Here is a 72,089-nt window from a genome sequence, read left to right as displayed (position 1 = left end):
CGTTTTATAAAAGGAGTTTTTAATATAAAACCAAGTACCCCCAAATACTCTTTAATATGGGATACAAATGTTCTTTTGACTTATTTAAAGTCTCTTAGTCCTAACAAAGATTTATCCTTTAAGGATATTAACATCAAGCTGGCTTGTCTCCTTACTATTTTAGCAGGTCAAAGAGTTTACAGTGTCCATAATATATCTGTTCCGTATATAGATTTGACAGACGATGTGATGTTATGTCACTTACCTGGCTTGCGTAAAACAACACGGCCTAAAAAGACTGATAGGACCTTGATGTACAGGGCATTCCCATCTGAATCAGATTTATGCCCACTCCAATGTACCAAAGCCTACCTGTCAAAAAGAGAACAATTGATATCTAAGGAAATTGCTCCGCTTTTTGTAACCTCATCATGCTGCCTCTAAGGATACACTATCAAGATGGATAAAATCAGCTATGACCTCAGCCGGTATTGATACCAGTTTTTTTTCCCCAGAGGCACCTGTCGTTCAGCCTCTGGGAGTAAAGCAAAAGTTACCGGGGTAACTCTAGATGTCATTTTAAAGTATGGCACTTGGAGTAGGGATTCTACCTTTTATCGTTATTATTGTAGAGATGTTATTGGTAGTGTGACAAGTCTTCATGATCTTGGTGCCTCGCTCTTGGACTCAGTTATGGAAGCGACAAGTCATGAATCTTAGTTTGCGTTGTTTTTTTTAACATTTACATACTGATTGTAACATTATATTGTTAAAAGAAGTTTGCTTAGTTATTCAAATTTTCTTTATCTTATCCTTCTCACCCTTTTGTTTTGTTTTCACCACACTCGCTGGCCGCGTTTATGCTTTGAAGTCTCATACTCTGCTTGCGCAGAAGATTGGGAAATAAAACTGAAGGATTAATCGAGTACTTACGTATGATGATTGATCCAGATTTTATTTTCCAAATCTTCTGCGTAAGCATGAGGGTGCCCTGCCCTCCCTGCCCTATGCCTTTTTGGCTTAGCAGGTACACTCGGCCAGCGAGTCACGTTCTGTCTTCAAAGTAGGATTTTGGGTTATCGAGCTTCGCTCACCCTCATGCTTACGCAGAAGATTTGGAAAATAAAATCTGGATCAATCATCATACGTAAGTACTCGATTAATCCTTCAATTCTTCGGCCATATCGTGAATATTATCTGACAATCAAGAAAGGTAACTTGCATTTTACATTATAAAAATGGATTCTGTATTTTATGGCTTGTCAATCCAAGAACTTCCAGTCATAGTGTTTGATTGTGTAGAAAAGAACAAAATCAAACATCTATTCAATGTTGAAGAGACACGTACTGGCCGACATTTTATTACTGCATTTTTAAAGGGGGAAAATACATTGTCGGTACCGAAGCCTGAATCTGCATCATTAAATCAAGTGTTTGAGCTGAATAAATCAGCTGTCGACCGCTATTTTGACAACCTCGAAAAAAGTGACCAATAAACACCAATTAGAACCGCATCGAATTTTTAAATGTAATGAGTCAGGCTTGATATGCGTGAATAAACAATTGAAACTAATTGTATGAAAAGGTACGTTGTGTCATCTGTCACTAGTACTGAAAGAGAAGGAAAAATTGCCATTTCATTAGCAATGAATGCAACAGGGCAATACATCCTACCCATAATGATATCTAAACGCAAACGTGTAAAAGATTCACTAATTGATCATGCACCACCTGGGACATTAGGTGCCTATTCAGATAGGGGATGGATTAAAACCTTTTTTTAAAAAACTCGTGAAACATTTTGTAAAACATAAATAATGTTTATTGATCCTAGATAAACATAAATCTCATACAAAAAAAGATTGATTTGCTCGAGTATACATCTAAACAGGTTAGCACCTCATACATCACATAAGTCGCAGCCACTGAATCGAGGTGTTTTTTAATTATTAAAAAGTGCTTACAATGTTACATGTTCTAACTTGCTACGTCAGCATCCAACAAAAGAATGAACGCAGACGAGATTGGAGAGCTTTCCTATGAAGGTTATAACAAAGCTGCTGAAGCAGAAAATGCTGCAGCCGGTTTTTGGTTAACTGGAATCAAGCCTTTCTATCGCAATATTTTGCCAGAAAGGGACTACGTAAAAGGTGCAAGAAACGAAAATGCATGTTAATCTCAAGAAAATCAAATTACAATGCCCAATGCTCCTGTTAACCCGGATGAGTGCATTGCAACTACAGTACTTAGCCCTGCCACAAGTCCATCTGGGGAAATTTCAGATAATAGTGGCATTGATTTTTGCTCACAAAGTACATCTGTGTCCTTTAACAAGATTTCCCCTGTTCCTAAAATACCCGCAAATGTGAGCGAAAGCAAATGTGAATTTCCGAAAATACTAACCAGTTCCCGGGACAGGAAAACAAGTGCAAAAATCAAAAATCAAAAAGGTGGTTTGAAAAAGAAGTCTGTTGCCAAAGCGAATATCGGGGGAAATTGGCAAACAGAATCCTGGTAAAAGTGCAAAGAAACAAATCAAACCAAACAGATCGAAATCAACACAAAGCCAAACAACAGCATGTGTCAATAGCGAAATCTAAGCAAGCAAGGAAGATTGAGAATGTGTTGGTTGTGGCTATATATGGAGCCATTCTGTCCCTGGAGAGCATTGGACACTCTGAAGAGAATGCGAAGCTTGGTGCCATAACGACTTTTGCTTAAAATATGATGCGAGTAGCTATCTTTGTGACATCAGTTTATACTATTTTTTCAAGTAAGAAGGTATTATCTTGAATAATGTCTGTCTTACTTGTTCGTTAATGTATTTGGTAGTTTTTTAAGAACCATTATTGTGTGCAATTTTTTAAGGATGTTCTTCAGTTGATTTATTCAAAAGTTGTTGCCAATGTTGTTGTGATATGTTTCCATATCCCTTTGTAAATATAATATGATCATAATGCTAGCAATTTGCACAACATTGTTTCCATATTATAATAACTCTAATTAGTGTGTTTCAAAGATACATTTTATTTTATTCAAAATAAAATCTCAAACTGCTGTGAAATATCGTTGTGTTTAGTTTTTCATATCGGAGTTGTTTCATATCGGAGTTGTGTGAACTGCACATGCGTCAAAACTCTGTACATATGCGCAAAAACTTTTAAACATGCGAATAGCTTTATGCACATGCGCAATAGTGTCATTTCGGATAAATCGTGTTTACATAAATATTTTAAGGGCGGAATGAAATTCGGTTTTTTAGACCGTCATGAAAACAACAGCGAAACGAGGCTCATCACTGTAATTAGAGGGAAAAGTAACATTTAAATGGCAATTTAGGTAATTTATCGAATAGGGATTGGATCCTAAAACGTACGTTCAACAATTTTGTGGCTATAAAACGTTTGACTTTATTCAAATAATGCAGTAGCTTCAAAACAAATAATAAGGCAAATGGGTTAAAGAGATAAAAAGTGTGCCACGAAAGGTTCCCAACCATCAACCATGTGGTTACTAACTGTGAATCACTTAAAACTGTCCGATATACGGTTATTCCCTTTCCACAATTTTGTTCTTAAATCCTCTATGAGGTAATTAACGATGATATCCTTACAGTTTCTGTTTTTATGCAAGACTCTTCCATGATATAGTTGTATTTAATAGTGAATACTGTTGTGTATTTTCCGGGTTCAGTTCACAGTGCAAACTAGTGCTTTCACCACAGATCAACTTATGCCATGCGAGGGTAATCGTGTAGGCAATGTCGATGTATATCTGAGTTGTACATTCACAACATAGGACTCACATTGATAACAGTGCATCAGGGTGATACATTATAAATATTCGGGACATATGTAAACAATGCGTTAAATCTCTGTGTCTGTTCATAGCAGCGCATATGAAACTAAATGATAAAACACATTTCTGGAAAAATTGGCATGACGACATGAACCTGTTAGTTGATGATGTTAATTGAGAAAAGGTGAAGATCCTTACCGAGCATAAGCAAATCAATGATCGTCTTTTTAATTTAAGAGGAAGAGCCTTTCCCTCGAACTTTTTGTCCCGTTTTTTGGCACCATCCGCAAAATTAAGTGGCCCAACAGTACATTTTGTTCCACAATTTTTTGGAAAAATACTATTGGATCACAAAAATCTTAAATTCTTGAACACAATGAATAAGACGATGTTCTAGAAACAATTTATTGTACTTTTGGTGTGCCCCTTGTTAATTCCTTTACCCTATTATGCCCGAGTTTGTTTTTTTGATCCTTGTAACCCTGGGAAGGGAGGGACAGTGTGCCCGTGGGTCATAAATCCCGAACCCTTTATGCTAAGTCATGAAACTTAGCACAGTTGTAGAATGTCTTAGTACAAACTCATTCCAGGTAAAAAAATAATTTGATGACGTCATAGGGATCAAACATGACGTCATATATATGACTAATTTTCTGTCTCTTTAGGTAAGCTATCACACATTTCACTGCACAGTTATGGTTGATCATATTTTTAAAAATATCCTTATTAAAAATATGTTTTACTTCTCGGTTTCAAGACAAGCTGCTGATGACGAAGAAAAAACAGCTTGAAATCATAAGATTATCCATCTAACTGTTTTATTTACTAAAAAACAAACAAATACATTCTTAAATAAAGTGTCTAATATCTTCTTTTGCTTTGAAATCTTGCCAAAAAAAATTTAAATCCTGATAAACAATAACAATAACCTCGATTAATTTTAAATAATTAAAAACTTTTCTTTTTTACACTATACATTATATATTCCCAAATATTAAGGAAAATTATGTTTTTAAAAAAGTGCATAAAATATAACTCAAAGGTTAATGGGCAAAGAATATGTGTTCATGAGCTGTTCTCTAGAGACAAGAATTTTTTTATTCGGGATCAGTAAAAAAACTGACTTAATAATAACATTTTTGGAACTTGTGAACGTATTATCGCATTTTCTAAGTATTTTTTGCAACTAAAACAACTTCATCCAAGAGTCTCTTTTAGCTTTTAAGTCAAAAGAGGTATTGGGCCTTGTTAACTATATACAGACAATAAATAACAATAAATTTGTTACAAAATTTCTTTTGGGTACACCACCACAGTTCCATTAGAAGATGGAGCAGTAGCATTTTCTGCAATCTGGTCCATACATCCACACGTGCATCGTGGTGGAGTGGAATCGTGTAGCTCCGCATTTTTTGTCGGTCTTGGTGGAGATATTCTTCTTACACTGTTACCATTGATGACTTTGGGGGAAACTCTGGATTGCTCGCTTGTTATAAGAAAAGCAGGAGAACTGGCTGATTTATGCATTTCCCCAACATCTATATCACTCAGTGGACTTCGTCCATTCAGGTACATCCAAGACCTGCTGGCGTCTTGTTCTCTACTGGTTTCTGTAGACTTACTACCGGTTTTATCTTCAACTTCACAAGATGTTTGGGTGGAAACATCAACCATTGGAGAAAACCTTTGATACATGTACGCCTTAGGTGGTAGTGATGCAACTCTTGGATGGCTAATGTAGTCGTCATACTTGGCTTGACCAATAGGTTGGCTGTAATAAGGTGATGTTTTGATTTTGTTAAAATCTCTTGGTGAGCACTGGTGAGGAGATGGACAGTCCCTGCAATACCCAGAACGGTTGTCGCATGACTCTTGCTTTATCTCCCGCGATAGATCGTGATGTCTCATAGAACCCAACGCTATGAACGCAGTTAGTCGGTCATTTGCAGGCGCTTCTTTTGCCTTCGCAAAAACATCGTCTTCACGTTCTTGGGAGTTTTCATTTCCGTCTTGATATCGTCTTTCAAAAGGAGGAAGAGCGTCATGATAGCGACTGCCATTTAGCTCATGGTGTTTATGAAGGAATGGATAAATATCATCAGAATGGCTTCCATGTCGGCGATAATGGTCTCCAGGAGGAGTCAAGCGATAATAATCAATATGTCGGTCGTTGTGACGTTGTTCTATTTCCGAATGATGCCTGCGGCGAAAATGATCAGTTCTGCCAAGCCGACGAGCTTCCTCAAGTTGAAATATTTTTGCTTTGCGAGAAAGCTCCTGGTGATGGTGGTATGAACTGGACAAAATAATATGCTTATCCTCCACGTATTTTTCCTCCCTTTCTGGATATCTATGCGGGCTACGAGATCTCACAGGTGAATGACAGGACTTAATAACAGGCTGTGGTTTCGAGTAAGCAGAATTGGGAGAAGCACTTTCGGCTTTAACAATAGGGTAATAAACTAAGGGTTTTGTGTCCTGTGAAGTTGGCAACATTGAATCCATTTGAACTTGATAGTGAGGAAAAGGACCTGGTGGTACATGTTTTTTCCCCTTTCGCACTAAATGCGTTTTGATAGCATTTACTGCAGCATGCATTTCTGGTGACGGAACAAATTTGTACACAAATCTTCGCCCGCTCACCTAAATAAAGAATCAATGGTTACAGACGTGTTAAAGTATAGAACTTATCACCGATAAAAAGTACAAATTCAGCAAAATTATTTAAAAAATGGAATGAATGTTTACTCTGAAAATAAAAACAGTTCTTTTTCAGCACTTTGTATAAGACTGATATGAAGAATTATAGCAAATTTATTATGAAAAATGAATTGAGTGATCAATGGAAAAGAGTGATAGACACTTTGTACCGGCAAAACATCTCCACACGTAATTTAGTTTTCGCATGCGACTAAGTGAAAAAAACACATTAAAAGATAATTTAAAGCGATGAAGACGAAGAAATTGAACCAAAAAAAACCCTACTACTGGACACAGTTTCGCTATGTCAACTCAATTGACAAAAACACGTGGTAATTGAAAAACGTAAATATGGTAGACAAAGTTATGGTAAATACCTTTTTAATGATATTTTTGCTGTAGTAGTATCTCAACGCTCGACTTAGTTTATCGTAATTCATCCCTTCCTTGTGTTTTCTCTGTCCCCATTTTCTCGCCACGTCTTCACTGCTTTTTAATTTGAATTCTCCGTTCATTTCGTCTGTCCACTGTATCATCGAAACGTATGTTTCGTCCATTAATAGTTCCAGTAAAAATTCCCACAAGTGGACCGATCGTCGTGGTCCTGTAGGAAAAGAAAATAAAGTTGTGAGTTTTTGTGCGAACATTTACAACAGCAAAACCGATGTCACTTTTTGAAATTTATGATTGCTATCACAAAATTTTAGAGGAAAGCTGCACAAATCGAGTTGTAACATTTGCATTATAAGCAGTTTCTTGACTTTTTCCACTTCTGTGTCGCGTCGAGATTTAAAAAAATTTCCTGTCAAATCACACAACGGAAAACTATTAAGATGAATCATTCAAGTTTTCCTTCTGGGAAAATATTGGAATTTTTTTTTCGTGTTCTCCCTATAAAGCTCTATTCCTACTTAAAACACATCTTTTCCGGCTCTACTTTTAAGGTTTTTAAGCTTTCTTTCAAAATCCGGTTCGGTCTTCTTATTTGAAATCTTTGGCTGCAAATTCGGTCAAGTTATGCATACAACTTTGCTTAGTAAAACATGTCAGAGGCTCTGAGATTAACGAATAGTAATTTTTGCAAGAAGCAGCCTTCAAACGCTTTTATTTTGTTGTCAAATACGCGTATACAGATGTTTGAAAACAGTTCATGTGTCCTTACTTTCTATGACAACCTTTAGTGTCTACCATTTTGAGAAAAATAAAAAAGGGTTTCATTTCTTTGTAAGAAATCAACAAAGTAAAAATGTATTGCGCAGAACTAGAGTTGGAAATAGACAGCTGTTGTAACGCAAGCTTGTAAAATTCAAAATGGTAGATTTAGATTTTCAGAAGTTTGAAAATAAAATTAAAAAGCAAAACAAAGAAAGATGCTAAAGGAATAAAAATACAAGATAAGAACTAAGGGAGACAGAACAAAGCAGACAGAAAAATCTCCGTACCTTGTGTCATTGCAGAAAACAGTATAAAAAGAGAACGAGAGATGCAAGAAATATTCACGACGTAAACTAATATGCGTACATGCAACAAAACACTCTTTTGTTGATCTAACTTTAACAAAGAGGAAACACAAACAAAGAAAACAAAAGATAACCAACCCACAGGAACTTATATTGACAAAAATTTCAATGATATTTTTCCGCTTAGGATCTGTCGGTAAAAAAGAATTATCGGAAGCCCTTATTGGGGATGAAAGCATTCCGGTTCTTGAATGTGAATTCAAAATCCAGACGTGCAAACAAAAAGTCACGCGAAAAAGACACTTTTTAAAAATGTATTTGGCAAAGAACCACTTTAAACTTTTTTTAGCTGAGCCGATGCTTACAGATACAAATAAAAAGGTGAAAATACTAGACTAAAAACTTTATTTAAACGTTCACGTGCAGATGTTTAATGCATTGGCGAGCATTTAAAAGCGAAATTATTTTCCGTGTTCCTGTTTTTGAGACACTTTCCGTATAGTCAATTCTTATCAGTATTCACGTTTAATGAGATAAAAAGAGGTGTAATTTACGGAACAGAATTTCACAATAACAATAACATATGGCTAGAAGGAAGTTAGGTAATAAGTGCTCGAACGCAGTGATTACTTAACACGAAAGCTGTTTTCATTCCCGCCGTACATAACAATACAACTTGAAAAACATCAAGACTCATAGCATGTAACAACATCACGTGTTCTTAGCAACATCACGTGATTTAAAACTGGATATCAATCATGCTTAAGAACATGTAAGTCATCCCTTTTAAAGTTAAAAGTGCGCTTGACAAACTTGCTATGTAAACACTTGACCTGCTAGACAGAAAGATTGTTGTCAAAATAAATTTTTATTTGTCTACAAGCGCATGTCAAACCATATTTTCCCTGATATAAAGGGCGTGTCAAATTAACCCGCCCGTGCTTATGTATGTAGGTGCAGCCTTAATAAACCGCCCCAGGCGATTAAACCTTTATAAATATAAATAAAGCGCCCCAGGCGTTCATTTTAAAATCGCTCTTTAAAGGCAATGGTTTTTGAAGAAGGGCGCTAGTTTTCCACTTCCCATTCCTCTCTGTTGAACAAGCACATGTTTCACTATAGTTTCAATTATTCAAAAGTTATTAGCTTTAAACCAATGCCCCCTTATATATATCTCAAATATATTTTTCAGAAATGGGCGGTCATTCGAGAATTCAAGGTATTTTCATTATTTTCCTAGTTACATGCTTAAAATTCAAAATAAAACAAATTGTTGATAGTAAAAATTAATTGAACCCTGGGTTGTATATCATTTCCATTGTTTATGACCGAGACTTGTCTCATTTGTTGTCATGGAAACAAATTATGATCTTAAGCTCCTGTATGTCGTGGTAATTAACATAACTACTCCCAAGAGACGTTGAATCATAATAAAGTGACGAATGGTCAGTAGAAATTTAATTTAGAGTTGCAAAACTTATATCCGGCTAAACCGTCATTTAAATCATCATATTTCCGACCAAGTTGTTTTTCAAGTTTTCCGAGCTACCTGAGACTAAATGACAATTCGATTTTAAATACTTGATTCCTGTTATTACAACAACTTTAAGTGTCAATCTGGCATTTAATCCCCAGAAAACGATTCCGGTGGGAAAGGAAATTAACATCGAACCGGGCCTTTACGATAGTTCCGGTGTAATCAGATTTATCCGGTCATGAAATGACTAAACTTTATTTGCAACACGAAACCATATAGTCTTAACTCGTCATCATCAAATTTTCGGAAAATGAAATTCTTCCGTATTATTGTCGCACGAAAATTGTATTTAAACCTTGGAGCCGACTTCAAATATTATAAAAATATAAAAAAAACGAACTTGTTAAAGAAAGGAGTAGCTGTTTTTTCCACAACAGCGGAAGTCATTAGAAAGCTGAAATGAATTTCTCGATATTGACTCTCTAGCAAGAATATCGCTTTACACACATTTTTTATATAAGAATACAAAATTCTAAGCAGGCGGGTTGTTTTTCTCTATTGTTCTTAACAACAGTTCCGGACATATTGTTCTTAACCTCAAACCCCAACCTGATATTCTTGTGAAGCCTTTTCTTACTAAAGAAATAAAGCATGTGCTGTCTTTACTTTCCCTGTACGATGTTTTCTTTTTTGTTGTAACTAAGGGAGGAGCGTTGTATTTGCTTTACAAAGACATTTTTTTTAATGCACCGTTATTTAAAGAATAACAAGTTCAAAAGTTTATAAGCTTCTAGGTTTCACTTAGCACGTTGCAGCATCTATTAAAGGGGATAAATTATGATATAATGGGGTGCAAGGGTTGGGTGGGGAGTGGTGGAATAAATCTATGACGTAATGGGGTGCACGCAACTTTTTAAATATTGTGAAAAATAGGACCAGAAATACGTTTATTGAAAAAAAGATTTTTTTACCTAAGAAAGATTTTGTGAAGTTTGCAACGTCTAGAATTAGTGAGTTCTATGTTCATCAGAGCAAGAAGAACACGTTCAACAAATAATACATAAAGTTGTCTTGTTTTTACCTCAAAATCTAAATATTGTTTTGAAAACAAAACTTACCGGAAGAAATGACTCTATCTTCCACATATCGCTGCATTTCGTCATTCACAAAGAATTTCGTCTCTTCTTCTGAAAATTCCTTCATCTTTTCTTTTTTTTAAAGAATACAATAAATAACAAATGAACAATACCAATCTTCTATATATCAATCTTTATTTTTCTTGTAAATTTATATTCGTTGATTATTTTTTTTCTCGAATTTAATATGCGTTTATATACGACCTTCTCTGAAACGTTTTTTTTAACTGTTGTGTTGAAAACGTTCTTTGTAAAATGTAAATAAACAATGTCTGTTAATTCTTTTAAAAGAAATTATTACGAGCACTCGACTTCCTGTGCGTTTCGGCGTCCTTTCTTTGTGAACTTCCTACAATATTACAGCGATGCGCTTGACTGAGTTCAAACTGTGTGACCTATGAGATATTCAAAACAATTAAATTAAGGGATATGACAATATAATAGATTTAATACGTCTTGTGTAATGGCAAAACGGAACTTAAATATATAATAACTTTTTTAAAATTGACAGTAATTTTCCGATATGAGAACACATTATAATTTATTGAGTTGTAATAATTTCGAATTTTAAAATGAAAACATAACATAATGTTTCTTGTCCTGATGTAATATATCTCATCTGAGCGCAATCATATAAGATGCTTCCGATTTCGTGTCGGAAGATACGAAATTGATCACGCCGTTCTTTCATTGTTTTCTTTCTCTCTTTTTTTTGCGTTTTATCTTTTATGAAACAAATTGTACATAAATAAAAAGAACTTTGTACAACAAATCGAAAACTAACACTTTAACCGTCAAATTATTATCAAAACATTATGAACTTTCACATCTATATTCTGAGTAAATCGCTTTTGTATCATATTATTAAATGTTACCAGCAAATTCAAATTCTCTTTGTAAGCTATTATGGCGGAAGACGAGCCGGAAAGAACCTTTTTATGGGATAACAGAAGAGCCATTATGATAATTTTGTATTAATATTAATTCTAATCCAGAGATAAACTTTTTTCATTTATTCCTTTGTTTGAAATGCTTATTATATTTTCCGCTTTAAGATAAGCCCTTTACGAACACAATTTCTTTTGAAAAGAGAGCTGTTTTGTAAAACTTTTTTTTTCTCCCAAGGTTTTCTATTTTTCTCGCTCTCCTTCTCAAGCATTTAATAATTTATGTAATTAAACACTTCCTGCGTCTACGAAAGAGTGTCTTGATAACTTCCACTTCTATGATCGTTCTTTCCGACATTTTCGACATCTCTGCTAAATACGATTACGTTTATTTCGCAAAGATTAAAGACGGGGTGTCATGTTGTGCTTAGAGCAGAAAGATCTGGGACAGAGCACATTGGCACAAGAACACTACATTGAGCAGTGGTGCAATACAATCTCCCACAAACACTTTTTAATACTTAAGCAAGACTGAATACCAAATAAAGTAGTGATTTTGCCGCCATCTTGAGCAGAATACGGCCAAAAAATATAGGAGATATAGACTATATTTTGTCAGAAGTGACGAAAAGTGCTGGAAACGAAGTGGACTAATTTGTTCAGCCAAAGGCACAATGTGCATGACTAAGACATTTCAATGTTGTGATTTACAAAGGAAATGAAATCAATAAAAATCCAAAGCGTGACTTGTCAAAAAAATTACATAACAATATCCGATTATCGATATATCTAATTAATGTTCCGACAAACCTGCCGGAAAATTACTGCAAATTAACGTCAGTGTCGCAAGAAAAGTCAATGTTGCAGACCAAATTCGTCATAAAAATTCCAGCCATTTTGCATTTCATTCTGACATTTTCCTTACTGACCGCTTGGGACGTCGTTAGCCACTTAACGTCTTTATTTTTTAAAAAGCGGCATAAAAAAGCCGACATTTTGTTTATATAGACATGTTTGAAAATAAGTATTTAAGAGCCCTTTTATGCATGGACGTTAAATTTGCCCAATTGTAAAAAAGCCCATTAGGCAACTTTATGTCCTTATCAGGTATAGTACACCCCCCGATAATTACTAACAATAATACTTACGGAACAAGAGGGAAGTTACAGCCACTGCAAGGCTCTTAAAGGATTAGGATATAGCAGTTCGTAAACAGACAAACAGAATTAAATAAACAAAAAAGATTTGTATGCGGTGTAAAAAGCATAAATGTTTTGATTAAATGTTTGGTGCCGGTTATTAAATCCTAACCACAAACTGTCTCGTTAATCTTGTATAGTTGCCAACAAAGTGTCTCACCACTTTTGTTGTATGCTTGCCAACGTGGACGTCTTGTGAGGTTTTTTTTTATTACTTGCTTTTGTCAGTGTTAAATTTATGTTGAGTTTGTCACATTTAACTCGTAAACGTATATTTTATCCAGGCTTGTCAGTATTTTTATTTCTCGAATGTTCTGAACAACGGATCTACTGTTTTTAACCTGAAATCCCAGCCTGATATTTTTAAAAAGCATATTCCTATATCAAAGAAAAAGCATTTAATTTTTTCCTGTCTGCCTTAACAGATTTTGTTAATTTCAAGCTTATCATCTTTATTATATTTACATCATGGTTTTTATTTCGCCTATGTGGACAATGTCCGTTGAATGAGCAGACTGAGTGTACTGTACTACAAGGATAGACGACATCAAGCAAACACTATAGAGAGAGTAACACTTTATTAATTAAAAGCATTTATTTATGCCTGCAAAAACATGAACAGTGGATATATGACCATATATCTTACATCTGAAATAATTCAGCAAAACTTCAAAGTTGGAATCCGTCTAAATGTGAAGTAGACGTATTGCTTTATAACAACAACAAACAAAACAACAACAACAACAAAAACAGAAACAATAATGTCAAAAAAATTACGTTCACATTTCCGCAATTCGCGACTAATTAAAACACAAACACAAAAAACCCCGAGTTAATGACATAACAAAAGTAACGAGTGTTTACGCCTTAATTTAAAAAGTTTTTTTTAAAAAAAAGAGAAAAATTTAAACCACTTGGCTAGTGCCAATAGCCAAGTGGATTAATGTAAAAGTTCGAATAATGAAGAAAAAATCAAGCATAAAATTTCAGCCGTCGCATTGATCTTGTGAGCATTTTTTGCAAAAAAATCAGTCAATTCTTGGATCCTTTATTTCAACCTTTGTATTATTCTTAGAAGAAAAGTGTTATGTATACTGCCAAACTGTAAACGCTTAAGGCGCAGGACACAAAATCACGTGTCATTTGTTGGAAAAACATATTATTTAGACTTAAATGAGAACGCGTAAGACTCCTTCGAAGTCTTAAATAGCGGTTTCCTAATCGGAAAAGCGTCAGTCTGAGGGTGTGCAGGATGTGTTCAATCTCTTGAAGTTTAAGTACTTCGTACCGTAAAAATTTCAGTTTTTTTGGTCACAGAAGCGCACGGTGTATATTTTAAGTGTCTCTTGCGTCGTCTAGATGCTTCACAGAAGGAGTTTATGTGCTCTTGTTTTTATTTTGACGATACTTTAGTAGTAAATTTTTAGATTTCTACCTCTAGAACAAGGAAGAGGGGTTAAAATCTAGACGTTGCATTGACCTTCAGACTCCTTTAGGGATATTAAAAGGAGGTTAAAATCCTTAAGAATTCACTGTATAGACAATTTGGCAAGTCACTCTTACAATCATATAGTCATATAGTATACAATGTCTTACCCAGGAAGTTTTGTTGTTGCCCCATTTTTAAAGACTAAGAGGCCTGGGAACAAGTTTGCCAAATAAAAAATCAGACTTTTAGTGCACTTTTTAAGCTGAATTTTTACTCAAGAATGAAATGTAAAAAAAGAGTCAAACAGTAGTGATTTCTGGATTTTGATTGGTTGATAATTATAAAACAAAAGAATCATTAGCAGATAGCCAATCAAATTTAAGGAGGGTGAACTGCTACTGCTGGTTTTCACCATAAAAAAGACCTTAATATTATTAAACTTTTCATATAGCTTCCACGACAAGTACAAGAAGTTTTTTACCAAAAAATGGATTTTAGTATTTAGAATTTAGAAATCTGGGATTTTTCTTGTCGCTTAAAAAAATTTTTGTGTGTGCCATGAAATAGTTTATCATTTTTGGTGTTCCTTTCCGTACATGGATGGAAATGGAAAAAAATACAGGATTTTTTCTTTTATAAAAATGTGCTTTATAAGAAAATCATGCTCGCATTCCAGGTTAAAAACAACAGATCTATTGTTTAGAACAATAGAGATCTATTGTTTAGAACAATAGATCTATTGTTTAGAACAACAGATCTATTGTTTAGAACAATGGAGAAATAAGAATAATGACAAGCCTGTTTAGAATTTTGATGTTCTTATAAACACGTATTAGTTATCATAAACGAAAAACCAAAGTTATATTTTTAAAAGTACAACTGCATTTAGATAAATAATGATAAAACTGCTTGTGGAAAACCAAAGCAAATTTAGAGACAAAAATATTATAAAAAAATCAAGTTACCTGGTTACAACTGGAAGGAAAAAGCTTTTTAAAATGATAAGACACATGCTAGAATGATTGGAATTAAATATAAAGAGGAAAAATAAAACTGTTTTGTAAAGAAACGGAGCGAAACTAGGCCATAAATTTTTGATGAAAACATTGTTTAAAATTTCTTCACATTTTAATCAAATTGGCGGAAACTAAATATGTGACCGAAAGGCTATTAAAAAGTTCCGTTTCAAGATCGCGTTATATAGAGCAGGTGATTGGTTGATCATATCAAATAATAAATACTGATTGGCTAACGACGTGAATAAATGTCGACCTTAAGCCTCACTACAAAAATAAATTAAACTCGCCAAGGGGAATTTTTAGGCAGGAAATCCCTTTGGGAAATCTTGGGGTTTTTTTTTTCAGATAAATTTATTTTACTTCTTTCGTTTGGGCTGAGTTTGGGTTTCTTTTGTTTCCTTCCATACCGGGGCAAAAACTGATGCCCGGAGGCGTTCCGGAGAATAATGCTTCTTTGTATGACTTATGATGATATTACACACTTTGTTTTTAACTTTACTTAGTAATAGAGAGAAAAAGACTGGTAGAGAAATAATTTTGGTGGGGTTGCTTAACCCCAGTTCCCTACGGCGATGGAAATTACTCTGCTAACTAATAGTAGAAGTTCGCAGTAAATAAATCGAAAAATAATAGATAAATAAAAATTGTTTTCATACTATATAATCGGAAGCATTTCAAAAATCAACCTTCTCCCGAGGGCATCCTTTAAATATTTGAAAATCACCATCGCAAATGTGAAAAAGATACAAAATGCTCTGCGAACGAGGTTGTTAAAAAATTGGACTTGAGCTCACGTTAAAGTATACGAACAAATGTGATATATTTTATGGTTGCCATGAAATACTTAGTTTATCAAAGGAATTTTAAAAATCGATTCACTCGAAACGTATAATGCAATAGAGTTTATGAAAAGTCATGGGTTTCTGAGCGCGAGCACATGTCGGGAGAATATCGGCCGTTCATAAATATATGACCTAGCAAAAATACGGCGTATATAAAAATAATATTTACGCTGTTAAGTATGTTTAAAGAAAAAACCAAACAACTAATTATTTGGTGAAGTTTTATCATTTAAAGATTATTTATCACAAAACTAGGAACTAATTCATCATTTCTCGATTTTTCTTTTGTTTAAGTTTCTTAATTTAACCCTATTTTTTTTATGTTTTTTAAATATATAATTACAGACGGAGGCCCGAGGCGAGAAGCGAATAAATCCCTAACATTCGATGGAGTTTTTAACAAATGAATTTAAACTTGAATCAGTAATAGGAGGCCATAAAAAGAATAAAATGGTAGCAATAAATTTTTTGTTTCCGTCACAGCTTTTTCTATGACGTCACCAGAAGCTTGAATTTTGTCAACAATATCACGATATTTGCATAATGGCGGATTTCCATATCGCAGCATTTTGCGTGGCGGAGATTAAATCACTCGGACAATTTGTTTTTGGACATAAAGAATACAAGGAGGGGAGGATAAAAACTAAAGAAAAGGATAGTAATTCAGACTGAAAATCATCAACATACCGGAAAATAAAATCATTTTCTTCTTTCTTGGATTGTTCAATTTTGAAACAAAATTTCTCTCTTCAAACATTTTTTTTTTGAAAAGGGCTGTTAATCTTTTATTGATTACAATTGTTTAAATTACTTGAATTCAGAATTAACAGAAAACACAACTTCCAGGTGGAAACTATTTTTCAATAGTATATCTAAATTATACATATTCTGAGTCCGTACACGCCCAATTATGTATGGCGTTACATAGTTGTGTGTTACATGTATGAATGTGTCACTTGAACGGTTGATTCATCAAATTGTAATGTTACAAAAAAATACGTGATCTAGTGACCCAGTAAAACTGTATTTTTTCATGGTGGTCAAAAACGTTTTTTTTCAACAAAACTGCTGTGAATTTTTCTTTTAAAATCGTCAAAGATAAAGTTAAGATATACAAAACCAGTAAGAAGTGTGGCAACCTCGTCCCCAGGGTATCTTGTATCTTTTCTGACTTTCAAGGTAAAAAAAGAGACAGCAGGCGATGGAAACCAGGAAGGAATGAGGCTGTCTGTTTCTGTATCTGTCTTTAAAGCTGAATTTTTAATGATTTCAGTGGCAATAAAGAATTATAAAATGGGTAAAAATACTTTTTTTCATTGAAAATAACTATCCCTTATAATTTGTCTTTCGTGAATCGTGCTTTTTTTGTTGTCAAATTGATTTACACGTTTTTTTTTTATATAAAAGTAATTATGAGGAAATTAGACAAAAAGTTAAGAATATCTTAAGAATAAGCTCATCTTGAAATTTTGCTTGCATTCTAAATGGAATAGAAAGCAAACAACAACGTCTAAACTTGTATCCTATCATTTTTTCTTCACACAATCAAGTTACCTTATATTATAGAAGAACTACTTTGTGCATCACTAACATACTGCCTGGCAGTGAGCGGGATTCGATCTGCGGTCCCCAGAACCGGGAGCCGCAGACGAACCCACTACACTACGTGCGGCAATATGTTAGTGATGAACTCAGATAGTTTATCCGGATGGTGTGTATAGTCAAGTTATCTTGTCCGTCATTTAATTAGACTGCTTAAACCAAGGCAATCATAGGGGTGTTTTTTACATCAGCTTGCATTCACACATCGTTCAATCTTAACTGTGCTAAAAATATGTTAAAAAATATATCAGGATGATATTCCCTATAAGTTAAGAATATTTATGTTAAAACGAAAAAAATAAAGATGTTCTTACAAAAAAAAAAAAAACGTGCGCATATTCCTCATAAATATATCTAAAATATAACAGGCGAAAAATAACATATATTAAAAATAAAATGAAGAGTGCTGAATAAAAAACAAATAAAAATTTAAATTAGTACCAGAAAATAATAATAAAAAAATAGCATGAAAAAATAAATAAAAATCACAAAAATAGAAATAAAACAAAAAAAATAAAAAATAAAAAAATAAAATAAAAAAATAAGTAAGAAAATAAGATAACCTGGAAAACTTGCAAAAGCTGCTTCTTCCTTCGTTGCCTCTCTCGTACTGAACAAATTAGTTTCGTTACATTTATACATTACAATTATTATTTTTATTTTTGTCTTTCCTATTGGTAGATCTTAAATTATTAAAAAATGCATCAATTTTTTTTTAAAATCCTGCTGACGTTGTCGGCGTTAATCAACCGTGAACTAATTTTTGCAAGCACGAATCCTACTGTCAATTGTCCATTATTACAACCGAAAAATGTTTTTAGCTGCACGCTACAGGTGCGTTTCACTACAGTGCAAGTACCATTATTGTCTTAAGGGAATTAATTTTCGTGTACACATAATTTTGCGAAGATTCAATTCCAATAATGAGGTGTTTTTTTTAATTTTCGCCAGGATTTAATTTTATGACCATTTTCCTTATTTTTTTTGCGAAAATTTATTTTCACGAGTGGATATTTTTCAGATAAACTTCAAATTCGATCAAAATATATATGTCATGTGTTTTTGATGACAAATTAGAGAAACTTAAAATTTTTTTTTATAAATTTTCGTCAGGACTTATTTTCACAAATTGCCAAAATTCTTAATTGTTCTTGAGGATTTAATTTTGCAAATTGCACATTTAGAAATTTGTTTCCCTGGATTTTTTCAATAAGCAACATCTTGCAAGCAACTGTAGCTACTTCCAGCATTAGGTGATTGAATAGAAATTAAAAACAACAGGATTTATAAAAGTGATAATAGTCTCCGAGACATTTTTTATACTAATAATCGCTATGCAACTTTTATATTATAATTTATATTATAATACATTGGAATAAAAATTTAATCCCGATTTTCCTACCAACCCACCCCATAAATTTCGTCTTCTTAACTAGATCGTCAGCAAGTAAGCAACGATTGAGCTTGAAAATACGTAAGCGACATTGAGCGTAACCCAAATTTTGTTTTTCTTAAGAAAAAGGATGTATTAAACCACGTTGGCCTATGCAGGAAACTCATTGAAAATAATTACGCCCTTCGTAGGGCATTCATTACAAGTAGTCGCGCCTTTTCGCAGTAAACTTATTTTGTTACGCCATTGCCTGAACACTCCATGAATACAGTACCAGTAGAAAAGAAAAGGTAAATGTAACTGCCTCTTATGTTAGAAAGATCTGGGAACAAAGTAGTTAGTTTGTATAATTAAAAATGAATTTTTTGTGGCTACGAAAATACATACACCATTAACATTTAAACATATTCTGCACAAAATTATTTATAGAATTTCCAAATGCGATACCATCTTTAGGTGTACTTTAGACTTAGTAAGTTGGTTTAAGGACGTTTTTTTCTTTATTGCATGCTCTTGCAAAGGACTGGCTATAAAATAAAACAATCTTGTGTCTTTATTGCACCTAGCTACAGCCAGTAGTGTGAGTTCAACATCAATCATGCTACATTTAAACAATATTAATTTTTCATATCCAGAGTTTCTCTTCAAAAATACATCTTCGTGTTTTGTTTACGTCATAGACGCGAACTTTCAGCCGCACAAGTTTGCAATAATTTATTGCCTATTTTAAAATAGTCAATTATGCATAAAAAATTAGTTTCTGTGTCTCACAAGTATTTTTAGTCCTAAATATGTATATATATTTGTGGCTGGTGTACTGGTCGCAAAAACGTCATCTGACATATACCACAAGTTCGGCTAACTACCACAAAAATATGTTTTTCACGCTTCATTCTCTCGTTATTTTAATTTTTTTAGCTTTGTTAACCAAAATTACACATTGTTCGCGATTATTGTATCTTCAATACTACAGATTCTTAGATCGTATTTAAGATTTATTTATACAGCTTTGTTAACCCTATTCGGTCCGCGGGGGGGGGGGGGGGGGGGCAGATTCTTTTTTTTAATAACTGCTGATTGTTTTCTTATATGGCTATGATACTTACTGAGTTTCAACATTTATCTATTAGACACCTGCATGCTAAATTTTTAGGTTCCATACCTTTCAGAGGCTTTGATATTGGCCATTACTCGAAACTACCCCTAAAATGTCTATGAAATTCTTATAATGGGGAAAATATAATAACTCCTGTTAGGATTATCTTTAGAACTTGAAACTTACAGCACAAGTTTATTTTACCAAGAAGAATCATTTTGCATGTTTTAGATTAATCCGATTTCCCGATTTTTTTATTTTACCCTAAAATCGGAAAAACGGATTTTTGGGCAATTTTTTAGCAATTTCTAATGCGATCTATGTAAAAAACGGAAAATATGTTAAATAACATTTACTTAGCTTTAAGAAATTTCAAACAGAATGTAAAAATTCGCTCTAGAACTAAAGTAATTAAATTTTAAGCCGATAGTAGCATTTTAAACAAATTTCAAGCTTTGATGACGTCACAGAAAATGTGCTTACACAAGCAATAAAATATTGCTGCCATTTTGTTCTTTTTGTGTTGTACTATAAGTTTGCTAAGTTTGATTCAATTTGGACAAGCCTAAGAAAAGTTATTGAGGGGGGCGAATTCCGCCAACCCCACTCCCCACATACCCCCTCCCCCGATCATAATGTCTTCCAGACCGAATTGGTTTAAGGAACTTAAGAAAATGTTTAAACATAATGGAAGTTCGAGTTATCTGGTATTGGAGTTACCAGGAGCTAACTGTACTTTAAAAAAGTTGCAATTTTCGGAATAATTACGTCCTTTTTATAAGAAACATAAAATAATCATACGTAATCCTTTTTTAATAAGAATATACTCTAAAAAAACATTAGAGAAAAAAATAGTTAACAACATCCTAAGAATATGCTCATCTTGAAATTTAGCTTGAATGATTATGAACGTGTGATTTTGTTTAAATTATTTTTTCTCTACAAAATCTAGATGTCTGTCTGTCAGTTGAATTAGGGTGCTTTTAAATAACAGCAACTTAGGAGTAATTTATTGACTTCTTATCCTAGACTTTTATAGGAGTGATTTTTTACACCAATTTGCATTCTCAGATCTTTCAATCTTAACTGTGCTAGGTATATGCTAATAATATATCAGAATAATTTTTGCCTAAAAGTTAAGAATATTTATGCTGAAACGAAAAAAACACTATTCTTATAAAAAATCGTGCATTTAATTTGTGAACCGATGCGCACAGCATACGTAAAAAGATAAAACAAGAAAAAGATTTCACCAAGAATTTCCCCGTTCCCAGCGCCTTTTGTCTCTTTTCTATAACCAAAAGGGCGAGACAAACGATGTAATGAGATACAAGGAGGCCCTGGAGACGAGGTTGACCAAAAATGACTTTCTGATGCCAAAATAAGTATAAAAAAAATACACAAAAAATTAGAAAATTTAAAGATTCGAAAACAAACCATGGAATTCAGAAAAAAGGTAATATTTACATCAGATTTTTAAATTTTATACAATTGCTGTCATTCATTCTTTATTTTTATCGGCGAAATATCATTTTTTTATCGTGATCAATTTTGCATATTGATTCTGCTATTTACAGAAATCACAAAGAAGATCAAAGTTCAGAAATTTATTAAATTAAATACAAACTGGCAAAATTAAAAGAAAGAAATGAGTAAATATTGAAAAAGAATTAAACGGAAATAGAGAAATTTTTTTTTCGTAAATGTGTCACGAATAATTCAAAATAAGGAAATGAGTCAACGGCAATAAAACACAGTAACAACGACAACAACAACAACAATAACAAAAACAACAATTACAGCGATACAACACACTACAAAACTCGAATCTTGATTTTCAAAAAAAAAATGTTGGTCAAAAAATAATTTTTATTGTTCACTCCAATTATATTTGCAGAATAGTTATCATTTGGAAAAGCTGACATTTCAAATATTTCTATCAAAATGAAACGCTATGAATGTGAGGGATAGTTTTGGCCGCCAGTATTTAAAGAAAGCTTAAAGGTAACCTAACCCCCTTCCGCCCCTCGCTTCCCCCCACTCCCTCCCCCCCCCCTGCCTCCTGCCACAAAGAATAAAAATGTAATAAACGTAAAAAAAGAAAATGATTACTTTAGACTAACTATAGCTGCTTTAAACGCAATTTATTGATATATTATCCAGTTGTTGGTGCATTTTCACATTGTGCTCCTAAAATTGGAGTGAGCTTTACCAAACCAGAGGGTTGAAATTTCAAAAAACTTCTGCTTTGTTGCTTCCAACAATGATGGGGCTTCCGAATCACTTGATACGAAAAGATTTTATATATTTACGGTTTTGCCCCTCCCACTAAAAATTTGTGGCTATGCCTCTGGTGACATCGTTTTTACCTAAATCCTGAATCCATTCTTATTACACGTCGAGTAAGAAAATTTTCGAGTTAAAAATACGGTGGAATCGTTGAGGATAAATAACCTTTCAAATACGATCCCTCACCGAGTTCCTTATCAACCTTTTTTTGTTTTTTATAAAAGAGGCTAAAGTTTAAGAAAACCGCATTAGGCGCAATAAATGACGAACTGGGAGTCTCAAAATTTAGAACAGAAAAAGAACATTCAAGAATTCACATGGTTTCTGTGCATCTAAAAAAAACATTTTGAAAAGTCCAAAAACAACTTTAGTTTCTCTCTTTATATTTGCATCTTTTAAATGTTAGCATAGTTAGATAATAAAATAATTATGTGAGAAACTTTAAAAGTTTAAAGTCACAAAAAGTATTAGCCACTCGTTGTTGTTATTCTACGGAAGACCTGCTTCAAGTCTTCCTTTGTAGATACCTAAAAATATCTGACTCGCTTTCTCAAAAAATCCAAGAAAATATATATACTATAAAATATCAAAACTTAAAATAAAAATTCTAATACCTTCTCAATCTTTTAGCTGCTTTAAAACCCACATATATTTCATTTTAAAAAAACAACAACAAATTCTCTAATTTCTTTTAACCCGTTCCTGTAATTTCTTTTTCTTCCGTTTTCCTCTTTGCTTAATTTTTCTTGTGTCTAGGCAATTGAAAAAGAGTCGATCTAGAAACATGTGGTTAATTTAGCACGTACAAAGAAACGCAGGTGTTTTTCTTATCATTGTAGTTTCTTGTTTGAAAAAACGTTCAAAGGAAATAAAGACAAAAACAAAATCTGGAGTAGGCTTTGGTATCTTCCGCCATCTTTTTGTAATTACAGACATTAAACCATATCAACCTTCCAAGGATATCTTAACCCTAAAAAATGGCGCCTACCACAAAAGAAACCAATAATTTTTTATTTTGTTTATTTAAAAATTGTGCCTTCATCACTTCTAAGTACATATTCGCAGACATTAAAAATAGTTTTACAGCATACAAGGAAAAAATTTACTAGGTGAAAGAAAAACGGAGAAAATTGAATATCTTTATCTTTATATATCTTTACATTAAATTTCCATTTTAAACGATTTCAAAAGATGTTTTGATAACATTTTCGTAATTAGAACAGAGCTACCATTGTGTCTGAGAAGTCTTTTTTTATTCAGGTAAAAAAATTCTGCTCTTAAAGAAACACTGGGAACTTAGGAAAGGGGTGTAGTGATGGGAGAGGGGGACGACGGTTTTACATATTTTTTTCTCCCTTTTTTTGTCTCAGTTTTGTCTTAACAGCTCACACAGTACTCATTCTTAATTCTATATAATTTAGCGAGTATTTTTTAGATAAGGGTAAATTAAAACACAAAATATAATCTTTATTGAAAAGTTTGTAATAGCGTCACGAGAAAATGTCCTTCAGCAAAAACAAATCTACTTCAAATATCTAACACGAAAATACACGGCTCAACAGCGTTAGTTTTATAGTAATTCCCGCCAAACACTTGGCTACTTTCCTGAAAAAATTACATTGTCGTTAGCTGTGGTGTGTAAACGATATTGTGGTCGGAGATTTTACTTTAAATAATCTCAGAAATGCCACGAGAACATTCTCAAACATACTTTGTTTTATTTCCAAACATACTTCGACCCAAAAGTCCAAAGCTATGGTTTGTTTACAATGGATCAATAGCATATTGTGTAACTGTGAAAACAGATCAATGTTTATATGCACGAAAATTATGATGGTTGTCACCAGAATTATAACATGTGGCGTGTGGCCTTGTGGTTATAGAGTTCGCTTTGTAATCACAAGGTCCGTGGTTCGGTCCACAGCGCAGACATGTGTAGCAAGCCTCTTCACCATAGCTACCGGTCAACCCATGCCTTGTGAGGGACATTGGGTAGGTAATGCCGGTATAATACCTAATGTATACATTCAGAACACAGTACCCACGTTAATAACAGTGTTTCCAACACTGATGTGGCTATATCCAGTATAAATATATGGATTAATTAATAATAATAATAATTACCCACCACTGTGTAATTGACCTAAAAAACAGTTTGTTTGACCAATTTTATAAAGACCTCGTTGCCACCGGATAAGTTTATAATAAAGAAGCAAGGAGCACGATATGAGATATTTTAACCTGAAATGCTAATTCGTGGTTAGCTCTGTTTAAAACCCTGGTAGAATATGTTTACACTAACAAGACAGAACTGGTGCAAACAATATAGAGAACGCAGAAACCACTTTATAAATATGTAATTGCGCGGCTGAACGTTCTGTATCGAGAAAAGGGAAGTTTTTTCAGTTACATATCTCGATAAACAAACCAAGTTGTTTATCAATTGATGCATTGCACCCTAATGAATTAAAGACCACAGCTTTATAACGTCCATAACATTCAAAGTATCGGAATATTATTTCACTCCTACACCCGTCAATCTTTTCTGAATAATGTCACCACCCCTGGTGGTGACATTATTCAGAAAAAATTGCACACAATTTCCTTCTGATGTGTACCCAGTGTTATCCAGTTTTATTATTCCAAGAAAAAATGTTAATCATTAACTCGTGCCTCATGCGCCTAAATTAAGACGACCAGACCTCTTTATCCTCTGAAATTCACGTAAAAATTACTGCTAAAGATATATTTTCATAGTCACCACTTGTTCACTTTGGATAGTTTTGCCGCATTTGGGGCAGGAAACCTTACTTATGGCAAAAAAAAATGAGCGATACGCGCCATCATTAACACAAACAATGTGCGCATTAACAGTAGAATTTGACGCAAATGTTACGGAACCGATTAGTATGCAGAGAATATAGTATATTTATACTCAGCTTGAGATTATTCATACGATCTTTAGTTTTGTGTAATAATAATTTGATGATTGGATTCATAAAAATTAGTTCTTATAAATAAGTGCATTATACAGAAAACAATGGCTGCATTAATATTTAAGCGATACTTCACTGATCTCACTAAAAAACTTTACAATCATGGCTACAAATAATGTACTGATAATAATGCACACATATGAAGCAGGCGAAGCAAAGAACTTGGCTGGCGAAATCAGAGAAAAGCAGAGAGGCATCCCACACCTTCGTTTGGAACAAACGAATGTCCGGTATGTAGAAACAACAACAAGTACAATGTTGGTCTTAGGTCTGGAATTTTACTTTAACTGTTCGCGTGTCCACTTTGAAAATCGATTCGCCAACCCTGGATAGTAATTTCAACAAAATTTTGGCTAAATAACTTCAATGCTCAAATGTTCTAAAACTATATTTTATTGGTGTAAAAAAATTGAGTTTCAACTAAAATTAAAATTTTCTTAATACATAATATATCTCTATAATAATAGCCGTTGTCTGTCTGTCTCTGCGCGGACCCCCCGCTGAGTTAGAAAATGATGTTGCGGAAACACGAATATCAAATGCGATATATTTTTATCCACTTTGTTGCGACGGGTAAATATAAAGGACGGGCGAACCCGTGGATTTTTCCACAGGCAACGACTAGTCTATTATACATTTCAAACTAAAAAATACAATGCTTATTTTATCTTTAACAGGAATAAAAAAAGTTATTGTCCAGCCATTGTGACAATTTTTTTTGTAATTAAGAACAAGGAAAGACGTGTATCGTGAATTAAGCGGCGATTTAATAATTAATACACCATTTATGCTTGGAATATAAAACTATTCTGAATGGTGATTCGAAAGCGGAATTTTTTGCATAAATTATTTGTAAATAAAACCTGGAATTCTTCTACTGAAACCTATTTTTCTGAGTAAATTGTCAACTCTGTCCATATACGTGGATCCGATAATAAATAAATAAAAAAATCTAAGCACCTATTTTTGAAATGTAAATAATGTCAATGACCACGTTGTCCCCAGGACCACGCCAAGATCTGAAAAAAAGTTGCGTCAGTCATCAGTTATTAAACATCGTTTATCCAATCGTTGAAAGTGAAAATAGTTTTAAAAAAATATTAGTTAAAAGAAGAACCATTTGTTGAAAGAGAACAACCAATTGTTGAAAGAGAACAACCATTTGTTGAAAGAGTACAACCGATTGTTGAAAGAGAACAACCATTTGTTGAAAAAGAACAAACATTTGTTGAAAGAGAACAACCGATTGTTAAAAGAGAACAACCATTTGTTGAAAGAGAACAACCGATCGTTTAAAGAGAACAACCATTTGTTGAAAGAGAACAACCAATTGTTGAAAGAGAACAACCGATTGTTAAAAGAGAACAACTATTTGTTGAAAGAGAACAACCATTTGTTGAAAGAGAACAACCAATTGTTGAAAGAGAACAACCGATTGTTAAAAGAGAACAACCAATTGTTAAAAGAGAACAACTATTTGTTGAAAGAGAACAACTATTTGTTGAAAGAGAACAACCAATTGTTAAAAGAGAACAACCATTTGTTGAAAGAGAACAACCGATTGTTAAAAGAGAACAACCATTTGTTGAAAGAGAACAACCATTTGTTGAAAGAGAACAACTATTTGTTGAAAGAGAACAACCATTTGTTGAAAGAGAACAACCATTTGTTGAAAGAGAACAACCGATTGTTAAAAGAGAACAACCATTTGTTGAAAGAGAACAACCAATTGTTAAAAGAGAACAACCAATTGTTAAAAGAGAACAACCATTTGTTGAAAGAGAACAACTATTTGTTGAAAGAGAACAACCATTTGTTGAAAGAGAACAACCGATTGTTAAAAGAGAACAACTATTTGTTGAAAGAGAACAACTATTTGTTGAAAGAGAACAACCAATTGTTAAAAGAGAACAACCATTTGTTGAAAGAGAACAACCGATTGTTAAAAGAGAACAACCATTTGTTGAAAGAGAACAACCAATTGTTAAAAGAGAACAACCAATTGTTGAAAGAGAACAACCAATTGTTGAAAGAGAACAACCGATTGTTAAAAGAGAACAACCAATTGTTAAAAGAGAACAACTATTTGTTGAAAGAGAACAACTATTTGTTGAAAGAGAACAACCAATTGTTAAAAGAGAACAACCATTTGTTGAAAGAGAACAACCGATTGTTAAAAGAGAACAACCATTTGTTGAAAGAGAACAACCATTTGTTGAAAGAGAACAACCATTTGTTGAAAGAGAACAACTATTTGTTGAAAGAGAACAACCATTTGTTGAAAGAGAACAACCATTTGTTGAAAGAGAACAACCGATTGTTAAAAGAGAACAACCATTTGTTGAAAGAGAACAACCAATTGTTAAAAGAGAACAACCAATTGTTAAAAGAGAACAACCATTTGTTGAAAGAGAACAACTATTTGTTGAAAGAGAACAACCATTTGTTGAAAGAGAACAACCGATTGTTAAAAGAGAACAACCAATTTTTAAAAGAGAACAACCATTTGTTGAAAGAGAACAACCATTTGTTGAAAGAGAATAACCATTTGTTGAAAGAGAACAACCGATTGTTAAAAGAGAACAACCATTTGTTGAAAGAGAACAACTATTTGTTGAAAGAGAACAACCGATTGTTAAAAGAGAACAACCAATTGTTGAAAGAGAACAACTATTTGTTGAAAGAGAACAACCATTTGTTGAAAGAGAACAACCGATTGTTAAAAGAGAACAACCAATTTTTAAAAGAGAACAACCATTTGTTGAAAGAGAACAACCATTTGTTGAAAGAGAATAACCATTTGTTGAAAGAGAACAACCGATTGTTAAAAGAGAACAACCATTTGTTGAAAGAGAACAACTATTTGTTGAAAGAGAACAACCGATTGTTAAAAGAGAACAACCAATTGTTGAAAGAGAACAACCATTTGTTGAAAGAGAACAACCAATTGTTAAAAGAGAACAACCATTTGTTGAAAGAGAACAACCATTTGTTGAAAGAGAACAACCATTTGTTGAAAGAGAACAACCATTTGTTGAAAGAGAACAACCAATTGTTAAAAGAGAACAACCATTTGTTGAAAGAGAACAACCATTTGTTGAAAGAGAACAACCATTTGTTGAAAGAGAACAACCATTTGTTGAAAGAGAACAACCATTTGTTGAAAGAGAACAACTAATTGTTGAAAGAGATTTATTGCATAAAGTATTTTGAAATAGTTTTATGAAAAAATAGGAGTCGCAGTCAACTTTAAAGTCCGACATAAGACAAGTTAAATAGAATAAAATGTTAGAATAATATTTATTTTTTTCTAACTTTACATCTTGAGTTTAAAAAAATCTCTATAATAATACCTGTATTTTTGTTTATCAGCCAAAAGTGGGTCGTGCTAACTATGCACAAAATCTTTAGACTCCGAATAACAAATGAATAATTTTTATTGACTTTGCTGCGCTGGGTGAATTTTTAATTTTTTTAGTGTTTTTCAAAGTTTCGCATGCACACATGGACTTTGATAAAACAAGTGACGCGTAGAGATGCATTCTCGTCCCCAGAACAAACTAAATTGATCTAACAAAAGGACATTCGAACTCCATTATATCTCTTTAATAATAACCGTATTTTGTCTGTGTGTCCGCGTCCCGTAGCGGAAACACAAAATTTTTTAAAATGTGCACCAATACCAAATGCAATATATTTTTCTCCACTTTGTTGCAACAGGTTAATTTAAAAGACGAGCGACCCCGTGGATTTTTTCATGGGCCAACGACTAGTCTCTTTAATAATAGCTGTATTTTGTCTCTCTGTCCGCGATAGGCGAGTCCCGTGGCGGAAACACGAAATGCGATATATAAAAGACGGGCGACCCCGTGGATTTTTTTACGGTCTACTAACTAATATATATTATATATAATATATATTATTATATATAATTTTATTATATATGGTATAGATTCACTAAAAAGCAAATTATTTAGAACAGTTATTTTTCCCGTTGTGTATGCGTCTACAAAACGACAATTTTAATATCGTTAATTATAAACGTAATTTCCAGTTACACATGTTTCTCATATATTATCATGTAAAAAAATTCAGTGTAAGGAAAAAATAAAAAAATAAAAAAATACTTACCTGTTATTTCTAACAACAACTTTCTTTTAAGGTTAGTGTTCGGATTATAAATTTTATCCTTTCTAAAACAAATTATTTTAAACAGGAACTACAGCGCAATTCTTTTCACTTATAAATTAAGAATAATTTGACAGAATAAAGCTGGTTATGTCCACAAAACTATATCTACACGTGTAAACGGAAGTACAATGTTTCTGTTTCATTTTTAAAACGTGTGAACTGGCCTTAATGTTTTATTAATGTTTTATTGGTATTCCTCCTCACGTAGTAAAGTTGCTGTTTCACGATTGGCAATGAAAGTTTGTTAAACAAAATTTTTCTCCCACTAAACACAATATATTGAATTTTTTCGTAACCACACTAGCTGGGAAGAGTTAGTTTTTCCACAACCCTTTGTAACACAGAGCATAGTCAAAAATATAAAGAAAATTTGTAGCATTATACAAGTCTTTCTAAGATAATGCAAAGGGAAAAACATACGACCTTTTTCGCTATAAGTAAATAAATAAATTTTTTAACATTCAAGTACGTCATTTATTGTTATACTGTAAGCCTTGTGGTAAAGCATTCGATTCCAGTTAGAAAGAGCTTGAGTTCAAACCCCGGTCGAGTCAATGCATAGATAATAAAGTGTAAATCTTTCCTTTCTGCTTAGTGGTCAGCATAGGAATAGAATTGATATCTTAGGCGGTTGTCTAGTTGAGTGATTGCTGTGCTTTCACGGTCTTCATGGAAACTTTAACTGCACTAGAACCCCCTTCGTAGGACCCTCGTTAATAGCAGTACCAAAAGGAATTGGAAGAGGCTTTCAACTTTATTTTAAAGTTGTTTAATAATTGCTTGACAGATGGTGACATACATTGGCAACTTATAATTGCACGTAATCCCAGCCAGGAGACACATCCATTTCTTACCACCGAGAAAATTACGCTAAATCGTAAATTAATTTTTTGCGGACAGAATACAGTCGGCGCTCGTTATCTCGGCTAGCCGTTATCTTTATCCTTAAAGATTTGAAAGAATCCCAATTTGTTACTTGTTACCTAAAGAGTTAACAGCAGAGGAATGTTGACATTGACTTTCAGGTTATTGAAACAGATAACCCGGTCATAGATGAAGAAATTATCCAATCTGTGATAGACGTAGACGACAAAGAGGGGAGAATGATGATGACGAAATTGTATATGATGAACCCATTGAAAAGCCATTGAAAATCGAGGTTAATGCTTTGTAAATAAGGACAGAATATCTGCTAAAAAGCAAAGTAACATTTTGAATTTTTTTTCAAATGATTAAATACATATAGCATAAGAATAGAAATAATTGATTCTTCTGATTAATAGTCCATCCCTGATCAGGTTTAAAAATTCAAATAATTTTTCTAATGTGTGCATGATATTGACAAATTTTCCTTATCTCGACCTTTTCACGATCGACGCTCCTTATCTCGACTATCCAATATCTCGAGCTTTTGTTATCTCAACCTTTTTCTCCAGTCCCGTGGAAGGTCAAGATAACGAGCGTCGACCGCACTGACCGCGCTTGTGATTGGTTACTTCTATTATTCTTTGCCCACACGTGATCATTATCGAGAATTCTTTTTTCTTTTATGCTTTGAGCGAGAATGGTTTCACTAACCCAAAAAAACATAATTATTTCCCCTGTTAATTAGGAGGGTATGATGTGGCTACCTGGCTTTTTGATCGTTGAATTTAATTCCAGGTTTTCTCTGAGAAATTATTTTGTGATTAGTGATTTGAACTTAGAAGATTGCTCTGACACATTCGTTTGCGTCTAAGCTTTCGAATGAGGGAAACTCAGTTGAATATGCTCAAAGAAAACTTACTTAACTAGGCTAATATAGTCCGTGTTATAGCAAAAAAAAATCACCCAAGGTACATGTAATAAGATCTTTGTAGTTCTTAAAAGTGTCAAATAATCGCTAAGTTTTTATTACCAACAAAAAAATAGTCTTCATGCACCCTTTAGCCAGGAGAACCAGTGATTTTTCTTACCACCGGAAAAGCGGAAGAACGAGATGTTAAAATATTGCGCCGACTAGTAATTGAATTTTTTGCTGTCGGAATATAGCGAAACCACATTTGCATTTGGCGAATGGTTTCGCTCACCCAATGCGCAGAGCAATTGTCCAGGGCAAGTACTTAGACCGTATGCACACACTGTATGCTCAAAGCGAATGCTCAGACCGCATGGTGTGGTGGAAGTGTTTTAACCGACTACAGGGTGACCATGATAAATCATGATAAACAAGACAATGGAACAATAGAATGAAAACAAAGTAGTCCTTATTGGCTTTATATTACGTTATTAGGTATATAAATTGAAAATTAGATGCAACAATTCATTATAACCCGAAATGTAAGTTTGATACCTAATTATAAACCATAAACAGGTGACCCCCTTCAATTGGAATCTCTATAATTCGAATATTTCTATAATTCGAACGAGTGCTCAGTCACTGTCAAATTCCTTAAGTAACTATTATAAAAATCTTTCTACAATTCGAATTTCTCTAATTCGAAACTTTATTATTTGAACAGTTTTTCAGTCCTCTTAGCAAGTTTCTTTCCCTAATTCAAAGTTATTTATAAATTTATAAATATTCAACAGTATTTAACAGTTTTTCAAATAGAGTTTCTTTTGTTTGTAAACTATGAAAATAAAGATTGAATGAAACTTGAATAATGTTTTCTTGATTTTGGAATTAACGTAATTTCTATTTGCAATTCGAATTTTCACTCTCTAAAGCTGAAAGTTCGAATTACAGAGACTTTCTATAATTTGAATCTCTCTATAATTCGAATAAAAATTTTCCCCCGTTAGAATTTGAATTAGGGAGAGTTAACTGTATAAGGTCGCTGTTTCCTATTTCTCTCATCCTAGCTGTTTCCAACTAAATCAACCGCAGGATAAACCTTACTGTCCTTCACTCTTACAAGCAGATATTTTCCCAAGGGGCGTAGTAATAAAGATCGATCCCACTGTCTCTTAACAAACTTCTGAAGTAAAGGCAACGAATGTGTGGGTTACATAAAAAAACAAAATTATGAACAGGTTATTATGTCTATGCCTTACCTTTAGTGTGTGAAAGATTAAGGTAAACATGCATTTTCTTTTACATAGCCCATTCAACTACGATCTCTGTTGACAATAAATATAACCCACAGGAAAACAAAAACCTCCTTAGAAAGGAACAACAACTTTGTAAAATAAGCAAAAAGAATCGAAGCAAACAGAGCAGTGCAGCTGTTGATTCGGAAAAATGAGGAAGTGAGAGGAACATAAATATTCGAAAGGAAAATTTCATTTCCAATTCGTTTTATCTTTAAAATATAACACAGATAACTGGGTCGCAAATATTTCTATAGATAATGGCACATTCCGGTGTGTTTGTGGTAGAACTCCGACCAATTAATTATGCACTTTATATCATTTTGGTTTCATTGGCTAATGTGTTGTCGGTTATAGTTGAATTTCTTTTCAAATGTTGCGCCTTTAAAATGCTTTCAAATCATCAATAAACAGATGTATACAAGGGGAAATTTGAAATTTAAAGTGAAGGTGGATTATCGGTATCCTTGTTTCTGTCCATGGCAGAAAAGGCAGACATTGGAATTACGATTTACAAAATTTTTAGATTTCTTTTGTGTGAAATTCCATGCGTACTTGAATTATTTTTCTGTTCTGTTTTTGGCATCTAATTTGGTCAATTTTACCATAAGTCTCTGTTTTGCAGCTTTATTTCGGAAAATCTCCAATTTGCGTGCGTGGAAAAGCAACGTCTTTCCCATTCCTTTTCTAATATATTCTTATATGTATCTTTATCTTTCTTATATGTTTACCTTATTTTCTGTTTTATCCTAGAAAAACGGGGAATTCATGTGAACCTCACATAAATAAAGAAAAGATCCCTCGGTACTTCAGTAGTGATGAATGATCGGAAGGAGGTAGAAATATTAAATTTAACTACTGATATGCTCCCAAAGAAATAGAAAAAGACCCCCGGTTATACGCTTGGTTAGGCTTACACACAGACGTAGCGTAATATTTTAAAGAATCCAAAAAATTCTACTTTAAAAAAAAAAAAAAAAAGATCATATAAACAGAGAGGTATATGTTATAAGGTATGAAGATAAGAAAATTAGGTCAAACTATGAAACGTCAATAACGAATTAGGTAGACAAGCCTGTGGCAACGGAAAATGCCCATCAGAGGAACAGATGTGCTAAAACTTTTATAACTTCCCAATCACTCTTTTACTTCTTCCTGAAACATTATACTATTTTTTTGCGATTCGGAGTATCTTTTTGAACAAATTAAGGAATTTATTTTGCGATCAATTAACTTTTACCTACTTTTACGAAACCTATTTTTGCGAAAAGGTGGTAAAATCGGTAGTGAGCTATCCAAGGCCATTAACCTTACAAATATGTATTTTTACTTTTGCAAAATGTCGGCTCTTATTCTTAGTTTTAGATTGATAGTCCAGGTATAGAACAAACGTGTTTTATATATTGATATTTTGCTTTTCCCTGACGATCCATGAACTTAAAAATTTAATTACTTAATTTAATTACTACAATCTTTTAAGTATTGAAGAAGGCAAGGGAAATTGAAGATAAAATAGTTTCTTGTTTCACAATATATATTTGCAGTGTGCCAATGATAGTGAGAACAATAAATAGATGTACTAACATGGCAATTTCTTCGTAAAAAACTTTAAAATGGTTTATTTGGGAAAAACAAATCTTCGCAATATATCGTGACAAGACTGATTCTTGAAAATTAAACTTCAATAAATGCCCTTTTCTGACCTCGTAAAATAAGTTAATTTAATCAACTAAAGACATTCAATTATTGCGTTGACTACCACACTGTATATTACACTGACTTACACCAAAATGGATCGAGGCAAAATAAGCATTTTTTTTTTACGTGCGGAAAAAGAGGACTGCTCGAAGATAAGTGGAAGAGTTTATCATGACTTGTGACAGCTACCCCCAAAACTACAAGCTGCAGCTGGCGAAATCTTCTCACATATTAGATTACCTTTTGTAACCACCGCAAAATCACAGTTTATTTACGCAAGGCGCTTACCAGTTCTATCTATTCAACTCGATCTTGTTGAAAAAAAATATATCTTATCAATTAAAATTTTTTTATCGAGGTTATAAAAAAGAAGATGGACGATTGACATCATTGCTGTGTCAGAAACTATATTGACTGTATTGTTTATTAGCAAATTAAGCCAAATTTAGATACAACCTAGTCGGAAGTACACGGCAAAATTAATGAAAGTGCATATTAGATTCTACCATATGTATATTTTGTGAGTACAACAAGCGTATTCTTATGTTCCTGAGTCAACCAAAGACCGGTGTTATTTTCCTTCCCTATAACCACCGTGCAATATTGTCTGGTAACCGAAACAATTAGCAACTGCTTGGAAAGAAGATTGATATGCATGAATGGACAAAAACATCGTAACTTCTTTACAGTTCGTTGAAGTTGGATATAGTCTTTTTTGCGCTATTTATCATAGAAATGATGAGGGAGATTTGTTCTCTCACGCCATTCCACCTGTCGACCCCGTCGACATCGATTTCGAACAACAACTGGTTAACGCCAGGAAAAAGATTTTTTTGATATAAACTTCTCCTCGCCGGTGCGTATAATATATGTCTAAAAATATCAAGTGATGGTTGTTTTGTTAAATTTTCTCACAAACATTTAAAAAGTAGATAAATTACTTTTCATCCAAAATTATCAACAATCTTTTTAGCTGGGTCAATTAGGTGTATAAAACAAGAACTCGTGTTCTTACGCAGAAACACAAAACGTTCTGATAACAACAGAATCTTATTTTACTGAACCCTCTTACCAGAGCAGGACGGAAGATGTCACAGGACAAAACAGACTAAAAACACAACCTAAACGTTTTAAAAATTAAGTTGGAATTAGAACCCCGTGTTTCATTCCATTCCGTATGATTACACCTTTATTTGAGAAATGCAAGGGAAAAAAGAGAAGTCTTCCATGTAAACATTGCACAAAAAATGCAAGATATTTTATGCAGCTTTGCGTGGGGCTATTTTAACACGAATACTTCAGCCCCCCAATATTGCTTCTTGTGTCAACAATAATTACTTCTCGACCTACTTTATTTCACGGTTGCCCAGCACTCCCTCTGGAACAACAAAAGACCTTTCAAAATACATCATTTGATCATTCATTCTTCTTACCATATGACAACTAAACATAATAAATGAATTCGATAAAAACACGCTTACAATAGGCGTCGACATCACAACAATTCTCCAACCCCTTTTATTTGTACATCATATTAGAATAAAAGATTTTTGTGAATAAAAAATGAAGAACGAGTGAGAGTATTTTATAGTGATTCTGTGTCGAATAACAACTTTTAAAATATTAAAGATTGTAAGATTCTTAGACTAATTTTCCTCAGGAATAATCATTACAAGAAATACTTAATAGGTAATACAATTCTTAGGTACAACGTTTCAAGTTACCCGAGTTAAGACTCGCCGTGAGAAACATATATTGCATACAACGTCTACATCTATCCAATCTGCACAGAAAGCACCCCTTTGGAATCTGTTTTTGCGAAGAAAAATGCACTACGCCCTCCCCCATCTATTGAAAGTGGTTTTGCAGAGATAAAAATGTGTCAATAAGGTCGGATATAATTAGAATAAAAGAAATAACATACTCATTTTTATTGACACTTTTAAGTTGTTTATGAAACGTTTCAGTGGCTTGTAATAACTGGTATGTAGCAGTTTTCATAGCAGCTAGTGGGAAGTAAAAAAATACAAAAACAATTAAATAAAAAAAACAAACAAAAAACCATGGACCGTTGAGCACAACTCTCGCAGTTGAAAATTTTTGTTCACAAACATTTGTCATTATTTTTAAAAAAAAAATTATAGGGTTATTAGTAAAAAATGCATGGAGTAGGGTAGATAATTTAACGGGTTTTTTTCCTAATTTCTTAGACAGCCTTTTAAACTAGAATTGTCTTGATCTATCTAGCCTTTTTGCCCCTTTTATATATTTTAAAAATATATGATGCATATCATATAACGGATTTTTCTTTATTCATTTGGATAGACTACTCTCCCTCAAGCAATTGTAGAAGGGTCAAATAGGTAGAGTGGGACATTGTTGAAATTGGCTCATAACAGTTGGGAGGGAAATAGAAATTTGATATACACTGTTAGGTTGTACTGTTGGGTTGTACTGTTGGGTTCGGTCGGGTGCAGGGTGACCACTAATAAAATGAGAGCAAAAGTAAGGATATTAAGGAGAATTAAGGAGACAAATTGACATTTTTTTAAGGATATTTTGCTGCGAACGAGAATAAAAAATAAGAAATAAGGATAATTAAGGAGAAAATTAATTAAACTATCTTTAATGTTACATACTATGTTCTATGATAAGAAAATTATACATATTATACAAATATACATATAAATTATGCCCTGAAAGATAGAAAATATAGGATTTTAGGTAACAGAGAAATATGTCTTATTTCACTGGTGATGAACAATCCATGAACACATTTCTAAAAAAGTTACGATCAGAAAAATTAAGAAATAAGGAGAAAATAAGGAGAATAGCTAAAATTACAAGTATATTAAGTACTTTGAAGGAGATTTTCTTTTTCTACGGTTATCTAAGGAATTTAAGGAGGAGCGGTCACCCTGGGGTGGCCTGTTTTCCTGTTAAGAAATAAAGAATACTAAAGAACCTGTTTTTTAAACGAGAGTGTTATGTGAACATGCAGTTCTGCTGCACTGTTTCAAAACAATTTTAAATTGTGTTTATTGTTTTGTTTTGTTTCAATTTTCTGGCAAAAATAAAAATTGAAAGGACGCCCACACGAACAAAATATTAAAGTAATAGTAGGCACATACCAAACGAGATATTTTGCGGCTCCAGCATCTGTTGAAAACTGATATAAAAATCATCCACATCCTGCAGCACTTTAGCGGCGTATCTCGTCAAATTAAACGGCAACACGAGGTCATCTGCAACTTCCAGCCCGTACACCAACATAACCTTGGTTACCAAAGCATGGTAACGGAAGTCCGGGTCGATGAAGGTTTTGAAGTAATGAAAGTTGTCGTAGATGGTATGATACGCTGGATAATTTGACAATGTTTTATGAAAATTCTAAACAGGTATATTGGTACTTTTTATAACTGCATCAAATAGTGAGTACGTTCATCCACGAAACATAGTACAGCACACTTCTCAGCAACCATTTTAGAAGACAGACAGAGAGACAGACAGACAGACAGACAGACAGACAAGTTATTTAATAAGTTATTTAATATATAGTTCAAATGTAAAATGCTTTAGTCAGTGGATAACCAATGAGGTCAGACACATCCACTTACCTCGTTATACATATATCGCAAATCGATGGAAGGAACGCCCAAAAATGAATAAAACGCTGCAAAATCGCTTCCGCTTCCTAATGGCTGATACCTACATCATATAAAATATGTGTTACAGAAAAATCAGAGCAGTACATGCGGCACAAATTAAAAACTTAATATAACTAAGGGAAGAGTTTGCTGAAGATCAATTTGATGTTAACTTCGACTCTAAGTATACAAGCAAATCAGGACTGGAAATCTTCTGTCTCGATTAAAAAAACAGTTTAAGCAGCCTCCTTGCATTTTTTTCATTCGGTCCGACTTTATTTATAGCATTGTCCATTTAAACAATTTTATTAAAAGACAGAAACTTTTCTTGCGTGTTTCTGTTATAATCAGCATTTTTGTGTCAGAATATTACTTATAGCATTAAAAATGAAGTGAAGCCACAATAATTCTGGAAATTCGTCAAAAAATGATAAAAAAATAGAACCTTTTTTTTTAAAAAAGCTATTTCCCACCAAAAAGACGTTTTTTCAAATCAGTTGAATTTCTTTGGGGACATCAAGGAAGCTAATTACCAATTACATTTAAATTGATTATGAACAGAAATATTAAAAACCAATTCCCATAAAAACGTAAGCTCTTACACTTTGTACCAAAGAAAGTTCATTAAAAATCAAACAACGGAATATTTGCTTGAATGCTTTATATATCGCATTGGAAAGATCTGTAGCCTTTTAAATATACAGAAAAATAAGAACGGTTCTGACATTAAAGATGCTTTTCGGGTTAGACTTACGTTGGTTCATCAGCGTTTTTCGGATTCGGCATCTTCTGTCTCCAGTTTTCATACAGACTACTGGACTTTTCTAATTCTTTCTTTTGATGATGATCTGGGTCCAACATCTACAAAAAAATCAACACATAAATTTATTTGCAAAACTGGAATCTATTGTTGGCTTTTTAGTGATGTTAAGATTAACTAAGGTTGTCGAGAACAAGGAATATGACGATAGGTGTTGTTTAGAAAAATGTCCAGGGTGGCATTTTTTAAGAGTTTTATATGACTTTTTCCATGAGAAATTTTGATCGATCAAAACGGAAATTTCCATGAGAAAAAATAAAAAATAAATTCTCACAATCTGAAGATTGAAAAAACAGAACCTAAACAAAAATTCTGAAAAATTATTTCCTAGGATTTTTCTCATTTTTGCAAATATCAGGACTTTTCCCCAGGAATATTTTTCATTTCCTGTAGTTTCCAGGCGTGGTAACCACCCTGTAAACAACACGAACATGTTTTTCATGTCATATCATCCCTTCGCACCGTACTCCCTCTTAACAAATACTGCTTTTAATTATAGTTTCAACATGTGTGTTAAAGTGACCATTCAAAATTATTTTCCAGAAAAATAAAAATTCTAATCACAGACAGAGGGTGAGACAAGCAAGTTGAGAAAAACACAATAGTTTAAGAATTCAGAAGTCAAACCACATAGCAATGGCTACATCTTTTTGAGTATATTTTAGGCATTCAAGGACATTCAGAAAATACAATAACATTCAAGGGAAAATTAAACTATCAGGACTTTCGCTATTAATGTTTCATACCTTCTTAGTGATGGAAAAGAGTTTGTCCATAAGTAGCGATGTTGATTTCGCTCGAAGAGAATAGTTGCCTGGAAGTTAAAAAAGAAAACTGAACCTCTTTGAAGATGACATCGTTAATATATTTATGTTTATAGCTATCACTGCTTTAAACCAAATCCCCCCCCCCCAAAAAAAAAAAAAAACGAACTATTTTTTCTATCTTAAAGAAAAAATTTCTTGTGTGTTTTCAATTTTGTGAAAACTTTATCCAAATAAAAAAGGATGTAAAAATATACTGCTGTGTGGTTTTTGTTTTAGGTATAGTTTGAACCTTTAGCAGTTTTAAAATGTGATTCTGAAATAAATTAAAGGATGACCATGAAAAAATAACATCAAAATCTTGCGGTTTGCAAAAGCTAATATTTTTTGAGATTTCGCTAAATTGAGGAAATTGTGCGAAAATTACTACCACACTAGATATTTGACTACAAGTTTATAATATCATCGCCAAAAAAAGCCTTTTATCAACAGGCAAGAAAAAGGGGGAAGGGGGGGGGGGGTAAAAACATGTTTTCCGAATCTTAAACTCGTTAACTATGGGTAGGGAGAGCACACACAGAATAAGTGCTTATATTAGGTGTTTCACGGTATATGCATGCCTCATTCTTCACAAGAAATACAAACGCAAATCTAAAATCTGAAATAGCGTCATAGCAAAAGCTGATGATCAAAAGTGTGGTATTTCATGCATTAAAGGCGGGCGTTCCACTTGGAACTGAGGAAGTCTGTAGGGCTGTACAAGATACGAATTATGTTTCCCTACCTGACACACCAATATCAACGTTAATATACACCACTGCTCTGGTAGATAATATTGCATGATATTCCTTTAAACAACAACAAATAACGATTACTTCCACTTCAAAACTCGGGTATGCTACCCATATTATACTGCAGTAGCTAGAGGGTAGGGCAGTGAAAATTGTTGTTTGAACCATATAGTTTTCGAAAAAGGTTGTTTGACATTCCATATTTTTTTTTTAAATGTGTTTTTTAAAAAACAGAATATAGGTACATTGATTTGATTTAGTGAATAACAGATAGTCCGCACATACTCAAAACGGACTACATATGATTTGAAACGATGAAATATAATTATAAACAAATTCTTAAGGATTTTGGCCAGATCAAATCCCCGCACACAAGCTAGTTCACCATATGTTTAACACAAATTTCCACATACTTGAACCCATTCAACAGAGCCCATCAAACCGTACTCCTCTGCGTCCCAGCTAACTATCATAATGGTTCTTCTTGGACGCCAGCCTAAAAAAAAAATATTTACATCTATATTATAATACCCGTATACGTCTGTCCGTTTGTCACGCAAAATGGTAGCTTAGCTGCGCAAGTAGCGAGACGCACGGAGTACGGTATAAAAAGGAAGGGCGAACCAGTGGAATTTTTCACGGGCTAACGACTAGTATCAATAAAAAACTATGAGGCAGATGAAGAGCGCTAAAGCAAAATTCAGTAAAAGCATTAAGGTTTAAAAACTGAAATATGTTATGGAATATATAATATGTAAGATCTAAAGATATTTAGGGTGTCATTCAACACTCAGATCCTTCAACTACTTTTATACTATGCTATTTCCAACAAAAATCTAAATTATGTTTAGGTTTAAAATACCGTAAGACTGCAAGGGGAATAAAAGTCGGAATAAATGTATATATACCAATCTCCAACATTTGTCCAAGCGCTCTAGCTATACCCATTAAACAGGTGGTACCACTTGATGGATCACCACCTCCAAATACCCAAGCATCTCTGTGGTTACCAATTATAACGATACGATCTAACACAAAACAAGTTGTAATTACACACAATCTTAACATGAGAAGAAATATTGTTGGAACACATTTTCAAGAATATCGGAGGATGTTGCATTTCTCAATCAATCAATAAAAATTCAAAATTAATATTTTGATGACGTAAGAATGGCATTAGCAGAACACTAAGAGCAGTTTTAACAAGCTGATTTTTGTTAAACAGGATGTTAAAAAATCTCTGAATTGTTCCAAGTTTTTCGTTTTTTCAGTGTGCCGGATTAGTAAGTAAAATGATAGAAACTTTTAATTACACAATGCAGAGTTAAAACACTAATCGCGCTATTGCAGCATCAGCAAGCCTAAAATGTCTAAAGTTCTTCCTGGTCTCTATTTATTTATTTCCCGGGATTGCCTACCTTTTTTTTAAAATATGCAACAAATAACGTTTTTCAAGTTTTTTTCTTGCAAGAATCCAAAAATATCAGCCAGCACAATCAGACTCCTACCTGGTTCTGTTGCACCAACAATCGTGCCAACAACATTATTTATAGTTCTTACTTCTTTAGGTGTATCGACTTTCATTCGCAATGACCTAACAATACAAAACCAAGAATAAGTACGCATAACTCAATCTACTTTTACAGCATGTCTTTGTGCTCGCTTAAATTCGCATAGCACAAATTCTTTATTACATAAGAAAAGTTAATTATTAAATGTAACTAAATGTTTTCTACTTCATCAGGATTTATGACTTCAAAGGTTTGTTTTAGGTTTTGTATCTTTAAAGATGTTGAAGTGCACAAAAAGACAAAACTTATACTTGAAAGAAGGAATATAAAACGATAACTCAATATCCAAGTTTTATGAGTATGCCATTACAAATTTCTAACACAAGTGCAATGACAAAATAGGTCGGCAAAACGAACAAAATACACTTAAACTTAACTTTGAACAAACAGATGACAGAATCGGTAGAAACGAACAGAAATGTTTTGGTGTTAGCACTGAAAATTATTCAGATACTTGTAAGGTGTGGGTTTTTTCTTGCACGTTATCACAACTTATGTACACGGTCGATGTACAGCTGATAGACTGTACATACTTTTTCTTACAAGTAGGCCTTATTTTCATACTGACCTCTTAGTCTTTGAAGTGACACGGTATGTAAAATTTAAACCACCCTGCCAATAAGGATCTGGCACTTCTAAGCCATCCATTATGCTGTGATAAATGAGAAAGAACAAATTAAAATGTTGAATATGTAGAGAAAAGGTAGCAGCTTTGTGAAGCATTAAAACATCGCCTACTTTTCATTTTTTATGTTCTATCATAAAAAATATAACTGGCATAGAGCAAGGTTATGTTAAACAGTAAATAGTAAGTCCATAATTTGTTATAAAAAGAAATATATGCTTTTTTAATAAATGGGCCACGAAATGCAAAATAAGAATACGGAAGAACTCTTCCATTGTTAAAAGAAAAATTGAATAGGATTACAAAAATCTAGCAGTTTGTATTTGTAAACTTTTCATATACACAAGTGTTCAGGAACAGAGAACTTAATTGCTTATATTTGTATTGAATAGAACCATGTGTTTAATGTTTGTTGCATTTAAACGTTATAAAAGAGATTTTTAGTGTTTGGGCATCATTACTTCTACAATTAATATAATTTATAACAGCAGTATTTTGGATACATTACGAAAAAGATAAATGCAGCCAACACCAGACTGCTAAAAAGTTCAACTTTGGCGATGCTTTAAAGCCATCTAAGTCAACTACATAATCTGCTATTTACTCTTTTAATATGCTTACATTACAAGACAATACAAACATTTGCATTGTTAAGATTTTAAACTTAAATACCCCGAAATTCTATACAACATAACATTGACAAATGTGCCTAATGTAAAAACAGCACATTTGTGGAGACCATCTTTAAAATTTTCTCTTTTTCATTGCACTATTTTTTGTTGATGTGTTGATAAATTTCATATATCAAAATCACTTAAGATTTCCTGTATTTTTGACTGAAGTATTGACATATTTTAAGATTGAAAGAGAATGTCCCCTCTTATTGTAATTTATAAAGATAATTAAGTTAGATATTTTACTACTGCCTGTTTTCTTATTGCAGTGAGAAGGTATGAGAACTTATATTTAATGATTATTCGAATACACTTTTGTTGTGTATAAAAATCTGACAAAAAACATTACCTGACAGATGGTATGTGGAAAAGGGTGAAGACGTAAAACAAATAGAAACCATAAAAGCTCAGCCTCTGCAATAGCATTTAAAATATTAGCTTGTCATACCTTAACAGTGAGTAAGCATCGATGTAACTGATTGGCGTTACAGGAATTTTGGGAAGATAGTCAATCTCGTTTTCCTTTCTGCGATACATGCCATCTAAAACATCACTTTACTATTGTAGTGACCTATATGGTTTAACATTTATATAGCCTGCCCTATGTTTTTGCACACATTAGCATGCCTTAATTGCAGGTAATACGAATTTAATATAACTTAACAATAAGTGGCTAGGGGGGATCTTAAGAAAGTACTGATGCGTACAATATGACTACTCTAATTTTGACAATCTAAAAAAGATTCCAAAACATTTTGTTATTTCTCAGAACAAAGCAACAAAGTAAGGGAATTTTCATAAAAAATGGGTTTTAACTGTAATTTTTTCAGAGATTCCTCTTTATTCGACATGCTGCAAACAAAGCTAACAAAAGAAATTACATCAACCTTACCGATGGAAGGGTAAAGAGGTGTCAATGGATCACCTTTCACATTTACAATGTTTCCTCTAGGAATTGCACTAGCTGGCAAATCCCAAGAATGAGGGTACCCTGTCACATTTGTTTCACCAAAGTCTTCAGGATCACCATACAACAATACTCCTAATGCACCATAGTATTGAGCCAGTCTTGCCTGTTAAGAAAATAAGACATCCTAGTAATCTTCCTTACTTTATGTGCTTTTCCCTTAATATTTATACTTCCTTACAAACTTATTTTATAGTAAAACGTTATAAAACTAAAAATAATTCAAGATGTGATACAACAAATGTCACATTCACAAATTTAACATTTCTTTAATAAAATGATCACAAAGGATGTATTGCAATTTGTATATTAGAGCATCATTGTAGAAATTAACGCCATTCAAGAGCCAAAGCGTTTCCAGCCGAGATAATATAAAATATCCTGGGCACAAAGTTGGTATGATGTTATAAACACAACTAAAGCACACTAAACCTCAGCGTTTCTTCTAAGTAGGTCGCATTAACACTTTTAACTCCATGTTCGTGGTATTCCTTATCTTCGTATTCCACATCCCCAGGTGTGCGATCTCGGGATTCAAAGTTACGTTTTTCAACAGTCTCTCGTCTATCTACATGTAAATTTTTACTAAACTCTATTTTCACTGATTGCGGAAGCTTGTTGTACTTGTACCCAATAAAGAACGATGCAATAACTGAAATGGTAAGGATGCTAAAATACGTGACTCTCTCCCGATTAAACAACTTTAGTATCATATTTGCAGTGGAGCTTTGATTTGATTGCTCCAAGTGTGCAGATCGAAAAGCTAACGCACGTTCAGCACATATTTGCAATAGCATATCTATTAGTTACGCTTGAATGAATTATGCATAACCTGCGCGAAACTGCAAATGCCATAGGGGAAGGCTTCAGCAGCAGTTTCGGACATTTCTTATACTAATTTCTTTTTTAAATATTGCTTTAAACTTCTAAAGTTTGAATACTTTTTTAAAAAACATATTCTAGGACCCACTTTTCAGTATGTTCCGTTGTGTACGTTTCATTTGTCTAAAAACAATCTCTGATAAAAAAATGAAAGTAACTTTGGTTCTTCGGTTTTGCTTCAGTATATTTTTATGGTGGATGGAGAATTAGTGGAAGTGACAAACTTGTCTTCAGTAGATGTAAAAAGGCATCGCAACCTGGAAACAAGTCTGGGGAGGCAGATGAAATTTAAAAGTTTGTTTTGTTTCATTACAATAAATACCAGAAGAACTAAACGCAACTTGTGAAGTCGTCAAAACGCAAATGGAAAAATTGCACCTGCCACTTTTTGTGTTCAAATCAACCAATGCACAATTATTTCCTTATTTATACACTTTTTCTGTACAGCCAAGTTGAAAATCTTCGCAAAAATCATAAAACAGTTTATTCGCGAAATGCACGTCTTTGAGAAAAGATGAGTCGGGACTTATTTGCTATAAAGGATTAAACTTTAGAAATTTATGAATTGAACGCATATAATTTTTCTTACATATATTACAGGGTAACTTATACTCTAAAGTAAAAATAAGATAAATAAAACCGAGCGTGTGAAACATCTACGAACAATACTCGTCATTATTTGGTGACGATTAACCTATCACTCAAGACAGCAATAAAGAAGCCTTTAAAACTCTGAAATTAGTGGCTTGGCATGCATCGATTACGAGCGGCATTTAAGGGCCGTTTTCTACTTCAAGAAAATTTTCCGCACAACAGAAGGGACAGGAACAGAAAAGCTAATCAGATTATTTTATTTTGTGAAAATTGCGCAGTGTGTATACTTCCTGTATTATATTGTGCGCAATATTATGAAGTGGAAATTACTAGCAGAAAATTTTCTGCTCTGTTCTATTTCTGTTCCTTTCCGTGAAAAAATTGTTTAAAGTGAAAAACAGACTTTCGGTTAAAAATGCATAAATATCCTGAAAATTCCTATAGTTAAATATAGCAAACATTAATTATTTCTCCAAATTCACTTTAAAAATTATTCAGGAAAAACAGTATCAAAAATTTTTCCTTTCCCTCTTCACAAAGAAAACTTAAAATTTACTCGTGTCAGCGAGAATTCGATTCGCAAAGAAATCAGTAAACTTTTATAAGACATTTTCCTTCCAATCACCCAAACGGTAGTCCTGGTGAAGAAAGCGCTGGAGATAGCTGAAGCGCAGGAGAGAGAGAATTGTTCTGTTCCATGCTCGAAGGCGTGCTTACTTTGGATGAAGCGATGAGATCGACAAGTTTGGCATGGAGATCGTGAAGAACATCTGCATGCTGAAAGAAAAAAAACTTACTAGATGTAAAAATTCGCGGAGAAAACAACATAAAGCCATTTCAAATCATTTGATTCGTTGGACACTGTTGAATTTCTTTTTTGCAAAAATTTTAAGAATTGTCTGCTGGACAAATTTAACAATAAACTATCCTTCTTACAGTAAATCATGTCGCAAATTACAAGGTCTGCACTCAATATTAACTCTTTACTTTTCCGGCATTCCTAAGATTTTTTGACCACGATTCCTGACATTTTCTTCACTTTTTCAGTTATACTTAAAGAGAATGTCAATGCATGTTGATAGAAAAGATACCTAAAATTCCTGAAGACCAAATCTTTTGACATTTTGACTATTTTTTCAATATTTTCTTCATTCCTGACAATTTGGACACCCTGCGCCGCTAAAAGGGACCCCATCTTTAAAGGTGTTTCTTCCCGGTGCAATAAAACAAAGTCCATAACTACAAAGTCTTTACCTCAGAAGATGGTTGAGTAGCAGTCAATAACCGTACTATTAGTTGACTGTCGATGTGCTCATGAACACACCACAGAAGGCGAAGAATATGGTGCAAAACATCTTCGTATTCCAACCAGACGAATAAAAACTGATCAAACAACAAAGCACACTGAGCAGGTTCGGTAAATTGTTGCGTGTTCCGCACCATTGAATGCACGAGTAAATTGACGACAGCGGAAGAGGCCGGACTGGATTTTAACGTCTGTGAATAGCGAGGTAACATTGCGTTGCACATTCGTCTAGAAAAATTGAGAAAATTTAAATTGCTTCATATCGTTATGGATGTCATACAAACTAGCATATAATGACAAACAATGTTTATACATCTACTTCAGAAATCAACCAGTACGTTTAATGAAAGGGAAAAAACACAAAAAAAACGAGTCGACAAAACTACGTGTTTTTGAAGCATACCATTTATACGCATCTGTAGGCTTAAATTTAGTCATTTTTAAGCATATCCTAAGCATTATGTGAAGCCTAAAAACATGTTGTGAAGTTTTTATGTTTTTTGTTTCGTGAGCAGTCTTTCTTCTTATTCTTATATCTGAATTAACCAGTATGTGGTGAGATTTAAGCTATTACTGATGTTCAAAATGCAAATGCAATATTTTTTAAGCATTTTTTGCGCCTGAACGTGTGTTTTCATAAGCATATTCCGATAAGTTTGCCATTAAGCATTACCTAAGCGTATTTGGAGCCTGAAATGATACTTTTCATAAGCATCCTTAAGCCTCATTTTGGAAATTTAATTGCTTCAATAAAAAACATGTATTACACCGACAAAATTAAAAAAAATCAGAAAAATACATAGCCGTAAAAAAACTGGGAATAATAGTACCCAAAACTAGCCTTCTTTTTAAGCATACCAAGAAAATGGTATCAAATGTAAATCGAGATTAAAATTAATTAATTAAGTTCAAATGGGAGTACTACTGTATCGTCAGTCATTCCACAATGAACAGCGAACATTAACGTTGAAATCGATGTTTGAACAGTATAATGCACACACAAATAACTGATATACCCACTGTACACGGTTTTTTAAAGCAACTTGGAATTTTGGTCACATTTCAAGTTATTCATTCTCGGGTAATTTCTAGTTCTAAAGTTGCTTAATAGTTGCGTACTTTTCTTTCATTAGAAAATGCGAAAAGAAGGCACTCTTTTAAAGCCAAAAAAACAACGGATTGATGAAAAGAACATCAAAGATTCTTCACTATCACGCCGAAGAAGTCATTGCAGATTTATTTTTCTGCGAGTTTTAGTTATTTCTTTTAAGTGTTTGATATTCTTAAATCAAAGAGTTGCTTATACTCACAACTGTACAGATCTGAAGTTGCTTATTAATTTTTCAAATCCAGTTTAGTTACTTATAGACCAGTTACTTATAAAAAAAATACTGTACTTCTCATTTCACTTACGCCTCACCTTTTATTAACTTGTATCAAGTGATTAACATAGAACGCCAGAATGACTTGCGCAACAAGATCGTCTTCGATAAAGTTCCAAAGACTTTCTGGGATGGCAACAGGCGTACTGTCTTCGTTTAGTTCATCCAGCATGACAGACATTAACACGGGAAGAAATTGTGTTATGATATCAATATTCTAAAGGATAAAATAAATTGTCATGTGAAAGCCTTAAACACTTATTTAATGCCTTCTAGAATAAACACACCCTTGGATAAACGCCCAATTTATGAACCTATGAAAAAGCTCCTGTTTTGAACAAAAGGAAATTGCTCATTGATGTAAAAACTTAAATGAAGAAACAGTTGCGGGCAGCGCGAATTTCGGTCAACTTCGCTAAAGTTTTTCTCGCGAAATTTTCCAAAAGCATCGATTCACGAAAGCAATGCTCGCAAAATGCGAAAAATTCGCGAACTTTGCCACGAAACTTACTGTCCACGAATGCTCTTAAACTTAAAGTGTACTTTATATTCAAGCACACTTAGCTGGACATAGAATCTAAGCTAAGCAACTGTGAACATACTCAGCACATGTACACTCGCTCGTTATTGCAACAGATTAGTCATTTTTGCAATATCTAATCTAAAAGTAAACACCACCTTAAAGCTTACAAGCCGCTTTTAAATAAGTCAATCTCAAAACATTCGTAACATATTAGTATTAAACAAAAAAACATTCGTTTCAGATATATCGTAAAAAGTTAAAATTTAACCAAAAGTGTTGCTTTCCAACACTTCGATCACTTCTTCTCTGCCATATTGAAATGCTTACTCAAGGGCAACGATGGGGTTTTACAACCTCTATATCCCGGTATACGCTTCTAGCGTCTTGGCTTCGGATACAGCAACAAATTCAACGGCAAAATCGTAGCTGTTGATATATGATTGATATAAAAGACTGCCCCATAAGTTCCCTATTAACATTTCGATCATAATAACGTCCAAAAAAACTTAAGATATTTGCCCTACGCGAAGGCTCTTACACTAAGCGGCGATCTATTTGTCTTCAAGTAGTTTTTTAAGCATGCTTATATAATCTCAGTGTACTCTTTCGAAAATGTAAATCAGGCAAAACAGATACTTCTTACAAATACTAATGTCCTATAAGCGTTTTGAGATCAAGTTTTTGTTTTTCTATTTCATTTTTTATTATTAATAATATTATAGAAATTATTTATCCAGGATAGCGTCTTAGTTCCTATTGGTACTGCTTCCCAATAGGGTCCTGCGAAGGAGTCCTAACGCATTTAAAGCTCCCATTTGAGCTACGAAAGTCGTGCAAGCACAGCAATCGCTTAACTGACAACCGCCTATTCTTATCTAATCTAATCTCATGCTGAGCGTTAAGCAGAAAGGACAAATTCACACTTTTACAGTCTCTGGCGTGACTCAGCCGGACTTTGAACCCAAGACCCCCCGCACTGAAAGCGAACGCTTTACCACAAGGCTACCAGTCGGTAAATTGAATTGAAAAGTAAGTGAGTTTGTAAGTAACAGGAAGTTTTAATGTCCTTAGAGATTCCACCCTAACGGCTGGCTCTTCCTCTCCTCTGACTGTAACTATGTTACATTACCGCCAGATACGTATATAGCATTGTTCTAACTTGCTTGCCTGCCACACAACCCGGTTAGCAATCAGTACATAGCATCAAATAGACTGACAACACTACATTTAAAGTGCATCGACCATGAAACCGTATGCGCTAACATTACACCATCTGCGCTAAGTAAGCTTTAAATAAACTCCTACAAACACACTTTCACTTTTTCGCACTGTCAAAAGAAAATACTAAGCCTGTAATAAACATTGTCAAGAATAAATCTTTTGGAGTAGAAAAGCTACTTGATATTTACTTACAACAGGGGTTTCATGAAATTCTTGCAGCTTGATCATGTTCCATGCAGACACGCTTAACGTGAGTAGCCGAATTAAAAACATCAGGTCTTGAGATGACTAGAAATAAAGTTTGAGCAATCAAAGATCAATGTTAATACAGGTTAGAGATAATAACACTAAAAAGGATATTTTGGATCATATTTTGCAACAATATGTTCCAACAGAACAAATACTCATTAAAAGCAAAGAATCTGGTTGTGGGAGAAAGTTTGGGGCGGCGCAATCACCACTTTAAATCATCATTTTTGACTTGTATTTTTTTTATTCTTCTTCCCTTTTAAAAGGGAATACCCTACTGCAATAGTGTACGGTCTAAGGTGGCAAAACAGTATTTTACAGATCAGAGCATACAAAACCAACGTTGTGCGTTTTTTTCTAGACAAATTAAATTTTAAAAAACTCTTTATCTTGTACTTTAAAAAAGGAAGTGTTTGTGCCTGACACTTACAGTTCAGTTTCACCAAAAAATGTTTTGCATTTTTTTAGAAAAGACCTTTTGATAAAGACCTACAAAATTTTTTTCTCTAGTTTTAACTAGTTGATATTAATTTTGTGTCATAAAAACGAATTTCTCTGAGACCATTTATACGTAGAACAATTTGCAGGAAAAAACATTTTTGCAGCTCACGAATGACTTTGAGGAATTTAACTTTTGTAAATTTTCTAAAAACGCAGAAGCCGCAAAGGTGTTTTCCTTTCACGCATTATGGGATAGACATCAAAGGACATATGAAAAATGATTATTAAAAGTTACATTTAAACATTAGATTAGCGAGATAAAATTTGTTGTAGGCTGAGAAATGATTTATGCTGATGTCATATATAGTTACAAAAATTGGTATTTAAGTTTCAAAAAATTCGTATTTAAAATTTCAAATTCTACATTTCAGCTGCCATATTTGAACCTATTTTACAATAAATAAATAAATAAAATTTTTTACTTACTCTTGGCAGCATATCCATTTTAACAAGTCTTGAAAGCTGTACAAGGATACTGCATGCCACTGTGTTCGTTGCATATGGATCACATAATATCATCGCAATATCTCTATGCAAAGTAGATATAGAAGTCGTTGAAATGGAACTGCTGTTTATTCATAACTTAACTCAAACACGTTTTAGTGTTGTCACAAAAATACATAAATACAAAAAGACATATATAATTCTGTAATGCGGCATACAAAATAAATAACATTACCCGATTACTTCTTCTTGGCCTTTTTTTATACTGTCAAGAAATGTTTGTAACTCTTTAAGTCTTTTACTATCAATAACTTTGTCTCTTATGCATGCATCCAAACACCAGGTAAATTTATGGCAAGGGTCTACTTGTCGAACCTCTTTTACGTCTGCATCATGAAACGCCATTAAAAGTTCTGCTCTTAAAGAGCAGTAATGTTCCTGTTTTGTTCTTAAAAACAACGTCCTTAAAAATTGCAATACTAAATTATATAATTCAATGGAGAATCCAATCATTTGAACCAACTCCTGTATTACAGGATTTTGTCGTCTTTGCCTGGGAGGAATATTAAAAAATTGTCTGCTGCTAACATTCTCTGTTGAATATAACAAAGTGTGTTTTTCATCGATGTATTTGTTTAATATAGGACCAACAGCTTCTCCAAACAGTGGATGCTTTTTCATCCATACTCTTCGTTTAACTTCAATAGGACATTCTTGATAAATGACTTTATTTACAGAAATTTGCTCGACATACTCTGGTTTCAGTTCTGGTACTTTTTTCATAATCGCCATTATAACTCGCCTTAAGACATCCACATGAATAAATTGAAATGTATGGTCTAATAATTCTTTCAATTTCTCCCCACTACATTCTTCATTTATTTGTTTTAACAGCTGTTCTGATAAATCATTTATCACTGTTTGATGGAAAGTTGTCCGTTTTAGTCCTTGTAAATCAAGTAGCTGTAATGCAGGACGTAAGGATGACAAAAGGACACAATTTTCCTGCTGAAAAGAAGAAATAAACACTTCCGGTTCTGTACAACCTTGAAAACCATCACGTATTGCTTGATGTCCTGGTAAACCAGATTCTTCAAAGCCAGCCATGTGCAAAAACTTACATCTAGTAAATAGTGTTTTAAACCTAAAAATCTAATCAACCACCATGTACAAGACTTTTACAGAAGAAATAAGATAGAATCAAAAAGAAGTATAAGAAAAGTGAAAAAAGTCCAAGGCAGCAGACTCTCAATAAAGTTTTTTTTGAACAAACTTGACTGCCGCCTTGAACTTGTTCTTGGTTAAAAAATTCAAACTAGCTCCAGTCTTTTTGTGTGACGTGCCCCTATTATGTAAGATTAACGGGTCCACGCTAGAATTAATAACTTTTATAGCCAAAAACAATTTACATGCCTTTCGCAACTAAGTTAACATTGATCTCTGTATGAGAGATTTCTGTTTTAAAAAGAATAGTTCAACATGATATAACAGGTTTGTGCATAATTTCTTTGTTTCAGATTGAAAAAGAATTATTAAAAAAAACAGGTTGTAAAATTTAGTTATCTATAACCTGTCGAACTGGGCTAGGTATGATTACTGAAATGAGAATGATAGAAATAAGTCTGTATCATCTTCAACCTTGTTTCCAGTGGTTCTTATATAAAAAACCTAGCAATTCTTGGACAAGAGGTCCCCAAGTCCCCAGCAAAACACATTGGCAAACTCACTACTTTCGTCAAAAATATGATTCCATACATCTAGCAACATATTTATAGGATTCTCACTTTAAGTAACACCATGTTTGTAATGTAGTCTTTTAATTTAGTGTTTTTTTTGTGCATGAAATGCGAGTTTTTTATGTTTTAGGTAGTCCCTAAATTAAAAACCATTTTTTAATAGAGAAAAGTATTGTACTTATAATAAAGAAAATAGTTAAATACTAAGTAAATATTAAAGTTCAATGCAGAAAAAAAGGCATTTATATATATAATTATAAAAATAAATTTTAGCATTTTCTGCAATTTAACCACAAGTGGAGACAAACTGTTTTTAATGATGTAGTTGAAGCGCAAAAAATATGTTAATTGATTTTTCTTGTAATATTCATACAATGCTGTAGCAGAAAACTGTACTATACTCTAGAAACAAAAAATTCCATTTGATCGGCCATTTTGGATCTCCGATGGTCAGTATGACAGGCAGTGGTCAAATATTTTTTTCAGCGCTGTATATGTCTTGATTGCAAGATGTGCATATACACCTGATTATGCTAACTTCTAGGTTTTTTTTGTTGAAAGCTATCAACTATTATATAGATTTTGTTTCCTTTGGTCTCAGCAAATTTGGAAGCGAGTGGTAAAGTTTCTAATACAAATAGGCTAAATAGGGGATAAATAGATAGATATTTTATTTATCAATAGCAGTTATATACAATTAAAATTAAAATAAAATAAATACAAAGAAAATAAATATAATAATTATTCAGGGTAACAAAATTAAAATATATAATGCTATTGAAGGGAGACCATACCTAATAGCATAAAGCTAAGGCAAAGGGTATGGCTACCCTTGGACAATTACAGTAAACAATATGAGACGCACAAAACAACACACACATAATAGTGGGTCAAATGATAAACAACCATGCGAGAAACAAATGGTCAAGTCTGACAATTCAGAAAGGATTAGTAAGAGGAAACAAAGACTTTTTCAGATCACTTCTAAGATTAAAATAATCAAGGGAAACAAATTTTCTAGTCATCAAAGACTTCAACTTATTCCAGGAATTAATGGCATTAAATCTAATTGAGTTTTTACCAAATGAAATAGTATTAAAGGTAGGGAGATTGACCAAACCAATCTTCTCTGCCTGAGTGCCTTGGGGATGGGTAAAGTCAATCGCAAATGTATTAATGATAGAAGCAGGCTATTTTTCATGAAAGTGTATGCCAAAAGTGCATTTGGCCAAACAGGAATAGGATGGGTCTTATCCGATCTTATAGCTAGCTATAGCTAAACCACTATCAAATATATATCACATTGGCGTCCTGAATTCCTTTTAAAAATGAGTCAATCGGCTGGATTTTCACCAGAACTTTCCAATTGAAAAAAGTAAATTTGTTTCCAGGACCATAAAGTAACTTAGCACCGATTCAAAGGCAAAATTGACCCTTATATAGCCAACCTCATGTGTTTTTCAAAGCTTAACATATAAAAATGGGTGAGCAGACAGAATAGCCAAAAAAGGGACAGTTACAATTATCTTACAAGTTTGAGTTTGGGAACATTTTGTTGATATATGGTACTTTTTTAATGCCAAAATAAATAGAACGGACCTTGTGTAATTTTCTTTCCTGTAGTCAAAATTAATTATTCTAAAGATCAAAATAACGAATCTAAAGGGTGTACTGCATGAATGAGACTAGCTAATCGTAAATCAAAATTAGCAGCTAGCTCGCTTGCTAGCTAACTCTACAAACAACACATCCACGTACTCTAAAACCTTGAATAAAATGAAGCTTAAGAGAATTTAGTTAATAAGTATCACCCAACATAAAAAATCTAAAAATTAAGTACTGAAAGTAGCAGGTCACGACCTTTTTCTTAATCAGATAGTGGTTGTTTTAACTAAGCTAAATGAATATTCAAATTAAATGTTAAATACGTCGTACTTTCCTCCTTCTCTCCAACATGCAGCTGCGGCGCCATATTTATTTAATGGCTGCTGGTGGTTATTTCGTATGAGATCAAGTATCGTCTTTGCCGTTTTTTGATACAACCTCGTACTAAGTTTTTTTTATGTCTTTTTGACATCCGCATCCGCGCGAGGAGGAGGATGGCAAAGAAGGAGGTCTTGGCTTCTCCGAATGCGTCATTATCATCAATGGTTATGCACTAAGAGAGTCCTAATTCAGACATATTTTATACCGGACATTTGTTGCAACGGACACTTTTCTTAAAAACTCTATCATAACGAAAAGCGTGTTATTAATATAGCGGAAATTTTTGTAGACTATTTCATTTTTTAATGCTAAACTTCATTAGCCTTTACAAAATTATTCTTACGTTTCTTAAAATTAAGCTATCTCAGTCTCACGTTCTTTAAAAAAAACGTGTAGCAATAATTTTAATTTTTTTGGAGAAGGAATACTTTCGCGGCCTTTTCAACATTCTTCGCGGGGTCTAATTTTAGCGTTTAAGAACAAGAAAACGAGAAAGTTTCTCAGAACAGATGAGGTAGGGGTGTTTTGATTTATTTATGTTAATAAAAACTTAGATAGCTACCTTTTCAGACACTTAACGCTGAAATACACGATCCGTTTAAACGGAAGGTCAAAACCTGACAGATAACCTGTACATAGTAGGGAAACTTTGTGAAAGGTTTCTTGTCTACTCATAATTCGTTTAACCGTACAACGTGCTTCAAGTCTTTCAAATCGTGGCAAGCAAAATGAAAAAAAACGTGCCACCTCCACGATATCGAGTATTTAAAAAAATGGAAGAAAGAAAAAAAAGATCCATATGGGTAAAACCTTGGCTAAAACGAAGGGAAAATCTGGGTGTAACGTCCACCACAATACTACGTGAATTTCGCACAGATCACTTTGAATACTAAAAGTTTTTAAGAACAAGTCCAGATGTTTTCAATAAATCGCTTGCAATTATATAGTTATTCATACAAAAACAACACACAGGTGATGCGCGATGCGCTTAGTGTTCTGACATAAAGCTTGCTGCAACGTTTCGTTTTTTAGCAACGCATGATGGTAATTTGCAACATATTTTTCGTGTTCACAATAGCAAAGTTAGAAAAATTAATCCAGATTTATTTTTCTCGTCCGTGTTTATACGACGCCAACGTTAAACCTAACACACCGGTTCGTTTACGCAAATTCTCAATAAAATCCTCTGTTAATCCAATTTTTTTGCTTTCGACATTATTCATGTCTCGTTTTTATCTTGATACATGACATCAAACTCTTAAAACAATAGATTTACGAAATTTCAATTTCAAGATTATCCGTTTAATGACAAAAAGATGAACACGTCCATCTTTTTGAAATAACGGATAGGTCAAATTTGGCAGGTCAAAAAGTTTCATTTTTTAAAAATACATGATGCGTTTTGAACTATGACTTATCCGCCAGCTTTAAACCTTCCATTTAAACGGATCGTGATTCCAGCCTTTACATTTAAAATGTCGAGTCATTATATGTGAAATTGTGCCTGAAACCTTACATGTGGGGTTAGTGATTTGAAAAGTACCAAAAGCATTCGTACATATTTTAGACAATATTTTAATAAACCCTCTGTAGAAAAGATTCGATTTTGACAGATTTGATTTCTCGAAACAGAAAGCAAAAAACCCATACTTTGAAGTTATAGGAACCAGGCGAGTGTTTAAAAAGTGACTTAAAAACGAGTACCATAATAAGGTTTGCAGGAAACCGGCCAACACAACTTTTGGAAAATTCTAGAAAACTCGTTCTTGGTAAGTAAGGCAATACTACCTCAATAAAACATGTCACCTTAAAGAAATCTCGGACACATTCATTCATTTTTTTTTTTCAATGTTGGTCCCAAACTACGCTCGGAGTTAATTCACTTGTTAGCAAACACGGGCTCCTATTTAGATTAAACTGTCGAAAAATAATTAATTCATAAAACACAAAGCTGTAGGCTGGCACTTGGTTCGCGCCTGCTAAAAAGCAGGATCGCCGGTTATAAGTATTTATTTATCAAGTTTTTAACAAATTTTTGATTTACTGGATGTGCACCAAATTAAAAGTTAAAAAAAAAATTGACTTCGTTCAACGCATACACGAGTTTCTTTTTATTAATAAATCACAACTGATTTATCACACTAATTAATGCGTCTCGAATAATTCTAGCATTGTTTCTACAAAAACAAACACAACTCAAAACTAATTGAGATTTAGCTGCTTTATCTAACGAGCTTATTTTAAACGTCCTGAAAAAACACATAGCAAATCGACCTGGATATTATTACTAATTTCCATTTTTTAAAGGATTATATCCTAGAAGAAATTGTAAAAAAAGAAAAGATTCAGTCATATAAAAAAGATTCGTCCTAAAACTTCCAAGTAAGATATGCTACTAAAAACATCAGTTACACGAAGTTTTTCTTCGCCAATATTCATCAATTGTTTTATGCTCAATGGAAAAATGCCAATTACTTTCCACAAAATCTTCTCGCAACTTCCTGTTGTCAACAACAAAACAAGTCGCAGCCATCCAACGCGCTATACTTTTCTACTATCTTAGATCTTATCATACAATCGAGTTTGTAGCCCAACCATCTACATCTTCGTTTACTGTTGAGGCTTGCCAAAACCACCAGCACCACCAAAACCACCACGATTGCCGCCACCCCGAGGACCACCTCTTGGGCCGCCTCGTTGACCACGATTTCCACCACGACCTCCCCGATTACCACCACGGAAATTGCCATCCTAAAAAGCAACAAAGGTTTAAAGACACATAACAAACAACAGTCAGGCATAACAAGAGATTTTGTATTACCACTGAAGAATGTCAACAAACCAAAACAAACGTGTATACCTGACGACCGCCTCGAAAGTTCCCTGAGCCTCCACGACCTCGACCTCGAAATCCGCCTCGCCCTCCACGTCCACCGCCACGTCCTCTGAAGCCACCACCTTGGCCGCCTTGGTGTTGATCTGGCACTGCGAGAAAAAAAAACACCATTTTTTAAAACAAGATTGTTTTTTTGCAAAATTTTAGAGTTTTAAATCCTATGTATTGATCTTCAAAAGATAATTTTAGATGTCGAAAGAGGAGCATTTAATATTTCATGTGGACATCGACATATTACAGAGTTTCGTTAACATTAGTAGAAAAATTAATTAAAATAACGAACTAGAGTTCGACAAGTTATTGTGCCTATAAAATCTTGTAGGGTAGATATTTCCAACGCAACAATAAAATCGAATGCAGTTGGTATGTTATGTAAAAATTACCTGATTTCCAGCCAGATTCATTCCCTTGCTGCTCGTTCCATTCGTTACTGGCAGCTACATTGCTTTCACCAAAGCCACCAGCATCCTCAGTTTGCTGCAGGTTTCGAGGAACAAATTCTGGACTGACTGGATTCAAGGAAGGGGGTTGCTGTTCAAACGAGCCTATAAATTAAATGTGGTGCTTAAATGAACAGCAAACAAAAAAGATTTGAAAAAATCACATTTGAAGTGGCCAAAATGGATACAAAATGTAAAAGTAATTCGAACAAAAAATCTAAAATAATAACAGTTCTCACAACAAACGTTTTTAAGCTAATTTGACACTAAAAAAAGTTCTGCATTGCAGTGTACCTTTGCCCAGGCCTATCAATAAGTGGAAAGCGATCGCTCTTGCTCACACAAAGACTGGCCCAATTCTTAGAAATGAGAATCTAGCTGAGCCACTAATTGCTCCCCCAATTCCACCAAAAGTTTTCTGACTGAGCAATATGAATTTATCTTACATGGAGATCGATGTTATCTTTCTTATTATTTGAAATAAAAAATAACCAAAATATAAAAAAGACTAGATCAAATAGATAAAAAAGATTTTTTAATAAAATATTCATTTATAAACTTATCCTATTAATTCAGAGATTGCTCTTCCAGCCTAAATATTGTAACCTTGGGTGAGCAATTTATTCCTCAGGTCTTATTTTATTATGAATAGGTTTTTTGCCATATATGGCAGATGCAGGAAGACAGGACAAAAAATATTTTGGAAATAGTCTTTTGTTGCTCCCACACCCCCCTCAGTTTTAATTTCGGTTTTAACTAAATAAACGTAAATTATAGTAGCAGCTTTTTTAATTAGTTGCAATCTAGTTGAAATTTTATGCTTTTTATTACAAGCTCGTGAGCTTGTATTAAAACGCAAATGTGTCCTACAAGAATGGAAATTTCTGCCTCTCTGAGCACCGACACGGGAGTAGTCGTGTGTTCGAATCTCATCTTGGTAACTATTTTTACTTTTTTTTTCTTTTTACTAACTCGTAACTATGTCCGAAATAATCAATTGCAACGTCACAGATTTAAATTTCGTACCTAAACTCTCTAAGTACTTGGAAGTCATCTAAATGACCTTTCAGGCCAAATTTGGTATTTGTTTTCGACAAAACTTGGCACAGTTAACATAAAAAGTATGCTGAACAAAATAGTGACACCATAATTTTGATTTTTGTCACTTAACGTCATTTTAGGCCAAATTGGTCCAAAAATTAAAACTATTTTAGACAAAACTTGGCAAAGTTAACAAAAAAAGTATGCAGAACATGGTGACATTAAAATTTTGATTTTTTGTCACCTAAATGTCATTTTAGGCCAAAATTGGTTCGAAAATTAAAATACTTTATTTTCGACAAAATTTGGCACAGTTAACAAAAAAAGTATGCTGAATATGATAGTGACATCAAAATTTTGATTTTTGTCACCTAAATGGAGTTTAAGCTCATGTTTTATAGTTGTACATTTTCAATAGCGAGATAGTTTATGCAGCGCCTGCATATTGTTTATTTTTTAAAAAGACAAGATTAGTGTTCACAAGCTTTATTTAACTAACTGGTAAAGTAAAGGTGTTTCCACCAAAAGTTTTCAAAAGTGAATATAGGCAGAATTAAGGTCTCCCCAAATGCCTGGAAAGTAGTCTGCGAAAAATAAAATTTCCACAACAATACGTAAGAGAAAAACGAAGACGCTCCACCATATATAAATAATTACGAGAACGAAATTCTTTTTGTAGCGAAAAGAATTTCTCGTTCTCGCTTTCTTCTTTCTGTCAGTCAGTTTACCATAGACTGACCCAACGAAAATTTAAATTTCGAGGAATTTTCCGTTCAAGAAGATCTCACAAATCAATTTCGAAAAATAACTGCGTAGTCCACAAGAAATGTTATTGCCCATCTGAATAGCAAAATATGTCGTGTCTAACTTCGTAACAGAAATCACAATTTAATAGACAGCTTTTTGTAAACTTTATTCGCGAGGTTGTTTACGTATATCATACGTCTTGTTGACAAATTAATTTGCAAGGGATTAAAGGCGCAGCAGTACAAAAAAATAGAAAACTGCTTTATACTAACAAAATGTACCTGCAATCTCGGATTCTACCAAAAAGTCTATTTTTTCGTCATCCGGTGTTTGTTGAACTTCTGGTGGAAGGTCAACTCCATTGGTTGGTTTAATCGTCAGATTTTCAGCCTACAATTACATAATATACTAAAGTACTCAAATTCAAAAAAATAACAATCCTAAAGTTACAAGTGCAGTGCAATGAATTTAATAACTTTAATAACACTAGACGGACTTAATTTTTTTGCAATGACGAATGTTAAAATAGCTGATAAACGAAAGTTTACTTGGATTCTACTTTAGAAGAAAAACATGGCTTCGAAAAGCCAAAACTTCGGCTGTTTCCGTAGTCTCAGTCACAAACTAAACTTAGTCAAGAGATATAACTTAGTCAAGAGATATAAAGGTTAGATAGTTTATGAACATTAATTTCAAAATTTATTGATTAATTAAAAAAACAAGAGTGTGAATGAAATTAAAATAGTGACAAAATAACACAGAAGAGTAAATCAACATCCTTTACAAAATAAAGATCACTGAAGACTCTGGAACATACCTCACCAAAATTTGAAGGTGGCAATTCTTCTTCTGGACTTTGTTCCTCTGGTGTGCTGGGTTCTTCAACACTACCTTCTTCTGCAGCATCAGTAGGTTGTGGTGAAGAAATATTATCTCTGTCAAAATAACCAGACTGTAAAATCTTGTTTAAAGTTTCTAATAGCGTCTTGTATGTAACCTCACCAACAACAGGCGAGTCCTTGCCCTCAACTAAACTAAGAAAATGCTGGTGAGCAGCTTTTACACGAGAGGATAGTTTTTTATCACCATCTTCAGACCCCGTATTAACAAGTTCATAAAACAAGTCTAAGTTGGAAAGTTCGTCTTCAGTCAGCTGGCAGGCACCATTAGTGCCAGCTATAAAATCTGGGTGAGCCTCTTCGGTTAAATGGCCAAGAACGCCTTGCACCTCGATGATTTTATATACAGCTTGATGACCCTGGCTTTCCTTTTGATCCCGAAGCTCTTGTTTTGCTCTTTTTTGTTCCTTTTTCACAAGTTTTATGTACTAAAAGGAGAAAAAAAACAAAAACAGATGCATAAATCAACAACAGTTATTCCTGATCAGTACTTTCCACAAACTTAACATGAGTACATTGTAGAAACAATAAAATATTGTGTTATTTGGCATTTTTTGTAAAATGGTCTGTAAGAATAGTATTAAGTTTTAGTGATTTAAAACTGCTTATTTAGACCCTTGCTTTGTGCCACTTATGTGAAGCAGTTCTAAAACAGAGCTGACGGAGAGTGTTGCATTATTACTAAATTTAGGTGTGACATTACCAGGGTTTTTAAGCGAAAATACTCTTAAATTTTTCAACTGCTTATCATAAAATTCCTTGACTTTTCTTGGTCTTACAACATCCTGACCATTGGTAAGACAAATAGAAATACACCAGTGGTTAATGAAATAGCCGAATAATTTTTTTGATATCAACAAAAGAATTTTTCTAAACTTTTACACATAAAAAACATGACAGCAAAATTAATTCCCCAAGCTCTGTCGCAGTTTGTTTCAAACCCTAGGCCATCTATGTTTATAAGTGTGTTAACATCAATGGTCACACTTAACAGCAGTGATGTTGCAATATTTTTTATTACTTAGAACTTATGGTAGTGCGTGTGGTAGAGCATTCACTTTAAAGTCCAACCAAGTCATCCCATAGACTATAAAAGTGCTGTCTATTCTTTTTGTTTAGCTTTCAGCATAAGAATAAGATTGATATCTATAAGGTGGTTGTTTAGTTAAGCATGCTTGCATGAATTTTGTAGCTCAAATGAGGGACTAGGACCTCATTCACAGGACCCTTATTGATAGCAGTATCAATAGGAACTGAGTAGGATATCCTTGGTAAATAATAATTTAATAGTAATAGTAAGAACAAAAATGCAGCTTATTTTCCCTTTGCAGTTGGAAGATCAAATTACTTGTCAACAAATATAACAAAAAAGTTTTCAAGAAGGAAAACAGTTACATAAGGCAATCAACCTCTGATTAAGGCAATTACACATTTTAAAACTTCCACAAAAACAGTAAGACAAGGCACTGGTTCACAAAATACCCAATATATATATATCAATCACATCCTGAATTTGTTTAAAGAAATAATTTGATGATCTCAACTTAATATCTTTCCTATCATTTAATTGGTATCTAGTATCCTTATGCTCCTTAAAAAAGAGAAATTGGTCTATATATTCATCAAAAATGCATACTAACCTCCTGATCCAAGGATACAATGTTTTTGTGAAGCTCTTTCACTGTGGCAACACTGTTATCAACCAATGCCAGATTTTCAATGGCTTTCTAAAACATAGAGTGTTAAATCCCTCCAATCCATGGAGAAACTGTGACCTATAGCTCAGAATTAAGAGGTGTTACTTATTCTGAACAGAATAATGTAACACACACAAAAAAATGCTTCCAACTATTAAACTTATGAAAAAAGAAGATAATTTGATAATGGCCTAAACAATAAACCTAATGACTTTCAAGGATAATGTGGTGCAGTTATAAGCTTCTCAGGAACTGGGTCTGATTAACAATAAATATTCAAAAATGTTTGTAAAAAATATTAATACCCGCTGATCTTCATTTAATTCAGTGCCAAGGTCAGCTTTTTTTCTGATTTCCAACAACTTGACCTAATGAAAAAAGTAGCAAAATATATTTTAACGATTTTCCCAACTTCCTGGGTCAAGTTAAACTATTTAAACCACTTGAACTTTTGACTTGCTTTGCTGATTTTTCCCTGACAATTTAGTTTATTTACGAAATATTATTATTTACAGGATTGAATCAGTTAATTGAATAATTCAATCAGGGTGACCACTAATAAAATGACAACAAAAGTAAGGATATTAAGGAGAATTAAGGAGACAAATTGACATTTTTTTAAGGATATTTTGCTGCGAACGAGAATAAAAAGATAAAAAAATAAGGATAATTAAGGAAAAAACCATTTTAGTTCTCCATCTTTAATGTTACATACTATGTTCTATAACAAGAAAATTATACATGTTATAAAAATATACATATAAATTATGCCCTGAAAAATAGAAATATAGGATTTCAGATAACAGAGAAATATGTCTAATTTTATTGGTGATGAAAAATTCATGAACACATTTCCAGAAAGGTTACAATCAGAAAAAATAAGAAATAAGGAGAAATTAAGGAGAATAGCTAAAATTTCAACTTTTTTAAGTATATTTAAGTACTTTTAAGGAGATTTTCTTTTTCTAAGGTTATTTAAGGAATTTAAGAGGAGTGGTTACCCTGTTTAACGACAGGACTCAAGGTAGCAAAATTTATTACCTTGTAACAAGGTTTAAAAGGCAATAGCTTGAAACAAAAGCTCACAAATGATACATTTTTTTGTCAGAACAAGTAAAAACAACAATAACAAAATATATATACTATTCAGTGCCATTGGAAAAAATCCATGGGTTCGCCTGGCATTTTTATATGGCATTGTGTGCGTCTCGCTACTTTTGCGTGACAGACAGATGTATATGGGTATTTTAATATAGATTTATAAAGGTAAAACAAATAATATATTACAGTGAACTAGGTTTAGTATTTCAGATATGACATAAAACATAATTAAATTTCTTAAAACTTAAAAAAGGTCCTCACGATAGGTTAACAATCAACTGATTCTAACCCGTGAAAAGGAGTTTGGTGGGGCCTTCGAAAATTTTTTTTGGGTCCTGTTAGTGGGATATCGCTGATAAGATTCAGACCTCCCTCTCCCCTCTTTTAGCTGATTTCCGTCCGTGAAATACACACTTTTGGATAAATCTTAAAAGGGTCAGGGGCGTGACAGAGGAATTATGCTCACAAACGACGAAGAATTTTCAGGCCACAAACAAATGTTTAAAATTTCTCAAACTCTAGCAGATTTTTTTTCAAACTTCAGAGCCCCTCCCCCCTTAGCAGCAATAGGCCCCTAAAAAGTCTCATAAATATTTCCCTGGGTGATATGAAGTAGATCTGTGTATTCAGAGAAAAGATTGAAAATATTATAAGAAGGAAAAGAATTCAGAATTTGACAAACAACAACCCTGCGGATTTAAAGTATTAAAAGTCAGAACAATAAGGCTGGCATTTCCTGGCAAAAGACCAGCAAAATGTTTCCAAGCTACAACGGATTGAGGTTAACACACCTGATTTAGAGGCACTTCAAGGGTTGGTACGTTATAATAACCTTTACTCTGAGGAATTAAAAATTTACCTTAACTAATATCTTTTGCAGATTCTCAAGTCGGAGAAAAGCGGAAGGAGATTCACACCATAAAAAATCAATTAATCTATCAAACCAATCTAATATCTGTATCACACTAGCTGCAAACCAACATATTTCTATTGTCATGCTTAGCCAAAATATTAAGAACAACAACTGTGGTTCTAAAATTACCTTATTTCAGATAATTAAACAAAGCACAAAATTAATGCAAATTATAAAGATTTGTGTTATTTATATACTTCTACTTAAGGTGTAACAAAAATTTAAGGAGGTTAAAAGTTACCATATAGTTTAAACCTGTAATTAAGTTTCGATATACTTTTCTAGCAATCGCAAAAAAGCTCACCCATACATTTTCCATATTAGATTTATGCGAATTTTTTGCATCAATCTAATACGGTTCGAATTAGCAGTTGGCAATTCACAATTTGCGAATCGAAATGCCATTTTTGCGAATCACTTTGCGAAGAAAATGATAAAAATGTGAATTGAATATTTTTAAGTGGTAATAGAAAAGCTTTTTTAGGTCGCATTTTAAAAGTTTAAGAATGAAGAACGGGGTTATAAAGGTTTTTTCGATCACATTTAACGAAGTTAAGAACGAAGAATGGCAATAGAAAAGCTTTTTTAGATTGCATTATAAAAGAACGGCGATGGAAAGGTTTTTTAGATCGCATATTAAGAACTTAAAAACAAAGAACGGTGATAGAAATGCCTTTTTTGGATCGCATTTTCAAAGATTAAGAACAAAAAATGGCGATAGAAATGCTTTTTTAGATTGCGTTAAAATTTAAGAACGAAAAGCGGCGATAAAAAGGCTCTTATTAGATCACATTTTAAAAACTTAAAAACAGGGATAGAAATGCTGTTTTAGATCGCTTTTAAAAAACTTAAATACAAAGAACAGTAGTAGAAAAATAGTAATTGATCTAAGGTGTTTCCAGGCCAAATCTAGATGGTGGTTTACTTTGTTACAGTGTCAAAATTTTTGCGAACCAACTTTACGTTTCTAATTAATTATTGTCTCCTCTTTCTAGTAAGCCTAGTTATATTATGTTAATTATTAATTCTTTTTTATCAGTTCTTGTTAGCAATTGGTCAGGATTATTTCCATGAATTTAATAAAAATAGTAGCAAAAAGAGCAACAACAAACATTTCATTCACACACAAAAGTTTTTGTGTCATAAACATAGCCTTGTAAGGTACCACCTAGTACATAAGTTGACACCAAAACAGGGTGCCCTGGACCATTTAGCACTTCCAGCCGCTTTACGTTATGTACATCACTTCCTATGGTGGCTGTAAAAAACACTTATGCAGGAAAAAACATGTTATTTTATTGAAAAACAATTTTGTGGAAAAAAAATTCAGAATTTAAAAAAAGCTAAAAAGTTTTTCATTTTCGCAGAATTATTTTTTGAATCTTTTTTTTGCTGAGAATCAAAAATTTAATTTTGACGAAAATGACAAAAGTACCATTTTTCTTTATTTCAGAATAAAAACTATTCAGTATTGCATTATTCAGTATTATTCAGATTATCTAACATTCAGCTTTTGTCAAAGTTATGTGCAGGACTTTGACAGTCAGGGATAACCGCAAATTAGGCTATGATAGTCTAATTAGTCTATGATAGCCTATTTTGGCGATTTATCTCTCCTAATTAGGCCATCATCATGGTTCTTGCCGCCTAACGCTATTCTGTTGCATAATCGCAATGATTTATTAGTAAAAACATTCTATAGAACCTCCTTTTGATGGTCCAAATATATTTTTATTATTTATGCTTTCAGAAGATATATTGTTTAGTTTGTTTGATTAAGAACGCATGCGCTTGTGTTAAGGCTTCTTTGTTTTACGGCCACGGTTGCTTCTGAAAAGGCTAAATTTCCCGCGCGCATATTCTCAACATGGTGGCGCATAGCCTAAATAGACTATTTCTTGTCTAATTAACCGATCCAAAGACTTTTGACATATAATTTTTAGTCCTGTGAAGCAAACTATAAAAAATTTTGCTCGAATGAAGATGATGTTGATGGCGCGACCAGACGTGGTTGTCGAGATAATCGTAAAAGAAAAAAAAACATCTCCTAAATTGAAGATGATCTCCTAACTAGTCTATGGAAAATCTCATAACTAATCTACTATCCTAATTTGGCGTGATAGCCTAATTTGCGGTTATCCCTGACTGTTTGAGGAAACAATACTCTATTTCTTGCTGGTTTAGCTCATGCATTTCTAGTTTTGATAGAGAAAGTAATGTTGACAGTAACTCTGTGTTTTTCTGACATAGTAAGTTCCCACAAAATTCTAAGATAAAGCATGATGCTTTACTACAACCAAAATGCAGAGCTTCTCAGAGCTTTTTTGTTGTTCTATAATAAAAGATGGACGCTGGTTTTGTCAACAAATAAGAAAGAATACCAATTATGGACATCAAGCAGGCCTCGTCAGGAAGAAAAATGCTGACTTTTCCATCATTTTGAGGCGTGCGATGTTCGCAAGGCATAATTTTTAATGGCGTGCGCTCATTATTGTTCCACTTTTCTCAAGTAATCATAGAACTCGCATACAACAAGTCTAATTTTGCCATGTTTTAAAGCAGGTAATTTGTTGCGAAGAAACTAAAATGTGTTCATTGTTTATTATTTTTTTTAAAAAAAATTATATGTGAAATAAATTTTCGTCGTAACACCCTCCTCCGTTATAAATAACTTCTAAAACAACATCAGCACATTCTGTATAATTTTCAAAACAACACAAGAAAAAGTCTTTCAGCATGTCGCAATTGATCACCATAACTATAATTAGATATCATGCTGACTCTGTGCTTGCAAAAGAACATGCTGGAAGTGATTTCATATAACGAAAGTAGCGAAAGCATTTAAAGAAGTAGACAGAAAAGTTGAACTTTAAAATTTATTTTTTAATTTAAAAAGAGCAACTAGATTGAAAAAAAAAATGAAATGCTGCTGAGTTTTTCGAAAGCAAATGTTGTTAGCAACTTCACTTCACAATTTCGAATACTGAATATCGAACATCGAACATACGTCGAGGTGGAAAAAGTATTGAATTGAAAACCAATGTAACACCTGCTCTGAATATTACAATGCGTGTTTTGCTTGTATATTTTGCAACGTACCTGTTTTTTTTTGCTTGTTATTTAAACAATTTTATTTCAAAAGCCACACAAATTCCAATTCAATTATTTGCATTAATCATTCATGTCAATTGAGGAAGAAAAGAAAACTTAGAAAAAAATAGAAATTTAAAAAAAAAAATAGACAAATTAAATCATGCTTCCCTACGTATATTATTCCCAGACACCTGCATTGAACTGAATATTATTATTTTGGTGTGCGATTAGCGCACGCCTGAGGTATTTAGTGTTATTTTTTGGCGTGCGAAGATCGCACAGGAACATTCAAACATGGCGTGTGTGGGCGTGTGCGCGTGCGATCGCACGCCATTCCTGACGAGGCCTGTCAAGAGGAAAAGGCTAAAGCTTGTTTCTCACTATGGGCTAACGATGAGTTAATCATATTGAGCATGATACGCTAAAAACTTTGCCTCTAGTGTTAATGTAAAAGTAACTGCTTAGCTCACAGCTGAACTCTTCGTTAGCAGATTTTTTTAAATCAAAATTTTTTGATATTTTTGGGGGGTTAAAAGTGTTTGTAATTTTGTTAATTCCTTTCTTTCCAGGCTTTAAATTAGTGATAATAACAAGACTGTCTTTCTATCTTTCTTTTTCATTCTCCCTCGCATTATATTTAGCTACAAAAGAGCTAGCTAACGATGCAACGTAGTGTGAAAGTGAAACTAATACATCAGGTGCCTGCAGCTTAAAAATTGATACCGGCTGCGCACTATGGTTAGCTCATCCTTAGCCCATAGTCAGTCAGGGTAAACACCTAATTAGGCAGCATGACCTAATTAGGTGAGTCGTTTAGTTAGGCGACACGATGTAGTTTAATTAGGCTACCCGTAGTCTAACTAGGCGAACAAAAACTTTCTATTGTAAATACGTCGAAATCATTGCGTTTTGCACTACAATTTTTATGTGAATCAAATCTGTCAACTTTGCAGATAATTTTGACCAATTATCGTCTTATTTGCATCGCGCATTGGTAACTTATGGCCCAAACCTTGTGTGGCACTATTTGTTGTTTTAAATAATGGACTTCAGCCATTCACGCCGCAGGGAAAAATAAATATGGCGGACGAAAATGTCACCTAAATAGGCGACACTTAACCTAATTAGGTTATATATTTCATTTTAACATAATTCTTAGTTGCGCGAACATATCGAGGCACGAGTGACAATTTTGGAATCATGGTCGTGTAGACTATCCATTCTAAACAAAGATTTTTTGCGATTTTTTCTTAGGAATGTGTGAAAAGCCATTAAATATTGTATGTCTTAACTAAGTTACATATGGCCTAACAACTTACATATGGCCATAACACCTACTTAGGCTACAATGAGTCGCCTAAATAGGTGTTATGCCCTAATTAGCCTACCGTTGCCTAATTAAGTGTTTACCCTGACTGATAGTGAAAGAACCAAGCTAACTGTCCAAGTTGCCTGCAGCAGCAGGCCGCGAACATATAGGGAGATGCAACTCACTTAACCATGGAAAAATACATACTGATGCTATCCACCTAGGTAAAAGTTGGTATCTACTCGACCCACCCATAGAAGGCAGATTATAACGAATAATGAAAACTTCGAGTCATGCAGAAGGAAAGCTACCCATGTGTTAAATAGGTTTCACTACTAACCTTGCGTTTTTCGAGATTCCTTAGTTTTTTGTCCAACACGGAAACAGCATTTTTTAATGGTTCTTGCATTAAATCACTAGTAGTGATCTGAGAAGGAGGCTGAGAAGATTTTGATGAAGCACTTGGCATTTTTCCGCACTATTTTGGCAAAGTAATGACAAAGGTTTACCCTAGCACACCCAGAAAGACGTGCTCTTTTTCCAAAAGGAAAGCGCACATGAGTGCTATGACATCATCATAAGCGCAAAGTATTATGGTCAGTTAGTGAATTTATTTATTTACTACACTGGTATTATTATTGGCCCTGGGTTGAAAAGGTGTACCAACCTCGTTCTCCGGCTCTTTATATCGGGCCAACCCACCACCCGGCGTTGAATGGAAAGAGATAGATTTGTTTTATAACATATTTTTTAGATCCGAATGATTTTGTACATGAGGGAAAAAGCTGTTTTTTTAAAAGGGTGAATTAAAAAATGTGATAGGGATGTTTTAGCTGTACAATGACAAAGATTAAATTGTTTGAGGAGGCACGGAGATTATGAAGTATCTCTGTTTGAAATCTTTGGGAACTGAAAGATAGCTAGCCACGCTATATTTTATAAAAAGCTCTCCTAATTTTGATTAACGCGAAAGTTAACTTGTGAATCCATCATAATACAACAATTCAAGGTGAAAATTAAAGACAAGCTTATTTCGCATACTCTTTGTTTTAGATAGATAGATGTGCATATTTTACATGGCTAGCCTCACAAATATCGAGGGATATACCCTGTCTATTATTTACAGGAGAGGGCATGGCTTAGATGGACAGTCCTAGAGTATTTAATGCTCATTTTGAGCTACGCAAACCCAATTATGACCCGCGCTTTACTAGACAACTCCCGGAAACATCCAACAGCCCAACAGTGCGCGCTATCTTCCCAATTTCCCTCACATGGCTTGGGTTAACACGGGACTATGGTAGCATTCACTCGCCGTCAAGAGGAATCGAACCCCGGTTTCCCGCACAGAGTACGAGAGCTATAACCACTAATCTACGGTGCCACATTTTCAACTAAGCGCAGAGAGGAAAGACGAAGTCAGCCATAAACAGAACAAATTACCCTGGAAAAGAGGTTGGCTACAGCTTTTTGACTCTGAATAGGATTAGATCGCCGATTATGGAGTAAAGCAAAATGGTAAAGTTTTAGAATTAATTGAAGCTCGGGATGTTTATTTTTGTGCAAATCTGAACCTGAATGGTATTATAGACTATGTTCTCGTGGAAAAAAACACAAGAACATTAATAACAACAAAATCTAAATAGCGCAAATTTGTTGTTGGCTGTATTCTCAGGGTGTTCACAATTTCAGTGTGTTCGATATTTTTTAGCTAAAAATCCTCACATTTTTAATTTCCCTATTTTCCCTATTGTTTCCTATAGTTACTACCGCTGATGTGATGCTGACTCTGTTCTAGTAAAAAGAAAAAATGCAATAGACATGAGTAAAAAAAAACAAGAAACAAATAAAGGTTAAAGATAAAAACTGACATTGGAAAAACATATGCATTACGAAGTCTTAGTGTAATGTTTAAAAATCCTGACAATATCCTGACATTTCATAAAAAAGATTAAATTTTCCTGACATATTTTCAAAATTCCGGACATTTCTGGAAACATATAACTTAATTTTCAGTTTCCCTTGCTTTGAGTAAATTGTTTTGGCGGACTATTTGAATGGATTCATTAACCTTTTGTTGTCTGCTACAAGCATTGCAAGTACAATTCAATGCTCTGGTATATAGCAAACAAAAGTCATTTCCTATCGGTTTCAGAGAGCGTATGATTTAAGGAAGGAAAAGCACTTATATATTCATACGGAGTGTGATACTAGTGCTAACTGTTCTGACTGTAGTGGTATATTCGAAGTTTTCCTTGCTCGCGTGTACGCAACTCTTGATTTGCAACAGTACGCTCATTAAAAATATTTACTGTCCCTGGGAACGCTTATCAAGAGGCACCAACTTCAGAAGGGTTCTAGCTGTAAGTATTAGATCTTTTCGTGAGATATTCAAAGAAAAGAGCGGCATGTTTATCACTGTTGATAGGAGTTCTTTCTAGAGGCACTATAAAAATATCATGCTATTTAATCTCTCGTTATATTTTCGCGCTTTCTTACTTTTGGCAAATAACAATCGTTCAGTTCTCAAATAGACGCCTGAATGATCTCCCAACTAATAAGTTGTCAGAAATAATAAGGGCCCTGTCATCTAGCTTTTTTATTTGGAAAATGTATTGTTTTTCTGCTTTTGGAAGGTTAAGATCGTTTCTAGCCAAATAATCGCAATTGGAACTCCAAAAGGCAAATGTATTTGAAAAAATCCTACTAAAATACAAGTAAATCAATATTGATTCCTCGAGAACAAACAAAACCCACCAAGCTAACTTTAAAATGGCTGAAAACTTTTAAAACATTACAAATAGATAATGCAAATCCAGCCTCTGAACTTCCGTATGCATATTATAACTTGAATTATAAAAACAATGATCATTGGAAAAATACTTTCCAGGTTTTCTATTAAAATCATGACTGAAATTATATCTTTTTTTAATTCTCCCAGCCAACCTTTAACCTGGTAATCATACAAGGATAATTAGGTGATTCCAGTCTAGTCCAATGAGAGACA

The 72,089-nt window shown here is 33.5% G+C and overlaps 5 protein-coding genes across 5 annotated transcripts in view; 1 reads left to right on the top strand and 4 right to left on the bottom strand.

Moving 5' to 3' along the window:
- The window catches only part of LOC130612963 (uncharacterized), a 1,544-nt gene extending 1,121 nt beyond the window's left edge, over nt 1-423 (top strand). Inside the window, exon 2 of the mRNA XM_057434293.1 lies at nt 1-423. This exon is cut by the window's left edge and continues 239 nt beyond it. Within this exon, the coding sequence (XP_057290276.1) occupies nt 1-423 (423 nt within the window).
- Nucleotides 424-4,570: 4,147 nt separating this feature from the next.
- Nucleotides 4,571-23,070, bottom strand: LOC130612084 (uncharacterized). Its single transcript, XM_057433372.1, has 4 exons — nt 22,921-23,070; nt 10,533-10,945; nt 6,855-7,081; nt 4,571-6,420 (listed from the first exon to the last, which is right to left on the bottom strand). Exons 2-4 carry the CDS (start codon nt 10,615-10,617, stop codon nt 5,062-5,064), a joined length of 1,671 nt encoding a protein of 556 aa, XP_057289355.1. The 5' UTR covers nt 10,618-10,945; nt 22,921-23,070; the 3' UTR covers nt 4,571-5,061.
- Nucleotides 23,071-34,652: 11,582 nt separating this feature from the next.
- On the bottom strand, nt 34,653-44,919 carry LOC130612962 (putative N-acetylated-alpha-linked acidic dipeptidase). The gene is made up of 15 exons (XM_057434292.1): nt 44,548-44,919; nt 44,048-44,228; nt 43,604-43,697; nt 42,425-42,508; nt 41,794-41,879; nt 41,194-41,313; nt 40,699-40,781; nt 40,279-40,342; nt 39,477-39,544; nt 38,665-38,771; nt 37,881-37,971; nt 37,395-37,653; nt 36,188-36,269; nt 35,614-35,706; nt 34,653-35,136 (listed from the first exon to the last, which is right to left on the bottom strand). The coding sequence occupies exons 1-15, from the start codon at nt 44,917-44,919 to the stop codon at nt 34,947-34,949; spliced, it is 1,974 nt and encodes a 657-aa protein (XP_057290275.1). The 3' UTR covers nt 34,653-34,946.
- Nucleotides 44,920-45,561: 642 nt separating this feature from the next.
- Nucleotides 45,562-52,402, bottom strand: LOC130662350 (negative elongation factor B-like). The gene is made up of 6 exons (XM_057461198.1): nt 51,460-52,402; nt 51,207-51,309; nt 50,223-50,318; nt 48,325-48,503; nt 46,853-47,132; nt 45,562-46,375 (listed from the first exon to the last, which is right to left on the bottom strand). The coding sequence occupies exons 1-6, from the start codon at nt 52,329-52,331 to the stop codon at nt 46,220-46,222; spliced, it is 1,686 nt and encodes a 561-aa protein (XP_057317181.1). The 5' UTR covers nt 52,332-52,402; the 3' UTR covers nt 45,562-46,219.
- Nucleotides 52,403-57,033: 4,631 nt separating this feature from the next.
- On the bottom strand, nt 57,034-69,661 carry LOC130662352 (guanyl-specific ribonuclease pgl-1-like). The gene is made up of 8 exons (XM_057461199.1): nt 69,423-69,661; nt 62,972-63,034; nt 62,610-62,696; nt 60,888-61,397; nt 60,352-60,460; nt 58,226-58,387; nt 57,807-57,931; nt 57,034-57,697 (listed from the first exon to the last, which is right to left on the bottom strand). The coding sequence occupies exons 1-8, from the start codon at nt 69,549-69,551 to the stop codon at nt 57,557-57,559; spliced, it is 1,326 nt and encodes a 441-aa protein (XP_057317182.1). The 5' UTR covers nt 69,552-69,661; the 3' UTR covers nt 57,034-57,556.
- Between the last annotated feature and the right edge of the window lie 2,428 nt (nt 69,662-72,089).

This window comes from Hydractinia symbiolongicarpus, chromosome 10 (assembly GCF_029227915.1).
Source record: "Hydractinia symbiolongicarpus strain clone_291-10 chromosome 10, HSymV2.1, whole genome shotgun sequence".
NCBI classification, from domain to species: Eukaryota; Metazoa; Cnidaria; class Hydrozoa; order Anthoathecata; family Hydractiniidae; genus Hydractinia; species Hydractinia symbiolongicarpus.
Note: the sequence above shows the minus strand (reverse complement) of the source record. Positions and strands in the feature narration are given on the sequence as shown.

What these genes read in the sequence shown, in the direction of transcription:
- LOC130612084 (XM_057433372.1), bottom strand. Translation starts at nt 10,617, where the DNA reads ATGAAGGAATTTTCAGAAGAAGAGACGAAATTCTTTGTGAATGACGAA. An exon ending in AGATAGAGTCATTTCTTCCG is followed by an intron (nt 7,082 to 10,532) that starts GTAAGTTTTGTT and finishes CTTTTCCTACAG; the next exon opens with GACCACGACGATCGGTCCAC. An exon ending in GCAAAAATATCATTAAAAAG is followed by an intron (nt 6,421 to 6,854) that starts GTATTTACCATA and finishes TTCTTTATTTAG; the next exon opens with GTGAGCGGGCGAAGATTTGT.
- LOC130612962 (XM_057434292.1), bottom strand. Translation starts at nt 44,919, where the DNA reads ATGCTATTGCAAATATGTGCTGAACGTGCGTTAGCTTTTCGATCTGCA. An exon ending in GCCGCAAAATATCTCGTTTG is followed by an intron (nt 36,270 to 37,394) that starts GTATGTGCCTAC and finishes ACTTCCCACTAG; the next exon opens with CTGCTATGAAAACTGCTACA. An exon ending in AAAAGTGTCAATAAAAATGA is followed by an intron (nt 35,707 to 36,187) that starts GTATGTTATTTC and finishes TATTATGTTTAG; the next exon opens with TTGTCATATGGTAAGAAGAA.
- LOC130662350 (XM_057461198.1), bottom strand. Translation starts at nt 52,331, where the DNA reads ATGGCTGGCTTTGAAGAATCTGGTTTACCAGGACATCAAGCAATACGT. An exon ending in AAATGGATATGCTGCCAAGA is followed by an intron (nt 50,319 to 51,206) that starts GTAAGTAAAAAA and finishes CTTTATTTCTAG; the next exon opens with TCATCTCAAGACCTGATGTT. An exon ending in TTGATACAAGTTAATAAAAG is followed by an intron (nt 47,133 to 48,324) that starts GTGAGGCGTAAG and finishes CAATTTTTCTAG; the next exon opens with ACGAATGTGCAACGCAATGT.
- LOC130662352 (XM_057461199.1), bottom strand. Translation starts at nt 69,551, where the DNA reads ATGCCAAGTGCTTCATCAAAATCTTCTCAGCCTCCTTCTCAGATCACT. An exon ending in TGAATCTGGCTGGAAATCAG is followed by an intron (nt 57,932 to 58,225) that starts GTAATTTTTACA and finishes TTTTTCTCGCAG; the next exon opens with TGCCAGATCAACACCAAGGC. An exon ending in ACTTTCGAGGCGGTCGTCAG is followed by an intron (nt 57,698 to 57,806) that starts GTATACACGTTT and finishes GTTGCTTTTTAG; the next exon opens with GATGGCAATTTCCGTGGTGG.